The sequence below is a fragment of the Carassius gibelio genome, chromosome B1 (genome assembly GCF_023724105.1).
Source record: "Carassius gibelio isolate Cgi1373 ecotype wild population from Czech Republic chromosome B1, carGib1.2-hapl.c, whole genome shotgun sequence".
NCBI classification, from domain to species: Eukaryota; Metazoa; Chordata; class Actinopteri; order Cypriniformes; family Cyprinidae; genus Carassius; species Carassius gibelio.
In genome coordinates this window covers 6,748,381-6,813,479 of record NC_068396.1, presented here as the reverse complement: position 1 = coordinate 6,813,479, position 65,099 = coordinate 6,748,381, and the positions used below count along the sequence as shown (strand labels likewise).

The window sequence follows — 65,099 nt, the reverse complement described above, 5'->3', positions numbered from 1 at the left end:
ATCTAGACAGACCGTAAATGCTGTTCTTATTTCTTTAAGAGAGGATTGGCAACACTTAATGTCACCCGAAGGTCTCTGTTTTGACGAGTCATATCCATAAAGGTGATATTCCAACTCAAAATGCAGAGATAACTATAAATGAGTCGTTTGTTAGTTCGAGCATCCTGACCAATCTGAAACATTAGCTGAACCAATAGCATGAGTTGGGTGGGACAATCAGTTCAACTGACCAATTGAAGACCAGAGACAGCTCAGATTGGTGACGCTATTAGAACTGAAATGAAACACTTTTTTAATGAGACTGTTTACCTCAAAAATTCATTTACCGTCATGTCATTCCAAACCTGTATGACCTTTCTTTCTTCTGCAAAACACAAAAGAAGATAAATGTGTCCAAACAACATTGAAGCGAACTGACTTTCCATGTATGTATAAAAACATTGAGACTTTTTTCCACAATGTCTTCTTTTGTGTTTGACAGAAGAAGGTTACAGGTTTGTAACAACTTGAGAGTGAATAAATAATGACTGAATTATTTTTTTAACTATCCCTTCAATGTGTCCATTTCCTCTGTTCTTTGTCCCAAATGTTAGACAGTTAAATTATGGTCAAAAGCTAAACTGAGAATGTCTAATCCTGCTAATATAGTCAGCAGTCTTAATTTATTCTTTGATTGATATGCTCATTACAACACTAGTCCCGACAGCAAGAGTTCAGCTTAACCCTGATTAAAGGTTAAAGAAGAGGAAGTCTTAAAGGCTAATAAGACAGACGGGTCATATTCCTGAGGATGTCGGTATTAACCGGGCTTAGTTATCATTAAAAGGTCAGGCCCATGTATATAGTAAATGTAAAAAAAAAATTAAAGTTCATTTGAAGCACATCCACAACATTCACCCACATTAATAAACTGAAATTAGATTCTCATCTGTGGTAGATTTCTCTTAATTACATATATTCATTGGGCAGACGTGATCTCTGGGAACTGAACACATGACCTTGGCATTTCTAGTTTCATAACTTGAGAATCATAATTTGTTTGGAAATTGGAATATATATTTAATGTTTAATTTATGATTTTTGGATGTCATTTAAAATTCTAGGTACATTTGTAATGTTCTGAGTCAAAATGAACCTAACTGGATGTAATTTAATTCCCTGAAAATCCCAGAATGAAAATTAAACTAACTAAATAAATAAACATGCATAACTGACAGCATTTGATTTTTAAAACTATTGGCTATTTTACATCTGGTTTATTTATTTATTTCCCTGAGAAAGTACATTTTATAAACAGCATTGTTCATTTTTTAACATTTAAAACAATTTAACATTTTGAACCAAAGACAAGTGGAAACTAATTATTCTGTGAGCTTGTCTAAATTTCAAACAGTAGAAACATGCCACTATATCAGAGTGGCATGCATATATCAGCAAGACCATTAGTTGGTTTCTTAGCAAAATTAACACGCATGTACACCATTGAGGCAAGGTAACTTTCTTTAGATAAACGTATCTGCCAAATGCGTAAATATAAATCTAAATGCCCTTAGAGGGTACTTTTGTTGTTGTGTAGCTGTTTTTAACCATTAAATGATTTGGCCCAACTGACCTGTGGACATCATAATCACAATCATAATCACATCAGAGTGTCTAAGCTTTGAATACATGTTCATTACTCTTTATGAGGAAAAGCCAACAAATATCAAGAAAAAAAAAAGTTAATCAGTATTTCCAACAACTCATAAATCAACATGGGTGAAACCGACACAATACATACAGTAATCCATAAGGGTTGAAAAGTACAGATTGCCATTGATTGTGGATATATTTCCACTAACCGTACACACATGTAAAAAAAAAAAATGTTTGTCTTATTCCATAATACTGATGATGCTAAGCCATTTGTTCCTCATCAAATGTCTATGTGCTTTTAGATTAGCTTTTGCAAGCTTTATAAGGTGAAAATAAAGAGTCTACGCCGCCTGATATATTTCACTATGCTTTCTCCCCTATTCAATGAGAGGTTTATTTTCACTACCTCTCAAAAGAAATGACTATCTGTTTAATCCTTCCCTGCAGCTTAGCCGCGACCCATGAAATGAATCTTAAATCCATGTACAGGTATTGGTATAAATATCTCTTTTCCCCTGCTTGTGTACTCCGCTGCCGCATTCGGGATAACAATAGTGGCGTCTGACAAGGCAAGGTTAATCCTATATGCTTGCGTATTATGCAGGGTCAAACTCCATATCGCACGTTTGCCGTGTCATTAATTTCCAAACCTGCGGCCCGGGGTCCCTGGGCACACAATGACTCGCTACATTAGCTAAATGGCCAGCAGTCTGTAGTTCGTAATGAGATGAGTCGCTAGCATGGTCGCTCGTTCATCATCCTGCTCGGTCCAATACAAGTGTTCTTTTATCTAGTTTCTCTCAGAGCTGATGTCATCACAGTGGACATTAATCAGCTGTCAGGGGAACCAGGGACTACCATAATGCCCTATTAGCAGTCCTGTTCCAAAATCATTACCTGCAAATGAATGACCAGAGATTGGCCATGACGACCACTCCCAAGTCTCTCAAAGTGTGCAGCAGGACCGAACGGACACCTGGAGATGAACTTGGGCGCTGAAGGATTCAGCAGGTATGGATGGGACTGTTTGGCATGTTCCATTGCTAACTTTATTTTGGACAATAAACACACTCTCTCTCTCTTTCAAAAAATAAAAATAAAAATCTGTCACTAGGAAGGTAATGCAATGTACAATAATAAACAATGTACTCTTTAAAAATATGGTCCCAAAAGGATTTTTTTTTTTTTTTTTTTTTTTGCAGCAATGACATAAAATAATCATTCAGGAACAGTTCATAATATATATTGCTTTTCCACTAAAAGGACCTTTTGTGATATGGAAGGTTCCTTGTTAATGGTTCTTCTTGGAACCACAGATGTCCTCACTCTTACAAAATAAAGATGAATTCAAATGCATTTGTAAAGCCGTGCCAAATAAATCCAGACCATACTGAGTTAATAAAACATCAAACTATGCATGATTAAAATTCAACACTGTCTTAACATTCCAAGCAAAGATGTTTTCGCTATGGTTTGTTGTTTGTTCCATTTTTCTTGTCCTCAAACTATCCCTCAACTTTTGTCTCGCAGTCTCAAAGACACAAAATCCTTTTAAGTGAGTCCCAAGGTTAGCGATGTCATTTCCTGTCTTTTAAAATCGGTGCAAATGGAATGTCATCAGCCCCACAAATAGTATGCAGTGGGGAAAAAAGCCCTCCAGTTTCCCATGAAGCTCACAGAAGGCTAAATAATTGTACATATTGTCAGATATTTCTCCTTTGGGACTGCATGAATGAGGAGACATTAATGTGAGGACCCTTGCCTCCCTTCTCTTCCATTCTGAGCATCTATTTCAATAAGGTGGCCATATGTCGAGCTCCTCCGACACACCGCACCAGCAAAAGTGATTACTGCGGTTAATAGGTGTCACCAGTCTATTGTAAAGGACATAATTACTGGGGGTCAAGTATCGTATTAATCAAATGCCATTTAGCCAATTCATCTAGTGTCACTGGCCCCAGTTGCTTTGAATGTGTCCACTCGTCCCCTCATGTATTTCAATTAAACTCCAGATGAGATCGTGGACATTAGTAGTGGGAATGATTGGAAAATAGTGAAAGATTTTTTAGACATTTAAAAAACTATGTGGGCATAGTTGCCAGCTTTTTAAGAAATTCAAGCTTGTTCTCACACACTCTATTATGGGGAGATAATCAATAACCATGCATGATGACATATTATAATCTAAAGAAATCTAATACCTAAAAAAGTAATTAATTGTCTGGATAGTATTAAAACCACAAAAGGTAATAAATAAAGTAGCTAAATAATTACCCAAATAAAAAACACTAAATCATCTAAGGCCTCCATGACATTTATATGCTGATGGCGTGGTGTACTTGCCTTACACTCATTCATCTCAGCCATACCCTGTTTGAGCAGTATTTAAGAGGCTGATATCAGATTAATACCCCTATTAAGCGAAAGAGAGGATCCATTTGCATAGATGGGAAGGAATATGCAGATAAAGCTGGGACAGCCCATGATAATGTAGGGGGTGGGGCACGGGGGAATCTAGCTGGATAATATAGCTGAACACTATTCAAAAGCGAGGAAGGAGCTGTCAGTCAAATTTGACTTCCTTTTTGTGTCGTTAACACCAGGATGAGTAGAACATGAATGGGTCTTTTCAAATAGTCAATGGAGCTTATTACAGTTTTGGAATTATGGAGGATTGGAATTAGATTGTGGGATGTTAAAAGGCTATGTGAGATAACATAAAAAACATTTAAAAGCACTAGTAATGTTTGAGGAATACATTCAGGAACATCACATTGTTGTGACTTGCGCTATTAAAAATAAATGTCCAAATAAAAAAACATTTTCAGAGCAAAGCACAGAAGAACCATTTTATGTTCCCCAAATTTTCAGTGAACTTGAAAAACATTTTAATAATATGAAGAACCTTTTTTTCCACAAAACAACCTTTTTTTGTGCCATGGAAAGGTTCCATGAATGTAAATAACTTTTTTTTTTTTTTTTATTAGTTTACATAATTTTTCCTTAAAGTAATGCATTCAAATTCATTAGTCTCTTAAGCCTGAAAAATGTGTTTGTGTCCTCAGAAACAATAAGTAATAGCATTTTGTGCTCGTATTATGAAAGGGCTATACATCTAAATGTTTAGGGGTGTCTAGGTTTTGCGTTTTAGAGATGCATCTCTACAAATAGATGAAAAAGATGCAAAAATGCTGGTTTTATCTCTGCCGTAATTCAAATTTATTTCTTACATTGTTCAGCAAAATGAAAAATAGCACGACGTGGTTGGCTGAGCTGTCTTAAATAAAAGAAAAAAATTATGCACAAAAAGCAAGCAAATCCATTTTTATTCATAACATTTTTCTCTTCCATATGTTGCTAACTTCCCCCATTTCTCTCTCTCTAGCTTATAAATTCTCATTCTTCCTCATTTAGAAGTCATTTTCCTCTTCTGTCACCTACTTTGTCTATACTACGTCTTCTCCCTGGATCTGCCATTGTTTGTATAAATTACCATTCTTTGCAGCATCACTAAAGCATAAGTGATCTGCTATCCCATGTCAGTAGCTTGCCTCACCATGCATGGCAGAGAAGCGAACCCTTAAACGAAACAAAAGTATCGCATGGGAGGTTGAGGAGGAGTCGCTGTTGCAGATGACACAAACACGGCGCCAAACGTTCTCCCTTGTAATCAGCCAATAAGGCGGAGAGATGTGAACAGGGGAAGAACAGCTTTACCATTCCAGCTGACTGGTGGCGAGCCAAGTGCGCAGTGGCGTTCAAATGGCAACACTCACTCAACACCTGTTCTCACCACCTGGCTAACACAACCTAGGCCATGGGAGTGTGTCAATAATGGCAGTGTGGAGAGAGTATGAGTATGTGTAAAGAGAGAAAATCTGAGAGAGAAAGAGACTGTGAAGGAGAATGTGTGTGTGTGTGTGTGTGTGTGTGCGTGTGTGTGTGTGTCTTACGATAAAGGTAGGCCTATCTGCGGCTCCTTTCAAACAGTCCAGCATCATTTGCATGTTGTAATTGGATTGTGTGGAGTGCCAGCTTTGCGGTGTATTGTAATGAGGCACATTTTTGTTTAGGTCTTTTATTCGCTGGAAAGAGGCTCCTTATTATCAAGCCATATTCTGCAGGCTGTGTCTAGCTGTTTCATAGATTACGGTAGGCTGCTGTGTAGTAAGTTGTAGACCTTGCGTTACTTAGTCAATTCTATGCATTATTTGTTTGTTCAAATTTACAGAAGTCAGGGACAAATCAGCATAAAAATGAAAAACTTCTCACTTTAGAAAGAAAATGAGAGAGCTGATTGCCTGTGCATTTAAGAGTTTAGTGGACGCTTTTATCCTTGCAATGCATTAATGCATTCAAGGTAGTGTATACATATCACTTTATGCATTCTCTCGGAATCAACCCATGACCTTGGCATTGCTAGGTGTTGTATGTGGTCACTAGTGTGTTGCTAGAGTATTCTAGTGGTTGGTTGGGTGTTGTTATGAGGCTGATACAGTCTTCTATGTGGCTGCAAGGGAGTAGTTATGTGTTTGATACAGTGTTCTAAGTGGTTGCTATAGTGCTTTGACAGTTTCTTTGTGTTACGTGGTTGCTACAGTGTTCTAGATGGTCAATAGGTAATAGCTAGGGTGTTCTGGTAGTTAGTAAGTAGTTGGGATTTTTCTGGTCATATTACCACTCATAATGCAACAATTGAAGTGAGATTGCTTAGAAAAGGGAATGAACACCTCTTTTCATTATATTTCCAATTTTCAGGTATAATTCATGTTTGTAACACCAATTATGTGTGATGCATTATTCACCAAACATTCTTATTCCCATGTATGAACAATAGTACGGTGGCCCAGTAGTGCACAACACAACGAAATCTCCACAACACAAATCATAGGACTAATTTCATTGCGTTGTGGCTTGTTTCTGTTGTGCTGTGCTGATTTTGTTGGGTTGCGACTTGTTTTCGTTGTGTTGCGGTTAGTTTACATTGTATTGTGGCTTGTTTCCATTGTATAGTGATCATTTTGTTTTGTTGCAGATTGTTTCCATTGCGTTGAGACTTGTTTCTGCTGTGTCGTGACTTATTTACATTGTGTTGAGCCTTGTTTCCATTGTGTTATGTTATTTGCTTTGTGTTGCAACTTTTTTCCATTGTGTTTCGACTTGTTTCCATTGTGTTGTGCTAATTTTGTTGTGTTGCATCTTGTTTCCATTGTGTTGTGCTAATTTTATTTAGTTGCAACTTATTTCCATTGTGCTGTTGAGATTTCGCTCTGCTGTGGAGATTTCGTTGTGTTGTGCACTACTAACTTTATGGTTACCAGCAGTTATTACCACAACCCCCAATGCACAGCCTGCACACTGTCACTGAAGAGAAGTTATTGATCTGTTGTATTGGTAACAGAGGGGACAAGCAGATTGGGACGGTTTTCCACCCACTGGCAGTGTAGAATGCTAAGCAGAACACTGGCCGTGCGCCAGGATATCTCCAAAATGGAGCAATACTCAGGAGGAAACAGATTTTCGGCATGTTTCTGAACATATTGCCAAACAGACTGCATTTCTGTGAGGACACTGACCTTTTGACATCTTTTTGAAGGCACGCGTCTCTACAGTACACAATGCTATGATATTTCATTGGAGGTACAGTTACGCTACTGTCCAAAACTAATTTGCCTTTGAATTCCTTGTCTCTTTTTTTATTTTTTTAGATAAAATAAAATCTGCTAGAATATTTCCAGTGGCATACTGATTCTACCAGTCTATACATGTGATGTTCCTCCACTGTTTGTTTCTAATCATGAAGAATGCAAGATGTTATTTGAAATGGATCAATGTTTTGTGGTTCTTACTTGACATAACATGCTTGGATAACATCCAAACATGGAGTTATTGCATCCTGTTGATAGCTAGATAGAGTCAGACACAATCTGCGATGTTTTACATGATTAATAAACATGCAGGCAGATTAAGTTGCTGTCTGCAGTCTTAGAATAGACTTCACTAGCATCAACAGCACTCCAGAAGAAAATATTACTGCTCAGAGGCTAAGCTTTCATAGCCCAGGAGACCTAATGGAGTTCCCAACCAGAAAGTGTCAGCTTTGCATGAGATGTTTCACCTATAAAAATGGATACACAAAAAAATGGAGAACATTGTTGATGACTACTATTTGGAACTATTGAAAGAATTGCTCTTTTTCTTTTTTTCTTTTTTTTTACAATTTTTTTAATTTATTTGTTTTAACATTATAGTTCTCTTTATGTCACTAACATCTAACATATATAGAAGACATATCAAACACACAAAGAAACCAAAATTTTAATAATTCCATATTGCATGAAACTCACTTGCATAGGCCACTTTTTATGCATCTAGCTGTGTATGTGTGTGTGTGTGTGTGTGTGTGTGTGTTGTGTCAGCAGTGTTCCCTCATCTCTCCTGAGTAGTACAGGGAAGAGCTGACAACTGGATAATAGCTTTTTACTTTTCCACAGCACAGACCTGCCACTTTAATGTGAGTATAATTCATTATTCAAATAGAGAGGTGGGGTGCGATGTGCAGGAGAGAGACAGGAGGAGCATTACAATAGCATAATTACATTATATTTTATTATTGACTTTATGCAAAGGTTGCAAGGATCCTGAAATGAGAGTGGTAAAGGATTATTCCTCCCTCAGTGATCAGGAATAGCACCATCAGGAAAGCGATTTATGCAAAATGTTAAGGCATAACCGAGACCCACGGTTAAACCAGTATAAACACTTTAAAATTAAATAATAGTTTATTTAATAATACAAATAAATAAATAAATCTTTAATCACATTATATATTTCCTTGTTTCACATTAATAAAAAATAATTTAAAGCTGAATTATCAGCTTCCTTCCTCCAGTCTTCAGTGTCACATGATCCTTCAGAAATCATTCAGATATGCTGATTTGCTGCTCAAGGAACATTTCTTCTTATTATTATTATCGGTTTTAAAAACAGTTGTGCTGCTTAATATTTTTGTGGAAAATATGATCCCTTTTTCAAGATATTTTGATAAATCTGAAATAATTTAAGTTTTTAAAGTTGATTATGATGTCTGTTCCTGTAGATGCTGTCAGTGGTCAGATAGCTTTTTCACTGTACAGCTCACGAGACCGCAATGCAATGATACAGAGTAGTGATTATATCTGATGTTAACACACAAACAACAACAAAAATGAAATGCTCTATATGCTTTACACTAAACATATCCATAACAGTATGGATTACAGATGACCTTTATTGGTACCAGACCATGAATACAGATAGCATAACAAGTGAATAAAATGAACGAAGTGTTAGTAATTCTATTCCTTATTGTAACGCAGTTACACTTATGTGTGAGCCCAGGTATAGTACTCAGGACTCTCATGTGAAAATCATTAGGTCTTTTGCCATTTTTAGACATTGTTCTGTGTAGCACGTTCATGTCACATGAAACACATGAGTCACTTGACATATGCCAACACTGCTGACATATGAATGTTTATTCTAATAAGTAACATATTAATAAGAACTTGGATTGTCAGTGCAGTGACATTCAAAATAATGAATATGTAAATTTTTCACTGTACCAAGAAAGAGAAGTCTCGCATTTGTGTTGCAGCTGATTCTCTTAAACGCTGGGGGCCCAGCTCCATGACTTTATTTTTGGCCAGCCGCTCAGCCTTTAAGTTTTGCAGATGTGAAAGCAAACTCCTTATGACTCCAAGAGCCTGGAAAACCTTTCGACTCTGGGGACAGGGATACCAAGCATACTCCAAAACAGTGTGCCTGAACCAAAGCCGTTCTCACACGCTCTATAACAACGTTGCAAAACCGAAACAGAAAATGGGAGACATGTGAACGAGGCATATAGGCTCCATAAAATGTCATTTTTTTCAGCAGGATGTGACTGATTTGCTGGTGTTGATTAGGAAATATTAGACATGGACAATAAAGACACAGAAGAAACACACAATGTATTCAAATGCAAGGACATTGTGGGTTTGGAATCTTGTTCAGTTCCTTGCTAATCTCAGGGCTGCAGCTGCTGGACGGTATGTCAGGTCGTTCATAGAGTAAAAAAATGCAAATGTGCAAATGCAAGTGAGATTTTAAATAATAATTTGTGGATATTTTTACGCATGTATAAAATGTATTCATTTATTTGGTTAAATATGTGAAAAATATGTGCACAAGCTATCCTTAACCTTTTTGTTGTTGTTTGTTTTTTTGTTTTTCAGGAATTGTCATTTCAAATAAGTCATTCTAAATTCAATTTTGAACAAAACCCTTTTCATGTTATATAATTAATTGACATTTATACATTTTTAAGTGTAGTTTAAGGGTCCAAATACTTTATAGGGCTTTAATATATCATCATCACACGCTGAGGACACCTCTGCAGACAGACAACGTAAATCTACATGCAGCCCTCTGTTTTTGCGCAAGGAAGAGAGAAGATATCTAGTGTCGCCCAATCTCTCAGAATCGTGGTACTCTATGTCTGTACGATAGCTAAAAAGATGATTATTCCCAGCTGTAGTGCAGTGTCCACAGTGAGGATCGGATCTCCAGTATGTCTGTGGGAGCTTTGATTAATGACACTCGAAGCAAAGGGAACCCCCACATCCACGTCTAATGAACGTCTCTGGGAGCAGGTAAAACTAAGCCTCGCTTGCCTCCACACTGAGATCATTTTGACTTATGACTTCGGAGAAGAAACCTCTATATGATCTGTATGTCTCACGGTTGCTGCAGTATCGTCTGTGGAGCTGAAGCAAGGAGGAATGCGTATCTGGATTTGCATTTCCTGAAGGCCTCAAAAGCATAGTGTTAAATTTTAGATTAGGTTTTGGGCTTTGGTTCACTGTAAATTAATTAATAATTCTGATTAATATGACTTTTGTCAGGACCCTCGTATTGTTTGGAGAATCAACACATTCACACCATCTTTGTTGAACTAAAGGTTCCTATTAAATTACAAAGGACTTAATAGTTTACAAAATACACAGTGCTTTTGGCAATGTTATGAATAGTAAACACTGTACGAATATTTCTAAAAATAAACAAGCAGTGAAAAAAAAATAGGTTCGTTTATATTATTATTATTTTAATTACCCTTCAAGTATTTTATTAATTGATTGATTGATTGATTGATTGTTTGTTTGTTGTTTGTTGTTCGCCATATTGTTTTGTTGTTTATTTGCTATTTACATATTTGTTTTTTGGCCGTTCCTTCCTTCTTACTTACTTACTTACTTACGTTAGTTAGTTAGTTATCTAGTTATCTACCTATCTTTGAAAAATATCTTTATATTTAATTATTTATTTACTTGTTTGTTTGTTTTTTTCTTCAGCTACTGTTTTTCGGCCATAACTTACTTACTTATTTTATGCATTTATTTATTGAGTGTAATAAAAACAGAGATTTAATTTTCTTTATTAATTAATTATGTCTGTATTACTTCTTTTCTATAAAAGAAGTTAATACAGAACACAGAAATAGATGGCTGAAGACTGTAATCGTCACAGTGTCTGAATTGAACCAAATTCATTTCAGAATATGGTTTAGAAGAAGAAAAAGAGAAACAAGAAGGATACAGCCATAACATTCATTGAACTCATATACTGAATTGTTCATTATTGTAAAATAACAGCTGGCGCACTTAAGCATTTTGCAGTTTTGGTTTAGGGAAGTCAAGCTGAGGAGAAAACACTGCTACTGGTCAAGTAGTCTGCTCGATCCAAGGAATACATTTCAAGTCAAACATATCATGTGAGCAGCGATTGCTTATGTATCTTTTCCTCCACAACTTTCCACACTTCAGAAGACGGCCACATATTGCACACAGGCCACCCGCAAAACCTTTCAACGGCCGTCCAACAAATCTACACATTAAAAAGTCGTGCCAGATTCACTTTGACCAAAGACTGACTCCTAAACTCGATAAACAGATATGACATATTGATCAAGAAGATGCTTAATTGTTGATCTTGGCTTCTTTGTCTGGCTTTTGATCCTGGTTTTAAAAGGCCTCGAGTGCTAGACTAAATATATGCACCTCCCTCATTTAAGTTCATGCGCTGAATTCGCACCAGTTCTTTGTTGTGAAACTCGATTTAATGAAAATCTGGTGGCAGCGTGTGATTGATAGAACTTACATCCAATTGGAACCCCACTAGCTGCAAAATTGATTTCACTTAAACCAACAGTGGCAGCAAAGTTCTTCATTACATGAAACGTTCAATAATTCTTTCCATCTTCCGTATAACACAAAAGAATGCTCCAAATGCCAGAGTCTGACAGATTCTAAACCAGATGTGCAACAGTGTACCCAAAGTTTCATTTTTTCCCTATTAAATGATGTGCAGCTGACGAATTAAAGTCTTGCATATTTGTCCGAATGATTTCTAGGCAATGCTCGGGTCATGCTCCTCAGGAAGCTATAGTGAAGCCTCCTTGAGTTATCATGTTATCATTCTTTGCTGACAGTACAATATTATTTGGAGCATGGTTGATACTTGTATTATGTTTCACTCTGTGTTCCTCTGCCCCCGAACCTGCTGTGCCCACTCATAACTGAGCGAGTTTTAGGACTTCATAAGTTTTTCCCAGGAAAAGCCGCAAGACTGATTTAGCCGTAATCTTATACAATGTCTTTATAGAAGCCAGATCTTCCTCATTGTGCTGTATGAGTCAGAAGATATAAGCTTTGGGATTGAAAGAATATACTTCTTTTTCCTGACTTGCAGTCCCTAAGAAAACAAAGCCACGCAGACAGATAAAAATACAAGAGGTACGTATGGGGAAAAACCTTCATGGATACTTTTTTTTCATGCATTTGGCAGCCACTTTTATGAAAAGCGACTACCATTGCTTTTAAGATTCACAATTTTAAATCTTATCAGTTCTTGCTGTCCATGGGAATTGAACCCATGACCTCAGCATCGTTGTACAATACTTTACTGTTTGAGCTACAGAAAACATTCAATATGGAATGGTGAATGTTAATTTATTTTAAAAAAATGGATACATGACTATACAGCCAGTCCAACACAATCACAGTTTGATTAAACTTTGTAATTAAAAGTTGTGGCAAATTGGTTAATTCATATGAGTTTGTTTTATCTCATAAAGTTTCGCACAAACTGCTTAAGCCACAGTGACTGTTATGTTTAGGGGTGGAACTTCATGCCTACATTATATATATATATATATATATATATATACATATAATTAGAATATCATCAAAAAGTTGATTTATTTCATTCCATTCAAAAAAATAACTTGTATATTATATTCATTCATTACACACAGACTGATATATTTCAAATGTTTATATTTCTTTTAATTTTGACGATTATAACTGACAACTAAGGAAAATCCCAAATTCACTATCTCAGAAAATAAGAATATTATCTAAGACCAAAACAAAGAAATGATTTTTAGAAATCTTGGCCAACTAAAAAGTATGAAAATGAAAAGTATGAGCATGTACAGCACTCAATACTTAGTTGGGGCTCCTTTTGCCTGAATTCCTGCAGCAATGCGGCGGGCCATGGAGTCGATCAGTCTGTGGCGCTGCTCAGGTGTTATGAGAGCCCAGGTTGCTCTGATAGTGGCCTTCAGCTCTTCTGCATTGTTGGGTCTGACATATTGCATCTTCCTCTTCACAATACCCCATAGACTCTATGGGGTTAAGGTTGGGTTGAGTTTGCTGGCCAGTTAAGTACAGGGATACCATGGTCCTTAAACCAGGTACTGGAAGCTTTGGCACTGTGTGCAGGTGTAAAGTCCTGTTGGTCAGCAGCATGAAGTGCTCTAAAACTTCCTGGTATACAGCTGTGTTTACCTTGGACCTCAGAAAACACAGTGGACCAACACCAGCAGATGTCATGGCACCGCAAACCATCACTGACTGTGGAAACTTTACACTGGACCTCAAGCAACGTGGATTGTTTGCCCCTCCTCTCTTCCTCCAGACTCTGGGACCCTGATATCCAAAGGAAATGCAAAATTTACTTTCATCAGAGAACATAACAGTTCCACTCAGCAGCAGTCCAGTCCTTTCTGAAGCAAGATGATTCTGACGCTGTCTGTTGTTCAAGAGTGGCTTGACACAAGAAATGCGACAGCTGAAATCGATGTCTTGCGTGTCTGTGAATAGTGGTTATTGAAGCACTGACCTCAGCTGCAGTCCACTCTTTGTGAATCTCCCCCACATTTTTGAATGGGTTTTGTTTCACAATCTTGTCCAGGGTGCAGTTATCCCTATTGTTTGTACACTTTTTTCTACCACATATTTTCCTTCCCTTCACCTTAATGTGCTTGGCAACAGTGCTCTGTGAACAGCCAACCTCTTCTGCAATGACCTTTTGTGTCTTGCCCTCCTTGTGCAAGGTGTCACTAGTTGTCTTTTGGACAACTGTCAAGTCAGCAGTCTTCCCCATGGTGGTACAGAACTAGACTGAGAGGACATTTAAAGGCCTTTGCAGGTGTTTTGAGTTAATTAGCTGATTAGAGTGTGGCACCAGGTATCTTCAATATTGAACCTTTTCACAATATTCTAATTTTCTGAGATACTGAATTTGGGATTTTCCTTAGTTGTCAGTTATAATCATCAAAATTAAAATAAGTAAACATTTGAAATATATCAGTCTGTGTGTAATGAATGAATATAATATACAAAATTCACTTTTTGAATAGAATTTGTGAAATAAATAAACGTTTTGATGATATTGTAATTGTATGACCAGCACCTGTATATATATGTATAGTTAGTTAACAGTGAAAACTGGTCCCTAAATTAAAGTGTGACCCAAAATCACCAATGTTTCATAATGCTGCACAGTTAGTTTGCATATTTGCTGACAGGAAGTCACTTTGATTGTATTTGACTGTTTTAACCCCTATGGTCCCTTAAATACACACTGCTACTTGCCCTGAGACAATTGAACAAGCTTTCTATAAAAACCAGCTCTGCTGTGGAATTCAGCTTCAACTTTGAACAAACTAGCTTTGAACAAACATTTCTGAGTACGCAACTGTGCAGATGTTGGGATACTGCATTGTAAGGTATTACCATGGTCTATTTGATCTGACATCGAACATAGTGTATCTATCTTGGTAATGTATAGCAGAGAGGAGAAAGCAGCCCGATCTATCCTTAGACAGACCTCAGCATATATTAAAGTCACTCTTATCTTTGCCCTTTAATAGTATCAATATGGACATTGATATGTCGCTTTTAATGACGAATTTGATTTAAGAAAATGTAAAGCATGTTCCAGAGATTGGGCAACAGAAATACAGGCATGCAGCTTTCTCAGTAGTGTGTTTGCGTAGTAAAACAATGACTTGAGATGGGCTTTGAGATTAAATCTTACCAAAACCTCACTATATGAGTAGTCCCTTCCTGTTACTATAATAAAGAGTTTGGTTAAACTCTTTGGTTAAATGTCAGGAATCCCATGCTTTGTACTCTCCTCTTCATTTTAATAAAGATGATTGAGCTCTTTATGATATGGGGGATTAAATGAAAATTCTCATCACGGGCACAGTTTATTGGTTCTGAAATATGCATAATTTTTTTTATTTTGTTATATGCATGTAATGCACACTGACTGTGTTCTACATATCAGGGTATAAATAGGCATAATTTGTAAAAACAAAAAAAACAAAACAATTATATTACGTAAAGATTATATAATTATTTATATTTTATCACAAAGTTTGTGTTCGACAGATTCCTTTGTCTTGTGGCTGTTGTATTTACTTAGAAATGCAATTCAGTAAATTCATCTTACTATCATTCAGCTTCTTGATTCAAAGTCACAGTCATTAATTAAAAGGGATCCAATTCTTAAATTCTACCTGGATTGATGGATGGATGGATGGATAGACGGAAGGAAGGAAGGATGAAAGATGGATGAATGAAATGACGGACAGACAGTCGGATAGACAGATGGATAGACGGATAGATAGATAGATAGATATATAGATAGATAGATAGATAGATAGATAGATAGATAGATAGATAGATAGATAGATAGATAGATAGATAGATAGACAGACAGATGGATAGATAGATAGTAAAGTGAGAAAGTGAGAGCTGTTTAGAGGTTGTAGTCATGAACTTTGGCTAACCCCTGACTCTGGCAGACTGCTTTAGGAGGTTGCTTGGAGATGAGGCATTTGGGTTTGAATCTGCGGGGCTGACATAAGGCTGACAGAAAGACATGATATCTTATTTTCCTGAGTTGGCCTGACACAAATTCCACCACACTTATTATTCTCCTATGGTTTTTTTTTTTTTTTTTTAAGTTGCACTCCAGAAATGAGTGGCTCTCTATGAGCAGATGTGCCTGTGAAGTGCTTTTTGGTTTTCATATAGACAGTTTGTTTGTCTTGTGGAGGAGGATGAAGACATTTACTAAGTCTGATTTGGGATCATGATCCTGTAGCAAGGCTTGACACTCAGGAGTCCTCAAATTAAGCAAAGTTGACTCTTAAGCATGTGCATGCAATTGAGCCTGCCAATCTTAAATATAAGGCATGTGGATAGTATATGAATATGGGATGTAGAAATTGAGAACGAATGAACTAGAGACAGATGGATGGGATGGAGTGGTGCAATAACAATATTTACATCAGATGAGTCCTGACAAATGAATTAGAATAAGACAGTGATCTGAATCAGTATATTCACATGTTTTCTGCATGTGTTGCAAAGATGCACCCTTCCTTTTTTAATAAGGCAACATAGATTTTCAGTGGGTTCTAAAGAGTTAAACACATGTCATTGCAACTAATAATTTGAGAACTCTGTTATAGTCTAATTAAAAGTGATTTGTGCATTTTTTGTGATAATTCACTCTTGATTATATGCAGAAACAAGAACAAGTCATATAAATTTACCAAAAAGTATAAACATTGTGACTCTCTGGTGATTTTGAAGCATTGACTATTGGTTTGAGCATCTCAGACATTCATTTATATTATATTTCCAATGAATGTTGTTCTTTTGAACATTCTGTTCATGAAAGTATGATTACAAAAAAAGCATAGATTCCCCCCAAAAGTATTAACATATTATTAATAGCACAACTGTTTTCAACAATGATAATAATAAGAAATGTGATATGTGACATGAAATGTTACGGATCATGTGACACTGAAGACAGTAATGGTTGCTGAAAGCAGAGCTTTTCTCACTGTGCTAGCAGTAGCTTACTGTCCAAAACTCAAACCCAAATTCCACTAACTCAGACAAACACAAACAACTTCCATTTAACCCAATATTTAAACTTCATTTGTCCCACAATCACCCATTAGATTTTCATCCATCCCTTAACCAAACATTCCTCAAAGGGGACAGAGAGGCAAAAGAGGCTGCCAAAAGACTGTGAATTAGCATAACTGCCATGTCCCATATGTCAAAAGAGAACTTTAATGATTTCTGCCCGCTCTCTTCTCCTCACTTGGCCATGTTTTGGAAGGAAGTCGTGAACCCAGCGCAGGGAGAAGCAGTGACTGATATTGCTCCCAGTGTAATTTAAAGCAGATTCTGACATTTGGAGTATTGAGCTCATCATAATTTCCTTTCATGCTCATCTTCGATCCCTGAAGTTACTCTAAACACAGGCATAAGGAGGCCACATGCAAACAAACATGATCATTACATTTCTATAGGCTACGGATCCATGACTTTAAAGCAGTAGCCTAAAAGTTTTTTAAGTCTGTCTTGTCAACACTTTTTTTCTTTATAAAAATGGGTGTATGCAACTTCTGCATAACTAAACAAAACTGCAAAAATGATCACTGGCTTCAAACAGTTTTCTTGAACACTCTCCGTGTCTTCCACTGTAAACTGTATTGGTTAAGCCAACTCGTGTTGTTGATTAGAATGCTGACAAATTTAGTTCCAACATTTTTCCCCAAGCATCTCTCTCTCTCTCTCTCTCTCTCTCTCTCTCTCTCTCTCTGTGTGTGTGTGTGTATATATTTAAACAAACAGTTTAAATATTTTAAATATACAGTTTTATATTGTAATCTTGTATCCTATATGTACTGATATAGAATGCATTTACAAAAACAAGTGAACACTTCCAAATGTGTTTATTTTAGGTGAACTGTTCCTTTAAGATACATTTGTATGGAGAGGTGGACATTCTGGCTAAGAGATCAGTGAACACTTTGACATTCCAGTCTTTCATATGCTGGAATCAGAGCAGTGGCCAGTGTGGCTCCACCACTTGCTCGTATGCCAGCAGGCATCTGTTAGTGATCTGCCTGGCTGGTAAGTGATTCCTCATAAAGATCGCTCACCAGTTCATTAGCAGTGTGTGTGTGTGGACTGGTAAGTTGGCCTGATGAATGCAGTGTGGTAATACCCTTCAGTTCCTCTGTCTTAGGGCTTCCTGCCTGGAAGAGATACTTATAGAGACAAACGGTTGAGAGAACAGCAAACAATGGGCTCTCTTCAATACTGCAGAATTTATATATTCATTTATTTGACAAAATTGTATTTTTTTTTTAAATGTGAGAAATGAATCTTGCACAGCAGACAAATATCAATGACTGCAAATGGATCAGCCAATTCATATTACTGATTTTTAAAATCAGAAATTTTAAGATCATTGATCATTGGTGCATGTATGCTTTTACTGTATGTGACATTTATGGGCATGTGCACTTGTGCATGCATGCATTTGTAAATGGTTATGACATCATCATCCTGTCAAAAATTTGATTTTAAAAGCCTCTGTAAAATGGTCATGACTGTTATGCTATTTTAACCGATTTGAGACAGATTGGTTAACAAGCCAGGAATGTCACTGGGTTGATTTAGAATTTGGCCAGGGGCTTTGTTCCACATCAAGAGATGCTCAGGCCTGTTAACTGATTATGTACTGACAAGTATGTAATAGTGCTAAAACTTTACCCAAAATCACAGATCCAAAACTTTATTCAAAACTCTTTTTGTTATGAATATACAGTATGGATAGTGTTAATGTAATTAATATTTTCTCAAGTTTTGATGCTCAGTTTATATATTTATTTACTTGCTTGCTTGCTTACCTGCTTTGTTGTATCAAAAGCTATTTCCATGCATCCAAGGCATACATTTTATTAGTTCACGTACTCCCTGAGACTCAAACTCATGACAATGACATTTCTACAAACATACATTTATTGTTTTTTTTTTTTTTTTTTTGTTTACTTGCTTTTTTTTGTCCAAAATGACATGCAATTCTTTCAAGGCATACATTTTATCAGTTCATGCATTCCCTGTTAATCAAACCTAAGATCTTGGCATCGCTATAGGAATACACTTCTATATGTGTTTGTTTGTTTATTTGCTTTGTGTGTGTGTGTGTGTGTTTTAATCCAAAGGGGTTTACAATAAAATTTGTGCACACATTTTATCAGTTCATGCCTTCCCTGTGAATCAAACAGCACTGCTTCAGGAGCAGGTGCAGGTTGGTTTATTAATTTTATTTACTGACTTACTGACTTACTTCCTTACCGACTTTTTTTAATTTTTATTTTTTATCATTAAATTATTGTCAAAATTGACTTACATTGCATTCAAGGCATACATTTTCTCAGTTTATACATTCCATGGCAATCAAACACATGACTTTGTAATGCATGCATGCATTCATTCATTCATTCATTCAGTCATGGATACTTTGCCTTTAAAACTAATTTCTGACTGTGATTCAATATATAGAGTTTTAGAATTCACTTTTTAAATATGGACAAGATGATGAGTGTGCTTCCATGTAAAACTAAGAGACAAGAACAAAACCTTTATGTGATTTGTTTAAACTGATGACCTTTACCTGACAAAGGAACACTGTTTATGGTGTTTACATGACCTTACATTTCATCACAGTATTAAGCATAATTGTCTAACATGTACATGTAATGTGAAAAATAACAAAACAAGAAAAAGGTAATATACCCAGTATTCTAAGCTGATTTTATGTGCTAACTGTTGAATGATAATGGGTATATGCATGCATGCACATCACTGTTCCTGAGATTATTACGAATGCAAAATGACATAAAAATGGCATGCTTTTCATTTTTATTGTCTCTACACAAATTATAATGACAAAAAGGACAAAGAAGTTGTACGTTGTACGTTGTATGTTTCTGTTCATCTGAGAGCCAAACTCATAGAGTCTCCTCATTATCAGCTTGGTCCATGTGGTTCAACTTTTCACCCTTCTCTTCTCAGTGGGGCCCGAAAGCTAACACAGACACACACCTGTGTTCTATTAGGACATCAAGCCATCCATCCCAATAGCCAAAGATAGCACTATCTCAATCAGTGGGAACACTGGTAGCTGCAGAGCTTCCCTGTGAGTAAACATATGAAGTTCTGGTTGAAGGGAGGGTCATGTTGCAAACAATTCATGAAGAAAAATACCAAACTGCGTACTTCTTCCTTTCAGGAGCAGCACCATATTGTCACCATATTTTAGCCTTCGGCTTACTGACTCACAGCTGACGTGATCTGAATCTTCTCAGGGGCTTTATGAATAGAATAAGAGATAAATGGCCAAATTCTTAAGAATAACATTTGAGTCTTTGTTGGGTTTTTTTTTTCATTAGAGCAGATTTGGATGAATTTAGCATTCTATGTGTGTGTGTGTGTGTTTTTTTTTTTTTTTTTTTTTTCACAAATGGATCCTCTGCTGTGATTGGGTGCTGTCAGAATGAGAGACCAAATCGCTGATAAAACCATTTCAATAATCTACAACATGACAGTCCATAAAATACCATCTTGAGAGGTGAAAAGTACAAATACACAGCTTTTCACATGAGGTTTATTGATGGACTGGATTACTTGTGTATCATTGTGATGTTTTTATCAGCTGTTTGGACTCTCATTCTGACGGCACCCATTCACTTCAGAGGATTCATAGGTGAGCAAGTGATGTCATGCTGCATTTCTCCAAATCTGTTCCAGTGAAGAAACAAACTCATCTACATCATAGATGGTCTGAGAGTGACTAAATATTCAGCGCATATTCATTTTTGGGTGAACTATTTCTATATCGGACCCCCTATCAGTGCTTTCACAGTACTGAGACAATGTGGTTTTTAAACTCTGTCAGTCAAATTCAGTTTGTCATCGTATGTCCTCCTGCTTAACCTCTGACTCACTGACCTAAAAATGGGTCTCACATTGGTCTCCAGTGAGGTTTTAAGTTAAAGTAGATCCTGTCAGTGGAAAGGGACTCTAGGGATCAGGGATGTCTAGTCACCCCTGTGAGAACTAATACCACACTAACACCATGGATTATGAGAGGATTAAATGCTTGGATGTAATTGATTGCTTTTGCTCACTGCATGTTGTAACTCAAGGTGTTAGACTATGATAGCACTGTGGAATCCTGTCTTTCGGGAGTAGGGCACAAGTGTAGATTATCTTCTAGATCATTCTTTCTTTTTCTTTCTTTCTTTCTTTCTTTCTTTCTTTCTTTCACAAAATTCTAGGCATTATCTTCTAGATTACGTTTATATTTATTTTTAAATCATTCAAATTATTTATTTTAAAATATTAATATATATATTAATATATTAATAATATATAAAATTATATTTTATTAGAAATGCTCTTTCATTCTTTCTTTCTTTCTTTTTTGCCATTAAAATTATTTATTTATTATTATTATATTCATTATATAGATTATTATTCTAGATTACTATATTTATTATTATTATTATTATTATTATTAGTAGTAGTAGTAGTAGTAGTAGTAGTAGTAGTAGTAGTAGTAGTATCTGTATTTATTATTCTAGATTACTTGTTTATATATTTTTTGTTTAATTCATTACATTTATTTATTTTAGAATATTATATTTATATATTATATATTTTATTTATTCCTTCATTCATTCATTTTTTTAAAAATCATCTACGTTATTGGTTGGTTAGTTTATTTATTTAGTAAATGTATACATTTTAAAGTTATATTTATATTATATATTATTTTAAATAAATGTGCAAATACTTGCGTAGTTACATTTCAGTACAAATTCATATTTATTTTTCAAAGCGGGTTTTGGGGCCCCTTTCTGTACATAATTATAGTTTAAATACCTAAATGAGACACATTGTATTACAGAACTATTAAATGAATATCAGTATAAACTTTAATCTGCATCAGGTGCTAAACTCAGGTTAGCTAGTTCTTCAGAGTTTTTAGAGTAGATGACATCAACAGCTTTCTGATCAGATATCCTTGCAAAAGAGAGACCATCACAACAACATCAATAATGATTGGCCACCTAGGACTGGATACTGGGCAGCTCAGGCAGCAGACACTAAAGCAGAGGCGTTTATCTAGGCCTGCAGAGGGCAGAGAGTGTTGGAAAAGAGGCCTGGAGAGATTTCACGCTCCTGGCTGTCCAGATGATTTGTGCCGACCCAGAGCTGAAAGCACAGCTACTTGCTGAGAAACGCTCCCAATGGGTTAAACTGATGCAGATGTATCTTAATATCACACAGACACACACTCATTGTGCAGCAAACTGATATTCACACACTCTCACAGACTTCGGACATGTCCCAGACATCACATGTGAAGCACCACAAAACAGACGCTTCGTTCTAGTTCAATCAGATTCAACAAACTTCCTCTCAAAGTGATGAAATGTTTTATTTATTACTTTTTAATTAGACTTTTTTCATCAGACCACTTCACTGATTGTTTTAGAAAAAAATCAATACTGATTCGGCGTCCTTTACAAATCCTTTGCAATCCAATCAAGTGATTCAGTATTTACTTAGTCAGGCTTGAACATGAAAACAGCACTCAATTGCTTTGCATCAGACGAATGTGTACGCATCAAATAAATAATTAAGCTTCCTTGTTTTTTTGGTGCTCAATAATCTCATCAAGTACAAAGATTATATTCAAAGATATTTATTTTACATTGTCATCAATAGAAGACCAAGTCCTCTATGGACAACCATTTTTTCACTTTAATAATATGTTATTGATAGTTAGTCTGTAACTTAAAGGGGTAGTTCACCCAAAAAATATTCATCCTGTTATTATTTACTTATCTTGTTAAAAAAAACATAATAATAAATAACATTCTCTTTAGGCTGTCCAGTTTAGTTTTGAAAGTTACATTAAAAAAGGCAATAACTGCCACAGAAGAACCTTTCATTTAACAGTTCTTAAAGGGACAGTTCACCCAAAAATTTTAACTGGCTGAAAATGTACTCTACTTCGAGCCACCAAAGATGTAGATGAGTTAGTTCTTCATTGGAACAGGTTTGGAGAAATGTAGCATTATATCATTTGCTCACCAATTGATCCTCAGCAGTGACTGGGTGCCGTCAGACTGAGAGTCCAAACAGCTGATAAAAACATGATCATCCACAAGTAATCGTCATGACTTTGTTTCATCAATTAACCTCTTGTGAAACAAGACGTTTTCATTTTAGGGAATTATTCCTATAAAAGAACCATGTTGTTCTTAGTGTGAAGAACGTGTCAATATCTAAAGGACATTTTTGCATGGAAAAAGTTCTACATGGAACCATAGATGCCAATAAAGAACTTTTATTTTAAACCATCAGTGCAATTAGTATGGATAAAAACATTCCTTAAAATATCTTCTTATGTTTCACAGATGAAAAAAAAAAGTCATTTAGAATGACATGAGGTTGAGTAAATGATGACAGATCTTTAATTGTTTGGTAAACCATCCTTTTAACAGCTGATAGGCATTGAATTTAAGCAATATTCATATACCATTACACACTTGTAAAAGACCCTTTGCTAGTAAAATAAACTTTGCTGGAAGTTTTTGAAAACAATATAGAGAAAGCATGAAAGCAGTTTTGACAAGAACTACGAGAGCTCTTTGATGATGCGGTTTTTCTTCAGTGCTGTCATCAACTTCTGACAATACTGTAAGTGCTGACATTACCCCTAAATTTGTTTTCACTGTTTGGGAATATTATGTAGTTTGAAGCACATGAGTGAACGGCTACTCATCGGTTCACGTTGACTGGGTAGAGTTAGTTTTTGTGAAATTACGTGGTGTGCATCCACATCTGGCAGGGAGTTTCTGTGCACCCCCCGAGTCTGTATAAGTGTCTCTGAACATCTGTGTTTCCAGACCCCACATTGTTTTTTGCTTCACGTTGCTTTTTTTCTAGCATCTCCCATGTTGCCTCTCTTATTCCTCCGGGTTTACCTTACCAAATATTCTCAGGCAGGTTTGCAGCTTTCCAGCATCTCTCAGGACGATCCCTGGAGTATGGCAGATTCTGTTTAATCTATTTACGTGTGTGTTTGTTTTATTGTATTGTAATATGCGCTGAAGCGTTCAGGCATTGCGCATGTTAGCACAGTACGCTACAGTGTAAATGACAAAATAGCTGTTACATGAAAAATACACTAGACAGGCATTTCATCATTATTTCCTGCCTCTGATCTGAGACTAAGTGTGCACCAATTGACTTTGTCTAAACTGTATTTCTAAAGCATCTCTAAATGATCTTACTGTTTGAAGAACTGTTTGTTTATTTATTTAGAAATATATGTACATAGTCAAAACAATATCCAGCGATCCTGTAAATGTCTTGTTAGTGTGTTCACTAATTAAGATTCTTCAGTACGAGATGGTCTGTGTTTACTTGAACTCTGCACCACTGTGATCGACTGCTGGAGTTAATGACTTGAGGGTAATGGCTAATGAGTGGAGGATCGACCTGTTGCCTAATGTTTACACTAATGGAAAACCAGTTGGTCAGCCAACCCCATTAAAGCATTTAGGGCTTATAAATAAGAGCAGCCTAATATGATCAGCTCATTACCTGAGGAATATAGGGAATACACTGTTGAATGATCTTGTGAATGAAAAAGTGCCTGTTAAAAATCTGCCATTTTTGAACAATTTGATATGTTCTTGCTGAATTAAAGCATTCATTTCTTTTGGATGGTAGTGAAAGTTTTACAAGCAATGCTTGCAATTACTGTTAACCAACTTGACCTCAGAGTCTGACAGATTTCTGACCAACTTTATTTTATGAAATGCTTTGGTGAAAAATATGCATTTGATATTTTGCTTTAAAAAGAAATTACTCTTGGTTTAATATTTTATTATCCACTATAATAACTGTCCTACATGTATGTATGTGCATGGAGCATTGAGGGTTTTTTTTATGCTCGTATAAAATCTATGGAAAGGGGACAAAAAAGTAGAGGAAGAAGGAGGGGGAAAGGGTTCAGGGCATGATTTGGGGGCAGATTTGAAGTTTCATCCCAGTGAACGTCCACTGTGTCATGCCTCTAACCCCAGTGACCTTTAAAACAGATGTAGAATGGAGATCTGATGTGAAAGGTACAAGTAGATCTCACTGCAATGGACAGATAGATACTGCTCTTTGAGTGACAGCAGCCGAACGTTTGGTTTGATAGAGTGAAGGCTGACAAGTGCTCTTGTGTTCACGAGGCTTTTGGTAAAAGATAAGACAGCGAGGGAGATGTGTGTGTGTGTGTGTGTGTATGAACAAGAGTGATGGAAACACAAATAGATGAGCATGCAAGCATATGTGGGTTTTTGTGTGTGCCTGAACATGAACGTGAAGAGAAAGAGATGCCTGTTAACATGCTGCACTGCGGACACACACTCCTCTTTAAACACAGATTGATAGAGCAATGTCACGCTGCTTGGAGGTCTATTCTGTAGAGGGCAAGAGGGGGAACTGACATCCGGGCCTCCTCCACAAATATTTCCATGCTCACTTCCTCCAACGCTGAATGAAAAATCAAATAAAATGTATTTATTTATTTTTTCAGTCAAAAATTATACCTAATAGGGTATAATACCTTATTTAGTTCTGATCAAACAGTGTTTACATGCATAAAAGTGACTTTGAAAGGAATGTGTGAAGTGTGTGACACAGTTCGTCCCGTTGATTCAAGACAGATTTGGGCAGCAGCTGTGTGTGTCAGGATCTTTTTTTTTTTTTTTATAGACATCTGCGAGTGCTCAATGCTACAAATAAACAAATGCAAAAGTGGAAAAGACAGGACAAGATATAAATATTTGAGTAAATTCGTATGATTTTAAATTGCTTTATGACTGAGAATTGGTTGTAAATGTTAAACCCTGATGGCTTTAGAAAGACAAAATCATAAAAGGCACAATTTTTCCACTTCTGAAAATGCCTCAGGACTACAGGTGTCTCAGACACTGGCACCTGTTGTCATGGGACAGATCAGCATGCAATTCTGATAAAACCCTGATGCATTCCAGCGTATTACCGTCTTTACGCTAGTCCAGCCATCCCACCCTGATCCCAACACAAACTTCCTGAACATCCATAAAATGATTTACTCACATGGAACAGTTGTTGCTGTAATGTGTGCATGTGTGTGTGTCTGTTCTGGCCAGACACACAGTGAGCTTACACACACAAGACAAAGAGAGGGGAATGGGATAGCGTCCTTCGGACCACACATCTCGCAGGCTGTGTGTAAAAGGACTTCTTCACGCTCAATGCTGTGCGGCTGCCACAGAAATCAGTGTGAGCTGGTTCTGTCATTTGAAAGAAATGAGGAATAAGTCAGTGAGTGAATGAGTAAATGAGTCAAGTGTGGTGTATTGGTTAAAGCTCGTAACTGGAAATTCAGAACTGGAAATTCATAAATCAATATTTGCCCTTAAGCAAGATCCCAGGTTATCCCAAAGAATGAATAATATTATCTACTAAATGACTGCTACTTATTTAAGTATATATTTATATATGCATACTTGTTAAATTTATACACTACCTCTACCAACTAAATGTTTGGAGTCAGTAAGATATGTTTTAATGTTTTTGGAAGAAAAAACATTACTTATGGTCACCAAGGCTTTTTTTTTTTAATTAAAAATACAGTAAAAACTATAATTATCTTTACAGTAATAATGTGAAATATTACTCAATAAGTATTATTAATAAGTATTAATATTATCAAATATTATTCAAATAACTGTTATTCTACAGCTCTATTTTAATATATTTGAAAATGTATTCATGTTATGGCGGAGCTGAATTTTCATCAGCATTACTCCAGTCGTCAGTGTCACATGATCCTTCAGAAATCATTCTAATATGATGATTTTGGGCTCAAAAAACATTCCTTGTTATAATGTAAAAACTGAGATCTAATGAAACATCATAAATGTTTTGATGAACTAAATTAATTATTGTTGAGTCTTAATAGTATTAGTTCCTTTTTTTAAACCACTCCGACCACAAATTTTAAGAATTTGAACCAAGTGTTTCCTTCAAATATTACACATTTATTACACATCACTAAATTTAAATAATGCTTTCTCTTGTCTTCAAAATAATAATAATAATAATAAAAAAAATAATAATAGTTGTGTCACTGAGTGAATGGAGAGAAAGGCATAATTATTTCAGTTGGTCTGTTTATTATTATTTGTACTTTTCTGTTTTCTGAATTTTATTTTTTATCTCTCTTTCATTTAATTCATTTAGTGCCTGGTAAACTACTTCCTCTACTATTAGTTCATCTCTGTGACTTATTCCAGAGCAATTGAACTAAATTAAAGGGATACTTTCAGAAAGAAGAACAATCATACGTCTACACATTATCCCGTTCTTGCCAAAGAAATTAAGCCTCTCTCTCTTAATAAAGTGAAATCGCCTAAAAGGCAGTTATGAACAGAAATTTCATTATGATGTGTTTGTCAAAAAGTTATTTTATTACCGTCCGATATTTCATTCAACATTAATCTTCTGGTCACTCCAAATTAAATCATCTTTAGCCTGAGGATGGTTTGCACTTCTCTTCTCTCCGGTCAGCTTTGCTCTTCAGTTGTAGAGTTGATGCCACCCTTTGACCCACACTGACTCTCAAGTTTATATTCCTGTGGGTGAAAGCCAACGCCGCAGACCACCCCTCCTGTACGGTACTCCATCAGACGCTGGTACATATTAATGTTATTTTCGGGTCATTTAACTTCCCTGTGCAGGAGGGCTGGCTGACGCAAAACCGTAAATCATGGAGCTGTGGAGCGAGCTGGTGCCATAACAGATTATCATATGGATTTTAGGTGAGGTTAAAGTAGTCCCTGAACAGGACCTTATCGGGTAATGATACAGGCACATGCAGATGCGCTGACAGGCATGTTTCACCACTGACACTTATACAACATACAGACCTATCTCTTTATATCAGTTTTCACAGTTCAATAAACCTTCAGTAATGAATACAAACCAGACATCGACACAAAGACATTTTAAAGTCACAAGCAGCTTTTTAAATGTCTCTTTTTGGCCAGTTTAGAAGCTGGATAGATGACCCTTGATGTACTGTCAACCATAAAATCACATAATCTGAATGGTAATTAAATTCCCATTAAAGTTAAGTTGTGTACAAGAGAGATATAGACTTTGTAGAAATTAGATGTTTTTTTTTTTGTTTTTTTTAATTGTAGGCAATTTAAGGATCTTTATTGTTCATGCAAAGCTTCCGGCTGAGACTATGAAAATTGCAGTATTCGCATATATATAAGATAATTTTGTCAATGGTCTTTAAACACTGTAGGCCTACTCTATAGAGAGAGGAAACATTTTATGGTTTTGCACTTAGATAAATTGAGATGTGCAAACCACAATGCAAAAAAAAAAAAAAAAAAAAAAAAAAGAGAAAGAGAAAGAAAAAAAAGTTAAGTAATCTATTATGTGTTTGTGTGTAACATCTAAAAAACCCTTCATTATTCAATTCTAAAATATTATTTATTATAACTGAACCAACCCTATTACATTAGGTTAAACTGGTCAGATTAAGGGTAGATCCCGCCATATACATTTTGACAGTATTGTTTTATTGTGTATTTTACATTATATTCAATGTGCATTTTTAAAAACAAAAAAATTACCATATATTTTCTCATTTAAAAACTTGTACTGTATCTGTGGCTATGATTTATGGAAGCAGTGTTAAATGTGTCATTTAATTAAAATAATTGATCAGTCTATGCGCTACAATAAAAAGCAAAGAGATGGGTAGTTGGAGGCCTATATGATAAAACTATGGGTTCCTCAATTTTTGACTTTAAATCACAGTTTAAAAGATATTTAAACTATGATTTATCCATGTTTAAACACATCACATGTTCCTGGAATAAGGATCTAATTATGAACATTCACTGATGGCAACGCCATAATGGCTCTTTTCGGAGGGGGAGAACGTTCTTTGGAAAACTTTTTTAAACAATTTTTATGACATTTTTTTCAAGTAACGTTTTAACAGAGAAGGACAATTAAAAGTTAGGTTTGGGGACAAGCTCAAAATAGTCTTAAAATGAAGGAAAATTAAACTTTTTAGACACAATCTATGACAATAATAATAATAATGTCCTTTAAGTATGGTTCTGTGATTATCTTTAAAATCATTCTAGTGAAGAATAGGCTTATTGTTTTAATATTCAATTTTTACTGATGCTCTGTAGTGGTTCGTGTTTCTCAGATCGTCTCCTCTCAAAGGTGGGACAATGGTTCATAGTCTCTCGCGGGGAATGACATCACGGCCCGTTAAGAGCGGCTGTGACAGCCGTGTGCTAATTGAATATGACGAACTGTTCTCCGGTTCACCTCTCGCCACCTCGGGACTGCACAACCAGCGATGAGAGACCGAGAAGGAGATTTCGCGATTTAGCCGCCTTTTGAAGTGCAAGAGCACCGGTGAAAACATAGCCGCTAATGCTAGCGCGCATCGTGGAAGGCCCTGTCTGTCTGCGTCTGCTGGAGACGGTAAAGTAATACCACATGTGAGAGGAACGCCGAGAGAAGAGCCTCTTGACCACCCATCGCATATGATGATACCAGGTGTCCCGCGCTTTGTTCTCTTTGTGCGTGTACCTTCATTATATAAAAAAGCGCCCTGACAGGGATGGGCTCTGAAAAATCTGCACAGCAGATGCCACTGTGAACGGGGTGAACACCCACCGTTGTCCCACGACAGGACCCCTTCTGTTTGTAATTAGAATTCTTGTCAACTCTTCTTCCTTTCATATATGGGTCAATGACGTGACGCTCGTTTTTGTCCGAATCTTTTAGGTAAAAAAAGAAAAGAAAAAAAGGCTACATTAAAATGCAGTTCAACCTAAAACAAACAAAATTAAAACAAATAGCTTGAATAAAACTAATTTCATAATTAAAATAAACATCGATAATATTGAGATTTTTGAGTGGAGAAATGTCTGGGTGTTGTTACTGGATCTTAATTAAAATTCTAGGGGAAATGTCATACTTCTATTAGGCTATTATGTGGTCTCAATATTCAAATAATATTGAAACTACGAAATAATGGTAAATTATTATATGCTATTATAATAGGAGTTATAGTAAAAATGATATATATATAAAAATATTATTCATTATATGTATTACTATTATTATTCACGAGAGTTTTAGACTTTGTAGAAATTGGATGTTTTTTTTTTAATTGTAGGCAATTGCTCAAAGCTATACCGGCAGAGTAGCCTAATAGACTATGTAAAAATGCCAATATTAGCCTAAAAACAGGCGACTTTCCTGTCTTTAAAATACCATGAATTATATTTTAAAATGTTTTCAATATTAATTAGAATTTTATTTTTTTAAAAACCTTAAGAAGCCATTTTGTTGTCATGTGACAGGACCACATAAGATCATAATTGTGTCAAGGTCATTTGTTAAAAACACACACATTTAGACCATTTTATGAAAATAAAGCCCCTTTTCAAGTCATTCTTAATTTTAATTGAACCACATTCAATGGAGGTGTGACAAAATGACAATTGTGTTTTGGCAAAAGTGTTTTGACTGCATCATAGCTACCACTGAAGGGCCTTTCACAAATTACACTTGGTATTGGGGATGTTGAATAGGCTGCCATGGATCACTGAAAACCCAAAATAGTTTATAAGCAAAACCCAAATCCTAAAATGTTGCTTATCTTCTTATTTTGAGAAGAAGAACTTCTCAGTATAGCCAATCTACGTGAAAACCAAGGCCTATATAGGAATTTTATCAACATCATGAAATAGTGTAATCTCTCAAAGTAGCCTACTTGGAAAAAAGAATATAAAAATAATATAAATAAAAGTATATTTTATTTATATTATTTTTATATTCTTTTTTCCAAGTAGGCTACTTTGAGAAATTGTATTTATATTATTTTTATATTCTTTTTTCCAAGTAGGCTACTTTGAGAAATTGTATATATATATATACACATATATACACATATATATATATATATATATATATATATATATATATATATATATATATATATATATATATATATATATACACATACACACACACACACACACACTGAATGGTTTAATTATTAATTAAGTGAATGTTTGCACCAATTTTTTTTTCCTATTTGTGTGAAACATAAATCTCAGGAATAACTTAAACAATAACAGAATTGTTTTTAGATAGCTAAGTCAGCCAGAAACAGATAAAGTTGTGCAGAACTTTTTCAATTGATATATGCATATGTCACCATGCTCTCCATTTGCAAAGCCTGCAGTAGTGTGTTTGTGTCTGGATCTGTGCAGCTGACCAGTTGGGGGTGGGTGGAGGGGAATGAAGGTACTTGGTTGTATCCACCATGTAATGTTCATTTATCTGCTCCCACATTTGTGGCTGCTCTCCCAGTGGTCCTAATGCCTACACTGGCACATTGGGAGGTTAACATTCAATGCCGTCTTTTGTTGAATCGCCCCACCAGTGTTGCCTCTGTATACATTTGTCACACATTTCAACAGCAAAAACTGAAGTGATGTGGACCTTGGAGGAAGGGGGGAACCAGTTTAGAATAGGATAGTGCATTTGTGTGAAATTCTTTAAATGGGAGAACAGAGGTTTGACCTCAAAGCACCTTTTCTAAAGGGAAAATAGTTTTGTGGTACTTATTTGTTTATGCATATAGGTCTAGATTCGTTAATTAGATTAGTCAATCTCTAATTGTGCTTTATTTTATTTAAGTTTGTGGCAGAAAGACATCCTCTTTCCAATGCAAGTCCCACTGATTTGATCCTTTACAGAAAACCAAACTGATTACCACACATTACTGCTCAGTAATTCCATGGCGGATTACATTTGAGTTAAGCAGTGCTGGTTTGTGATCGCAGCGATGATGCCTGTGCGTGCGCGCGCGCGTGCGCACAACAGAAACGCTTGTCAGCTTGTGTGTACAAGCATCGAGAGCTGATAGTGTTGTGACGCGAATAGCCTCTGAACCCATGGCCCCCACCCACGGCGTGTTTTAATAGGATTACCAATCACTTAGCTCCTATATTTGCATCCTTTAGTCCTATTCAGGGTCACTGGCCTCTTCCGGTCTCCTTTGATCAATGATGCACGTTCGCCTTTGGTCAACGAGGGCACAAACCGAGACAACCAAGGGAGGCTGTGAAATTTGTGCCGGTGTCAGAACACCGGCGATGCAGCAAGCTTTTCCTGTCCTCAACCCCAACGACATAGCCTTGCTATCTCTTGGCATTTCGAAGAACATCCTCTCCCTCTTCAATTTTCATTGGAATTTGGCTGACGTTCTCTTATCTTTATCTAAAGTTCAATGTTTCTGGTGTTGCAGCTACCCTGCTAAATAATCTCCATAGTTTCGGCTTTTATCGATTTAATTTGCATATATATTAAATACATGTTGTATATGGTAGCTGCAGGGCAGAGTGTACCGAGCATGCGCCAATCTCAGCTGCCTTTTGTTTTAGCAAAGCACCTGCTGAACGACGCAAGGCGGTTTTGAGCCGTATTTGAATGCGTGCTGTATATTTTCAGAAGGCAATGCCAATGTTATTATGGTCCTCACAGTAAATGTGTTATCCTATATGTTGTGTTATATTTGGCCCACATCATCATACGGATAGCAGCCTAGATTAAAAATAACAAATAAAAAAGACAGAAAAAATGATTTTTTAAAGATATATACACTACAACTTGAAAATCCCTACATTAGTAAACGATTAGTAAAATCAATATGACAACAATGAAAAACAGATTAGTTTGAACACCCTTTCAGTCATAGTCTACAGGCTATAGAAAAGCCCTTTAAATTAGCCTATGTTTAATGCTGATGTGAACAGTCACTTTACTCTTTCATTTGAGCCTAAAAAACCTACACGCGCGCGCGCGCACACACACACACAAACACACACATGGATGAACGACTGAATAATATTTTGTTATATGAATCATGCGTAAACAAGTTTGCTCCGCATTATGACATAAAAGCTTTTCGCAAACGATTGTGTATAAAATAAGATTTGTTAAAAACACCAAATTGTAAGGACATTATAATTATTGGAAAAACTTGGAAAATAATTTCCAAGATTCTCATTGAATATCTCGCTGTTATAAACTTATTTGCAATAGCACTGTAAGTTGAAAGACATGGGCTTTATTTTCTATTTTTGTACAATTTAAAATACATAATACTATAAGCCCTATACACATTACATTTTTTTTTTTAAAGTACAGAAAGACACGAGGGATTGGCTCGTGCTAAAGCAAATTAATTTCAAGTAATGAATGCTGCAATAATTGTAATGAAATAACCCCATCGTTCTAACCTTTTTAAATAAGTAATGTCAATTGGTTTATGGCATTTAATATTTAATGTAAAGGTGTTTTAGAAATGGCGAGTGATTAAATCCACTCAATATAATGCGCAGCAGTTGTATTAGCAGCAGAATAATTAAAAATAAAAGCCGCCCACGGGCTCCTGTGGTGGAAAAACCCTCGAATTCCACGGGGAATGGCAAATATTTTTATTAATCAACGAATTCCTTACTTTAGAGAATTACAGGAATTATTTTATAGTCTGTTCTATATAATAAGAGTGAAAGAAAGCAGATTTAAGTTAGTCATTGAATTCCCTGCTTATTGTGTCATTTGTTACAAGTAGGTTTTACTCCAAAACATAAAAGAGTTAAATTATGTATCAATATTGGTGTCTGATCAATTTAGCATGTTTTGCAATATAGCTTAATTTATAGTGAAATGTATTTGTAATTCAATAAATAAATACATATTTAAAGGCCTGTTGCCATAATAACATATTTATAACGATCAAGCAAGCATTCCTATATCTCAGTTCACGACCTACATGATCCCGGCTTCATATTTATGAAATAGGTTAAATAATGTAAAGCATATAATTGTGCAATGACAACTGTCGAGCAATTTTATGCAGAAAACCGTGAATTAAACGTGAAAAGATTTGTGGCAGTACTTGCAACATATTCTGATGACTAATCGTCCAAACATTCAACAGCACAACACCAGTCCCACACGCTTATAAATAACAGTCTCTCTCTCTCTCTTTTTTTTTTTTTACTGACAACACTATATTCCGAAAACAATTTATTCCGACCAATAAGTGATGATAAACCTCTGATATGAACTCTTTCTATTTATAGACATGTCACAGTCAAGATATCACATTTTAGAAAGGCGATGCCTTTCTGTTGTTGTCATTTGATCACCAAAATTGTTTTTGTTTTGTTGTTGTTGTTGTTGTAAAGTCTTCTTCGTGACGTATTTTACTATGGGGTAAATATTCAGGAGTAACTAGTAATTAACCATAACAAGTTAAACGACCCTATTGCTGAAATCTCGTCCCAATAAAACCTGCACACCGGTGTTGAACAGCGCATTTTACATTTGTACATTTGTTAAATTTACATTTTCTCGAAAATAGTCCCGTCTTACTGTTTTAGTCACGACTGACTTGTCAAAATACTGTGCAAAAATGTGTAGCCTATACAGTTAACGCAATGCATAAGCTATATCTACAAAAATATGAATATTTTGGACTGTTAAACCCCTCGGTTAAAATTATTGTATAAAATTTCTAACACATTGCTCATGTTCTCCGCGTTTGATGGTCATTAAGTTTCATGCAGCCTAAAAATAAACATGTTTACTATTCATCCAAATAATTTTGTAATCATGTTCACAGCTCACATACCGGCAACATTTGTGATGCTAAAACTCGCAAGAGATTCTTTATTGCCCACGAAACATTTAGAACGCGATGTCTATGCTATTTTTTGTTCATATAATACGTAAACTGTTCAGAGAGAATGTCGTGTTATGAAACATCCACGATTTTGTTTTGGCTGCTTAACCTGACCTTTTAACCTCGACTGGAGAGTTTCTTCAATCTTTTCTTTGATCCCTAGACAGAATCCTGCAGGCTGCCTCGCCAAGACAACCAAAGCCGAGCGCTTTTCTGCACTGCTGTTGTCATCGCACGAAGTCAGCAACATGAGACAACTATTTTTATGGTTGATAAACGACATTCAAACAGTTCATTAAAATAATCTGTGGTCAAACACATGAGTACGTCGTATAATGATATATATATAAGAATGCTTCTAAAAATTCCATTCCTTAGGGTGGCAGATTTCCCAGATCACATCTACTTCATTAGTCCATTATTTTCATAGGCAGAAAATTAGAAAAAGCAAGGGAAAAAAAGTTCCAAGATATTTTTTAATTTGGAATAATAACGTTTTTGTACTACACTGCAAGCCAGGCTTAGATATATCGCATATATATTAGGTAAATGTAAAATGCCCTTATAAGATAAAATCAAATTTAGTTTTCTGGTTTATACTCCACTAAAACCATATTAGGCCTAAACCTTAAAACAAGCCGACTTCTAAAGAATTCTGTCAATATTATAATATCTTCCATCATAACAATTGCAATGCGTCATATAACGTCCTATTACAGTCTAACCACAACCCACTGCCTCGGTAAGAAAATTTGAGTAGTGTAGAAAAGCATCGTTTTGTGATATATTTATTTTAAAAAAAATCTCTCAGGGGATTGGGATAACTAGCTACAAGTCATCGTAGCGTTTAGGCTAATTGAGATTTTGTAGACTTGAAAAAAAAGTAAAAAAAAAAAAAACAAATGGCACATTCTACCTTTTTTATTTCAGACAACATAATCTGAACATATTAAAATCTTTGGCTTGAAGCGTTGGTTCAGTCACGCATTTGAAGAACTGTGAGATAAGGAATTTAGGAGACAGGGCTATCACAAAAACTCTAACAAGCCTGACACGAAGGCCTACTGGAACGGTGAGCAACCACATTGGGAAAGGAGAAGAAACGTTAGAAATATTCAGCAAGTAAGGAGCAATATAGACATCCCCTTACCTGGAATTAAATATACACATCTTACAGTTTTGGCTATATATAAATTTTCATAGTGTTCGTATTTAGATGCATGTCCATATACTGTATGATAAACAGAAATTTGCTTAAATATCGTATCTTCATTTCGCCGAATTCGAAGACATTTCCTTTTCATCTGAGTCATAAAAATATGAAAAATCACTTTTGTCGGCGTCAGCGTCCATGGCCTTTTCTTAGGAGAGAAGCAGGGCCATTTTTATTCGCTATCGTCTTTATCTTCTTGAACTGTTGTTGTGGAATGGTTGTAGAGTCCTTGAGCCATGAGCTGAAGAGCGAGGCCGTTCTTATAGCCAGTGGCCTTTTTGATTTTGGCCCTCTTATTCTGGAACCAGATTTTTATTTGCGACTCATTGAGGTTGAGTTCCTGGGCCAGCGACTGTCTCCGCTGCTCCGTGATGTACCGATTCGCCTGAAACTCGGCTTTAAGTCTCTGCAGCTGTTCAGCCGTGAAAGCGGTTCTCGGTCGCTTGTCTTCCTTCTCGCTTTTCTTCTTTTTCAATTTTCGTGTCCTTGGGCCTAGTGTAGAAACAACAATAAAACGAAGACATAAATATCATAAAGCAGCATGAACAATACCCACACACCTCACCTGACGGACAATGTCTTGGCAGGTAAGTGAAACACTGATATGGTATTAACACTGACACTGCTGGAGCTATTGGAATAGGTATTTTCAACTGCACTCTCTTCAACGAATTCATACTGCAGTTCATTATCCGACAGCGCTGTCTCGCTCATAATGCATTAAACAATAGGTGTTTGCAGTGAAACATCACGATGAGTGTTTGTAATCCATGTAAAACGAATGACCTTAGCTGACATGTGCATGTGTAATTGCCAAGAAGGCCAGGAAACACAACTGCTGCAGAATTAATAGATATAAAACGCAAATAGCAGCGAACTTTAAACTTCATAAGGTATTTAATCATAAGCAATTCATATGTAGATCTGCAAATTAACCTTGAAAGTAGGCCTCAGCCCTCGATTGTCACTAAAGCGCTTCCGGTGAAAATAGCGGGAAAGCCGAACGAGGCTTTATGCGAGTCTTCTTATTCTTACTAAAGCTATTCATCGTTTTCTGAAATTTTAGTTTGCATTGAATTCACAGAGTGAGAAAGAACCATATAAACCAACATTATTTCCAATAATGGCTTATGGTGGCTACATAAGCGACATTTTTGGGGCTAGTAGGCTATAGCTATTATTGCAAGCATCATAGACAAAATGATAACTTGTCGACATATCAGTAGTAGCCTATATTTCTCCGTTTTCCAAAACAATGGCATAAGGAGTTCTTAATTTCGAAATCACCATGTTATTGTCACTCACAGAAAAATAAAATCGATAGGTTAATCAGTTTTTTGTTGTTGTTGTTGTTGTTGTTGTTGTTGTTGTTCTATGGCTTCTCCCTTTTTATAAAACAGTCACGCGATTTGGTAATAAACTGTGTTATTTTGATATGAATATTAAATTAATAAAAGGTTTTAAAATGCTAACCATTGTGTCAAATATAATTGAAAGACAGGGAATGTACATAAAATATCTACAATTTTTTTACCTCTGCACACGAGCAATTAATTGCAGAAGTGTTTACAGAAAATGAGCCGAATTTATATTTTTACATATCGGCATTAATATTGCATGTGTAGGCCTTCGTTTTGCTCAGTTGCAACAACTGTTATGTTATTGTTCTGCAAATATTTACTTATTTATTTACCTTTAATATGTCCGCGAATAATGCTGTTCCTATCTGTAAACCCATACATGCAAACTAGGTGCAATTAAAAAAAAAAAAAAAAAAACTGTTAACAGTATAATGCAAGGCAAACCTATCAACACGCATGTGGTATTACACGCGTGTCATGAAAACTATTTTCTGCATTACCAATCAACAACTGAACAGAACCCTACGTCTTTCCTTCAGGCAACTTCACTCGGATGATCGAAATTCTGCTTGCCGTCTGTGAAAGTCCAGTGTCTGATAGCTCAATCAGTAAGTCAATCAGTGAAGTCAATCAGAACCTCTTTTCCCACAGCCCAGCTGACTTTATGTCAGGTATGCACTGTAAAATGTTTTGTCAGAAAATGTAGCCTACTTCATGCGATAACCTCCAAATGAACCGGCTTTATTCAAGTCAAGTAGATTATTTAAAATTATTGAAATCTAAATGCTGACATTGAGTTTGCGGGTCTGAGCAGGTAGAAATAGAACCTAGAGGTATATAGTGCACACAATGTGATTTACGTAAGAAGAGTTATAACATTCAACATTCAACTGGTTTGTCACAAAATAAATTGCCTATTAAATATCTATCGAATATACTAAAATCATTTAACTACAAATAGCCTGAAGTTAGCAGCTAGGAAATCCTTAATTTAAAGAAGAACGCCACTAAACAATGTTGATTATGCCTTAAATAAGGACACCTCTTTTTTTCTTTCCTTCATTAAGTTTAAGCTATTTGTAGGCTGACATTATAAACACATATTTTATATTAACACAACCCATAGACTAAGATAAATGAAATGCTACAGTGAAAAGATTCATTACAACAATAACAAAAGCCTACGCTGAGAAACTGGATAGAAAAATATTTGAAAAAACTACTATTATCTAAATATTAATCTATAAATATGATCTATATTTTTCACATTAGCACAGTTACATAGTCTAGTATTCACCATTTCTATTGATGGTAAGCTAGTTGGTGTTATAGAAGGCCACAATAATTATTTTGTATAGAATTAGCTTAGAAATTTAGTGGGAACCAGAATTAGAATTTTGATGCCACAATGAACATACTTTGCATTTCCGTTTTTCTCCAGAAACGGCTCAAGTGAACAAAATAGTTTTACTTTGGTTTGCGGCCTAAGTGACAATAGTTCGCTCATCAGCTGAATATAAGCGATAACTGGAGACGCTGCGTAAAACGAGAGAAATTACTAAAATTTTATGTAGGTACCCAGTGATTAGAAAAATAAAAATAAAAAAAATATAAAATTAAAATCAACAGTGCGCCCTCAACAAAGTTTGATGCGCGCAGAGTCACTCGCTGTTTGTGAATCATAGTGCAATTAAGAAACTAGCGCCTTACCAGATGAGGGTCTGTCCGAGTACCTGGTGCAGTACACCCACGCGGGCCACAGTAAAGGCTGCGATTCTTTCGCTTGCGAAGTTCCCCCGTTAGCGTTCACCACCATTATCGACGTCGTATTCTCCCCGTACCTTGCTGAGGTAGTCCCATTTCCCTCGACAAGCTTTGCAGAGGTCTGCTTTGAAGATGGCGAAGAAGACGAGGACGAAGAAGTGCTGTCACTACTGCAGTTTGAATCCTGGCAAAGGCTGCTATTATGCGACGGCCTTATCGCCATAGGGTTAACATTCTCCCTACCCGAGGTTTGCGCCCGGTCCCTACTCCCAAGATCTTTCTTGCAGCCGAAATCTGGCCTTAGAATATTGTCGATGAAAAAGTTCGTTGTTCTGTGGGCTTGCTGCGCAGCCTGGTGAGGTAAAATCGGAGGAGATGGTATATTGGGTGAGAGCGAGGCGCTGTCAGACTCAGTCGAATCACGACTATTTTGATCCTTTTGCTCCTCCATGACAGCTGGATCGTGGTTTGCACAACAAAATTCCACTTGTTGCAAAGAGCAGTATCCGGATAGCAACAAACAAGAATGCAGTCTATAGTGTTAAAATAAAGGTAAACGAAATACCTTAAGAGGAGCGACTGTCATAGCATCGGAATGCTTTCCGCGATCAAAGCGTTTTGAGTGTCAGAACACACCCGTTATTCATGTCAGACAATACATCGCGCGATGCTCCGCAGTCCCTGACTCGCTGCCCCGTGTGACAGCTCGCGCTTAACAAACTCTTCCTAAAATCACTGTGCCCCTCTCATACTTTTTTCCTTAACCGGAAGCACGTGAGCGAGACACACGTGCAGTGGACCAATGGGGTACCAACATCCTTGGTGTCACAAGCAGAGAACGTCCAATAGACTTCTAATGCAAATAAAGAACGGATGGATCTCCAAGACCAAATAATCTGGCGAACATTAAAATCCACTCTAATCGGGACTGGATGTTTCTGGATCGGCATTGGCTTTTGACAGAAAAAAGGTCTGATGGTGCAGCAAGATAATTCACTATTTCAGTTGCATTTTTGTGTGTGCCAAAACTAGACACTAATAACATCGCGAATTGCTTTTTTTTTTTTTTTTTGAGACTGTTAGTAGTGAAGGTAGGCGATAGGCGACGGAGTGAGCCTTCATCATATGGAATTATCATTCTGTGGGACAAGGTTATCAAGCAATGAAATTAAGGCCAATAAACTGAATCTACCACAATATATCCGGGATATTTTATAATAACATGTAAGGTATAGCTATAATTAACCTAATGATTGCAATAAAAAAATAGACTAGACCGCATTATTGTTATTCTCTTTGAAATCTATTTACCGGCAAGTAGCTACACTGTTAAAAGTGATATTGTGAAAGTATGTATAGGCTAATTATTACCTTAAGGCTAACATATCTACCTGACCTATATCTTAATTAAACAAACTTTCTGGCCAGGTTAATTCAGCCAAGTTAAATAATGTTTACTTTTGAGAAAAAGCAAACAATCCGTTTACATGAAACTATACCTTTGTCCTTAAAAACTGATTCACACATGCTATGACCACATCAGTACAAAATAAAAATGGTGCAGCAAACGTAGCTACAAATCACAGAATCAAAAACAGGACAAGGACGTGTTAATAAGTAAATGTCTTAAAAATGTGAGCAAAGAACTCAAATTAATAGCCCTGGATGCGTTACGCCAGAAAACGAAGAAGGAACGCACACAAAACATTCAGAATAATAATTAGCACAGACATGGAATTTTAGTAGCCTACATGCAGCATTTATTCATATAAAACAGACTGGGTTGAAATCTTTATTCGAAAAGCTCGAGTGGGTACTTAATAAATTTCTAATTAGGACACTATCAATATGCTATTTGAGCCAAGTAGCCATTGTGAGGCACGCTCCTTTTCAGGCGGTAAATTAGCACTCCAGCTCTTATCTCGGCTGCATGCGACGTCTTGAGAGGAGCTGCAAAAGATAATTTATAGGTTTTAATTAGCGCCCATTCCGCCTGATCAGCTTGGCGTTCATCACTAGCGACTGAATAAAAGCCGGTCAAAAGCACTGTCACTAGCCGCTGGCAGGGCGCTTTATCAAGGTAAGCAGGGCCGTATTACACGAGGTGTAGAGGCGACGTAATTTCCCCAGTGCTGATAAAGCCCGTTGAATAATGCCGGAGTCATCCGAGACACCATTTTCTGAAATGACTTTATTGACGACTTTAACGTCGGTAATTCATTTTCCCCTTCACGTTTCGTACCTGGATTGGGCACAGTAATGGGATGATGAATGTGGCAACGGGCCGCACCTCGCATTATTGAATGTAATACACACGCCCTTCTCTAAATGTCTCGAAAATCATGCAAAAATCGAAGTTGTAACTATTTTAATTTCATTATGGACAGGTTGAAATATTGTCCGGTCTTGAATAGCTCTGTTGCAGTGATAGCTCGCTGGATATTTAATTCCTCTATGAAACAGGCCAGGCGCTCACAGCGAGGACCTAACAACACAATGGGATATTTGTGGATAAACAATCATATTTAATATATAAAAAACAGGGAACACACGCGAAACCAATGATTATCAAAACGCATCTGAAAGGATGAAAAATTCTGCTCAGCCATTTGCATTACTGCTCGGGCTCACGAATTTGAGCCCATTTCCCTCCAGGTGTGTTTTATGAAATGCTTTAGTTGTGCTTTTCAGAATTGTTATAGCCAATTAGTTAATAGCTTAATTGCCTTCATTAAAATAAAATTAAAATAACTACTGTATCTAAGCCTCTTCGTGCAAAATAAATCAAGGAGAAACGCTGCCGGTTGCATTATTTCAATTAACACGTACTGAAACAGCTAAGGTGGATGCTTTGCTGCTTAATTAAACATGTAGCCTATAGATAAAATATATAGCCTATAGCCTATACAGATAAAAGTCCGATGATGATTTCGTTTTTTCACTTTTTCTTTTTTTCTTTCTTAGTCACCAGACGGTTGTCGTTTAACTACTTTACACCTGTCCATTTTCAAATCTGGGCTAACAAAAGGCATACAGGACTATACAACAGATATAGCCTACTTATTGTCCAGTTCAGTTTTTGTCATCCAGTAAGAGGCTGGTGCAAATAGTTGTCCAAAGTTGTCTTATCAGAGGTTGATAAAATAGATTTAAATAATTCTGAATCTTTCTTGACGTACGTTTGATAATGCTACGATTTTCTCCTTCGAAGGTCACAGTTTCTTGAACCAAGTTGTAAACTGCTTCTCTGGTTGTTTTGTTAGATGTTACTAATATTTGCATAGCATGGGTAGCTTGATTTTATTGTATCTTACTCGTACACTCAGTTATTTCCATTGCTCAACTTGAGTTTTTAAAACAGGTCGTTTTTAGGCTACTTTCATCTGGCATTAAAATAAAAGGCAAAGTTTTAGCTTAGGCAGTGGTTCACAATAAGGATGTAACGAAATAAATTTAAGCGCGTTAAATAAAAAAAAAAATATATAGGCTATTATTATTTTAGCCTACATCAGCAAACATGTCTGTCACTAATGTTAGCCAATATATGGGGTTTACATGACACGTTTGGTATAGGTGAAAATAACCTTATTATTTGAAACAGACCCATTTTAAATAGCTGAAGTTTGAGTTCATCATAAGCGATCTGTATTAAAGTGACGTAGGCTATCGTCTTTATAAAGTTAGGCTAATTGATGTCCTTATAGCTTAAATTATAGTCCACCATTTGGTATTTTTATTTCATGTTTTGCCATTTCACATGCTCATAAATATGTGTTAATATATAGGCCTGCTGTGAATATGTAAAACAGAGGTAACCCAATGAACGATGGGCTGCTGCACGTCAAAAGGTGTCGTTTTCATCGTCAAGTGGATTTCTGCAATTACGTGAACGCCTCCCAATGGATGTTCTGCGTACAACAGAAACACACACAAAAAACCCAAACAAAACAAAAACAAGGCACCATCGTAAATGAATGATTTCTGAATACTTATAGACCTACATATATAAATTAATTAAACACAACTACAAAAGAACAGCAACAAGTTGGTAGGCTTCCTTTTAGTAGGCCTAATTAAGAAGAAATGTAGGCCTATGTTTTTAATGAAATGTAGGCTATAAGAGTCTGTTGCCCCCTCTAACAAATCCATCGGACTAAGGCTGGACACAAATAATAAAATATAACAAAACAAAACAAAAGTTCCCATTTCCCGAATATTTATACTTATCTGAAAATAGTAACGTTTTCCTTCAACAAGATAATGCCATTTGGCGAACTCTGACTGCCATCTTGTGGTCAAAGGAATTAACGTCCACATGGAGAGGACACACTTTTTGACACAATCAATGTTTGCAGTTTTAGATTAACGCAATAGAAGTGGCGTGAGTTAAGTAATCGGATTACCATTTTCAAGTAGCCGAACTAAAGTAATGCATTAATTTTTCATATGAAGCCTAATGTCAGTTACTTTGTTTTTTCATTTAATGACTCAAAATATTATGCAAACCTGCAATAATTAAATGGGTTCAAATATCATCCCATAATTAACCAATGTATTTGCTGCTGATATTAAATGAATGTCTAATGTAATACCATGTAACTTAAGCAAAAATGGCATTAGGCTTATATAAACGCAAAATGTGTGTTTCATTGCTAAATTGCTTATTCTTCATGCAATCCAGAATGCAGCACAACAGAAATCTGTCTGAGGTTCGTCCTTTACTCATTTCACTTTTAATGTGGAAAGGCTTAGGCCTATACATTTTCTAGAAATATAACTTTTTTAATATTAAAATCAAACAAGCAATCAGCCCAGATAAGGAAAAAGTAACGCAACACATGACTTTGTGTAAAAAGTAACTAAATAAAGCAGTTCGTGTTTCTTTTTTTTTTCTTTTTTTTAGGGAGTAGCCTAACGCAATGTTGTAATGCATTACTTTTAAAAGTAACTCTACCCAACACCAATTATAAGCGTTAAAAGAGACAGAATACACATTTACTTGTACAAGCATCATAAGCATTTTTGTAAACATTTATTTAAAACACCATAGCCTGTATAATTTATGCAGACCTCTTTTAAATATAACAATTTTCCTAGTTTAATCTCTTAAATATCTTTCCTAGTTTAATCTCTTAAATCTAAAAACGACTCTTCATATGGAACTTAACGTTTGGGTTTCACAGGTGCTTCTCATGCGTATGCTGCTGACGTGGCACCGTGTGGGAGGAGTTAAGTGGCGTAATTTATGTGAACTGAACTAATTGAATTTACGCTCGGCCGAATCTTGCAGTAGGTTTATTTGACCAGCAGGTGTCAGGGTAGTGTTGCGTTATTATTATGAATTTGAGCTTTAAAAAAATGCATTATTGACATGGATTTAGTTTTAGCACCTAAACTTCCAAAAGCAATTATTCTAATATCAGCCATTCGAGAATGTTGAACATAATTTCTTGACTGTCATAATTGTGATTATTGTCACTGCCTTCAGTTTTTCAGTAATTACTAAAAATGTTGTAGCTGTGTTGGAAAGCAAACAAAACACTCAATTGAACATAACTAAACCTCATTGATAATGATAACAACAACAATAATAATCATAATAACTTTCTAATATAATTAAAAATTAGTAAAAAAAAAAAACTATGATAAAATAATATTAATAATATAAAAATAATATCATTTTTCATTTTTACATGAAGAATATTCCACGATTCTCCTGCAAGATATTGCTTCAGCCTCTTTATTTTGGCACTTGAGTAGATTCATTAAATATTCTACTGTTTTCTTTCATAATTGATGGACATGTCTATTGCAGACAAGGCCTGTATTAGATTACATCAAGTCAGCTAGGCTCCTTATCAAATTTGTTTAGAACACGTAATATGAAATGATAGGCCAAATGTGGTTGATAGCATCAATAAACCAGTTATCCACATTTACTGCATCTAAAAACAGTAAGTAAGAAAAGAATCCATGCTGTCTAGCTATTATTGTAATTCTGCAAACTGTTCAAAATTAGAATATTATTATTATAAGAATATTAAAAATAATGTTTTTGAAAAATACAGTTACAGTTAAGTGATTTCCCTCTAAATACATTTTAAAACGTTATGTTACATCACCATTATACTGTCTTCAGTGTCACATGATCCTTCAGAAATCATTCTATGTTTTTTTAAAGGTTGCTTTATGTCTAGATTGCTATAATAAATATTTCTTTTTAATAATAATAATAATAATACAAATGTTATTTTTTTAGGTATATGGTTTTTAACATGTTGTAAGCTAATCTTTGATGTATTATGTATGTCTAATTAGCCTATTTGTTTGTTATATATTTTTACAAAAACTAGCTGTGTAACATGAGTTAACACATAATGACGAGCAACAACTTATTATAATTAATAATTTTATAATTATAAATATAAAAATTATAAATATAGAATGATAAAATGCCAGGAGTGATGACTCAGTTGTGAATCGGTTCAGTGAACAAACTGTCCAAACGGTTCACCCAAACGAAGGGACGTCTCGTCTCGTCTCGTTTCTGCTCCACGCCAGTTGATGGCAGTGTTCACTCTAACTAAGTAACGAGCGTCATAACATAAGAAAAAAAGAAGAAGAAAATAAGAAATTGCATTCTGGGCTTTGACATCAGCCTCCATCTTGCTTTTTTAACCATACAAGATAAGTGGTCTCGTGCAGTTAAATGATCACGTTGTTATTAAACCATTTATTTGTAAATAAGAGTTTCGCCTTCAGGGTTACTGTCATGCAGTCTGGGCTGATTCCTTAAGTGTGCGTTTCGGGGCTTGTTTGACAGACGTTCAGGTGCTTGCACTCGTCTATCCGATGCTCTAGAGTTGTCCGTCCAGTCTCCCGGTTTCTGTTCCTGAACTCTACCGGTGTGTGAAATGGGTCGTTCGCGGAGCCGCAGCTCTTCCCGCACCAAGCACTCCAAAAGCAGCAAGCACAGTAAAAAGCGAAGCCGCTCTCGGTCCCGGGACAAAGAAAAGAAGAGGCGCTCGAAGTCCCGAGAGTCCAAACGGAATCGGAAGAGAAATTCTCGCTCTCGGTCCAGATCTAACACGGCCCTGAAGGCGTCTCGCCGGGACCGGGAAAGAGCCGTCACCCCGCCGGAGAGAATCGATATATTCGGCAGGGCGTTAAGTAAGAGGAGTGCTGTAGACGAAAAGCAGAAAAAGGAGGAAGAAGAGAAGAAAGCCGAGATGGAAAGACAGAGGAGAATGTGAGTACCTGCACTTTCCACAAGCAAACGTGTCACAGATGTAAACATCACCTGAACAGTGTGAGCCACATGAGGACCCTTACTGAAGTACCAACGTACCTCTATCGTATTCTGGGTGGTATGTGGAAATGCCATGAAAATGCATGCATTTCAGTGCAATAGTACGTCATTAATGTGACCCTGCCTGCACCACAAAACGTGTCAAAATGGGTAAATGTTTTGAAATTCTGAATCTGAAAGCTGAATAAATCATCTAGGATAGGACATTTCAATTCTGGAATCTGAGATTGTAAAAAAATCTAAATGTTGGGAAAATTGCCTTTAAAGCTGACCAAATGAAGTGCTTGGCAATGCATATTACTAAGCAAAATGTAGGTTTTGATATATTTACGGTAGGAATACAACATATCTTCACGGGACATGGGCAGATCTTTTGCATTAAAGAAAAATCAATAACTTTATTGATAGTTAGTTTGAACACATGGCATATTTAAGAGGTTTCAGTAGTTTTGGTTGAATTGGCCATTACAGTACCCATAAAATGAACTATTGCCGGTGTCCTGATATTTTATCATACCTACCAGATTTTCCTACCTGGGTTTACTGCGCATGCACACATCAATATTGCAGCCTTTTTCTCATGCTAAACAACGATTTTTAATGTGTCTGCATTACTGAAACTACGTGCAACAGAAGTAATCTGCTGGACCATTGAAAATGATGTATTGACCCCCTCAAAGGCCAGACCTCAACAAATATGGGGCAAGTTGGAAGATCAACTGGACAGATCTACTGTAGATTCAAAAGAAAGCCTTTGGCTTGATTGCAGAAAGTGTGGGATAACATTAGTGTTGATCTTCCCAGGAAATATTGACATTATGATAGAGAGATGTGCTGCTGTAATTGCTCAAAAAGGTGGACTTACTAAACATTAAAGTTAAAAGTGGACACAAACAGTATGACTCTCTTCATCTAATATTAGTTGTGCTCAGAGCAACCATCTGCATCTTTCATCAACATTTTGAAATTAAAACATATGTTAGAGGCCAAAAAAGTTCAGTATCTTCAGATCTGTCAGGCGATCTAACAATTCTGGCCACCACTGTATGTGTGTGTGTGTGTGTGTGTGTGTGTGTGTGTATATATATATACATATATATTAGTTTATCTGACTTTGGCAAATAAATAAATAAAATAATAAATGTTTTGTTTCATTTAAGGAAGTAAACAGTAACGAATAATAACTTTGAATGATCTCCATCATAAAACATGCAGAAAAGTAAAACATACAGGTGAACCACTTCTGATAAAGTGATGCTTTGTAGTTGAGTGATTTTCTGTGCACAGTGACAGATAGCATGTGCATTGTATTTAAAGTTGTTCATTTGTGTCATTTCATAATTGCCATTAAATGTGTTTTTATTGTATCATACTAAATGAAACCGCTGACGTTAATCTTGTCTTCCTTAGTCGACAGCAGGAGATAGAGGAGCGTCTGATTGAGGAGGAGACTGCGCGGCGAGTAGAAGAACTTGTTGCCAAACGTGTGGAGGAGGAACTGGAAAAACGAAAGGATGAGATTGAAAGAGAAGTGTTGCGGAGGGTGGAGGAGGCCAAACGCATCATGGAGAAGCAGTTGCTAGAGGAGCTGGAAAAACAGAGACAAGCGGAGCTGACCGCTCAGAAAGCTCGAGAGGTAACTTTCATGTGAACAGGCAAAACAAAAAAATAGAAATTCTTATTAATGCTGATTCAGTGGGTAGGATTTCCTGTAGTTCTGTTGGAAGCAGGCCTGTTTCACACCACATACACATATTTTGCATCCCATATTTCCAGTATAATAGAAGCAAATGAAATATTCAACAAAGAAACCCAGAAATTATATTTTTCTCAGTTTGGAGCTGCTGCATTATTTGCTGGAACGTTACTGACATGAAAGCATAACGCAAGCCTTAGAAAAAGTATGTGGTGTTAAACAGGTTTTAGCTTATTTCCTCTCAAAATTAAAAGCGAAATAGGTTTTCTTTTTTCAAATTTTAACAATTTTTAATTCATCATAGAATCTTTGTGTATGACATAGTGCTACCATTCTGTTATCCTTAAATTTCATATTTCACCCTTGACAGTTTTCTTAACAAATCAGCTCATGCCGTCAATTCCATGAGCCTTTGTTGCGATTCGCCTGAACTTCACTATCTCTCAGTTGCTTACGGTTAGAAGTGATGAACGTTGTTCACATTTCTGTTCCTCCTAAACACCATTTGAGCTGACTGCTCCTCAGACGACACTTCACTGTGTGGCTTTTTTCTCAGAGTGAAATGTAAGTAGAGAAGTACCGAGAACACAGGTCAGTGGTTTGAAAGAACCTCCCTTGCTGGTTGGTGGTACATTGTGCAATTAAAAAAAAGAAGAACACATTCCCAATTTGACCCTGACTCCTTTAGGAACGGTTTATTCGTGAGTGAAGGACAAGTTTACTGTAGGTTTACCCATGTCTGGTGAGCTGAATGTATCTTCATTATTTACTCTTGCGTGTTGTTTGTTAAACTTGTGCCACTCATTTTTGGGAATAATTCTGATTTGTGTCACTATGATTCCACTGAAGCACTTTGCCTTTACAGGAGGAGGAGAAATCAAAGCGTGAAGAACTGGAGAAGATTCTGGTGGATAACAATCGCAAGATAGCCGACGCTCAAGCTAAACTGGTATGTGTCTAGTAATGTGTAATTGAGAAAAAGCTAATTGATTATTGAAATCCATTCCCATTGGTGAAAATGAGACTTCTTTAAAAAAAAAAAATGAACAGTAGGGTCACAAACATTTGTTTTGCCTTTCTAACAAGCACTAGATTAGCCTTCTCATATAGAATGAATGGCTGTGGCCATGTGGACCATTAATGTTGCATAAGCACTACTTGACATGTTTTCTATTATGGAGTTTTCTTTCTCAGTAGAGCAGTCTTTTAGAAGAAAAAGAGACTGCAGTTTAGTTCTCATCATGATGAATCCCACTCCAAAACAGCTTATATAAGGGATGGTCTCTTCTCCAAGCTATGAAGGTCAAGAGTCATCTGTCTGCACATGAAAGTGATCTGAAAGATGCAGTCTTACATGTCGCAGATGCTATAAGATTCGAAATTAAACAGACTGTTTGTAAAATACTTTTGTGCAGTATATTGAACATTATCTGAGCACAGGCCAAAAGTTTAAAGGATTTAATTAAAGTGAGGGATTAATGACTATAAATGCATTTCTCAATAAATCATGACTATCCTGTAACAATCCATGCATAAATATTAGTGGATGACCAATATGGATTTGTTTTTACAATATTCCACTATTTAACTTCAAGATAGTAAAAGCTTATGCATAATAACTGCTGGAATGTGTTTGTTTTCCATGTCTATGTATTCATATGATAATTAGAAAATGAATAAATACATGTATGTGCAACTGTATCACGAAACCAGTCTTAAGTGTCGAAATAGAGATTTATACATCACCCGAAGGCTGAATAAATACGCTTTCCATTGATGTATGGTTTATTAGGATTGGACAATATGTGGCCGAGATACAACTATTGGAAAATCTGGAATCTGAGGGTGCAAAAAATCGAAATACTGAGAAAATCACCTTTGAATTTGTCCAAATTAGTTCTTAGCAATGCATATTGCTAATGATAAATTAAGTTATGATATATTTACAGGAGGGAATTTACAAAATATCTCCATGGAACATGATCTTTACTTAATATTCTAATGATTTTTGGCATAAAAAAAAAAGTGATAATTTTGACCAGTACAGTGTTTTTTTTTTTTTTTTTTTTTTTTTTTTTTCCTATTGCTAAAAATATATCCCAGCGACTTAAAACAGGTTTTGTTGGGGGAGGGGGGGGGGGGGGGTAAGATTGTAAAAGACATACTTAAAGCGCTGCTTGCTGGAATGGCTTCTCTAATCCTATTTTAATATTTTTTGACAAAGAAATGGTTAAAAATGTATAAATAAAAAGAAGGTAAATACTGTAAACAACAGTGTACTTGGTGATCTTGTAAGCATTGAAATGGAATGGAGAATGGGGACTCAGGAACTGGCATTCTAAGTGTTGTCAAAATAAAAGTCTCAAACATCAGCCAAACAGAAAAACTTATCAGCCAATGTTAATCTTTTTTTTAATCCCAAATTGACTGATATATCAGTCAACTAATGAATAGTCTTAAATTGTATGTACTTTATATTTATATAATTTATTTGTTTGGCTACAAACAATTTATGGCATGCATCATAACCCAAAAGATGACCATTCCAAGATGGCGATGCTGTGGAAGCATCGGGATCACAGTTCTGTTCACATGTTGATATCTAGCTCCTACTTAATTAAGTTTTTTCTGTCCTACAGGCAGAGGAACAACTACGAATAGTTGAAGAGCAGAGGAAAATACACGAGGAGCGTATGAAGCTGGAGCAAGAACGACAGAAACAGCAGAAAGAAGAACAGAAGATCATTTTGGGGAAAGGGAAGTCGAGGCCTAAACTTTCTTTCTCTTTAAAGGCCTCTGAGTGATGAAAACAATGTGGCCAGGATTTGTCCAGACTTTCTCCAGACCACCTCTTCGTGTGAGACATCGTGCTGCAGCACAGGGTCCTCTTCGTAGGTTTCATGTGGTGTGTTTCAAATTCTCAGAACAACAGGAACAATCAGATTTGTCAGATACCCTTCATATTTTTCCTGTTTTACCTGTTTTGTATAACTGACTCTTGTATAGATAACCTCCACTTGTCCTCCATGTAATCTCTGCAAACACATTCAGTGCATTGTACCAGTAGGGATCTTGCTCGTTCATCCAAATGGTTTCCGGTTTCACAAATTCAAGGCCTCTGCAGATTTTCCTGGCTGATTTGATTGAATTGTTTTTATTTTTTTAATAGTTTATTCATAGTATAAAATAATTAGAAGGAAAGATTGACAGGGAAATAGCTTGAACTGGAATTACATCCCTCTATTTTGAATAGCACAGATCACTATCAGTTAACCAGTCCAACCAAGAAGCATTATAAAACGAGAATGACCTCCTTTTATCATTTTAACTTGCAGGTAAATAATTGACCATTCAAGAGGTAAAGTGATGCTGTTATAAACGGTACCTGGTCGTTGCATGTCAGTGAACTGCGTGTATGTTAGCGATGAGATGCTTTTAGATGTGATGGAGTGAAAGGTTTCTGATTGGCCAGAATTTGTGTTTGTGGTTGAATATTTGACCCACTTGTCAAGAATCTCCAATAAATCCATGAATGTGTCTTGTTTCTGACATTTGCTTTCATATTTGTATTAACTTGTGTAGTTATTAGGATTACATTAAATACAATGCATAAAAATAATCAAGTATTTAAAATTAAATAGGAATAATGTGCATTAATTGTCTGTGACAAAAGCTAGTTGTAAGAAAGCATGGGGCAAACAATTCAAAGTGGGTTAAAGTTTTGAGGTCAGGATGGCATCATAACCTAATGCTTTAAATCCGCAGCATAATTAATAGTTCACTTGACACCTCTGTTAGGTCGACACAAGCCAGAGCGCAAATACACAAAGGACTCAGAGCAGACCAGACGTTTGAAGTGCACACACATCACACCTTAACACCGATCGACATTCAATTATCTCTTACCTGTTAGTTTACCCTTTTGATTATTGTCCAAACACGCCAAGGACAATACACAAAAGTTGCCTGGGCCACCGAGCAAATGTTTCAATGGCTTATTTTCTAAATGTTTATCTATATGTATTCTGTAAGGTAATAGCTATAATTCTGAGGAAGCAGCTTTTGTCAAAGTCATTAAACGTTTGAGACACAACCCACACCCGTGTGAGAAAAACTGACCTTTTGATCTTTAACGTTACGTGAGTAAGCGGATTAATCTCGTGGAGAATGCCTTTACAAGAAGATTTAGATTAAAATGAAAGATTAGTTATTTAATTTCAAACGCATGTAAGTTACCGATTATCTGGTCTGTGTATAGGCTACATAGCGATATTTAAGTACAAAATTTATTCAGAAATGAAAATATCGCCGTGGATACCAGTAGTTTTCAGTCTTTGTCTCAATCTTTTTTACACTTAAACTCTCTCTCTCTCTCTCTCTACATATATATATATATATGTATATATATATATATATATATATATATATATATATATATGTTTTTTTTTTTTTTTAACATAACGTAAGTTCAGGGCCCTCTAGTGGGTTGCTGCCTCCCGGTTGAAAACCACTGTTTGAAAAAAATATATATGCGCTGCTTTGCGCCTCAGGTAAACTCAGGTGGTTGCCTAATGTTTAATAAAGCAGTACCGCTTCCAGACTCCTGTTTAGTCTCTTTCCATTCGACTAGGTGTCACTCATCCAGCGTCATCCAATCGAGAGTAATGTGGGCGGGGTTTAACGGCAACACTGGGTTGTAAGAAGTCTCTCTGAGCACGTCTTGAGGGCACTCCGAGACTGGCAGAGTTGAATGCAAAGACGAAGAACAGGAGAAGCTCTAATACTGCCTTCAGATTAGACCTCAGCAACATCCGAATTTCACATCTATGCTGCCGTTCCGCGGAACCTGCACTAATTAACTGGTTTATCTGCGGTCGAAAGAGTGTTCATAGCCACTGTTTCCCAAAGGATGTGCACTTAAAAAATTAATGTCTAAAGAACCTGATGGATTATCAAACACCGTTTAGTTTAATCTGTCATTGAGAGTGCCAGTTTTGAAGGAGCTCTTTTTTGGAGGTCTTGGCAAATAGATGTTTTTTTTTTTTCGTTTCGAAATCAAACGCGTTTTCAGCAGAGAACGACCAGCAACATCGGATCTGCTCGCATTAGTGCCTGTGGATCTCTCACTGTTATAATCAAATTTGCACTGGTGAACTGTTTTGCATCGCAATGGATACAACTATGTGGAGTTATATATTAGGTCTTTTCATGGTTGCTTGTCGAGTAAAACTAGCTCGATCAACAGTTTTAGAATCAATATACTGGAATACTTCGAACACCAAGTAAGTAGGACTTAACCAAAAAGCGTTGTATTGCAAGCACCATAACATAAATCTATCTATCTATCTATCTATCTATCTATCTATCTATCTATCTATCTATCTATCTATCTATCTATCTATCTATCTATCTATCTATCTATCTATCTATCTATCTATCTATCTATCTATCTTTTTAACTATTGATTATTTTAATTATAACATTGTCTAGTTTCTATCTCTATAGGCTACAGTGAATATTTATTCCAAAAATGACTGATCTATAAATCAATCACTTGTAATTCTTCAATAGCCTGCTTTAATCGCCTTTACAGTCACTATAGTGACACGGAACTATTCCATTGTAACTGATAACAAATTGCAAAATGTTTTACCACTGAATTACGTGGGGATCTGTGGTTCATTGTAACTGTATTAGTTATTGTTCCAATTGTACTTTACTAATACCCTTTATTGAAACTAGTGTATTCCAGTTAGTCCACTAGTTTCCACTGTTTTTTTATTGTCATATTAAATGACTAGTTGGAATGGCTTAATTATTGTTCATGCTAGAGAGATTTAAATATTAGTAGTACAAGTTGGAATGTGCATTATTGTTTAATAAACAAGCGCTTGTATAACTATAATACAATTGAGAAATAATTATTGTATACAAAATAGTCGTAAGTTGATATCTAAACCACAGATCCAAGTCAAAAAAATATGCACTAGGACTTTAAGGAAACCAATATGCTGATAGGTAGGAATAACCCTATTGATTTTTCTAATCTTTAAAGTACCACACAGACACCTCAAAAACCAAAAACAGCCTACTCGAGTGTTATGAAGGTCCCGGAAGAACTAGTCATTGATTTAAATGTATCTGTTTTAATTTACTGATTTCTCTATTGATTTTATTACCGTCATAGTCATTTAAACAAAAGACAGACCACAAAACATTTGTAATCCATGGCACTTTGTTGGAGGACCACCCACCTTTCCAGACTGCAGGGTATTAGTTACAATGATGCTTTATTGGCAGCAACATTGAGATGCAAGTACTTTCATTTGCAAAATGAAGCTGAATGGCGACCACTGTATAAACCTTCCCCAAAACGAACTTCCACCTCATAGCCATTTCCACTATTTGTAAATGTTAATTTACATAATTTAAGCAATTACCCTGTGTGTGCCCTGTCAGAAACTGTGGGTAAATGCGATGTTTTGTGGAAATTATATGGTGAGGTTAAAATGTCTTGGTATTTACTGAGGAAAAGCTGCAGAATGAATCTGAACTCAGAGCAATCAAACTCGTGGAGACCTTACATCATGGTTAATATCGTGTAAGAGTGCTGAGCCACAACCTAAATTTGGGACTGATTATAAGCTGAGAAATGTTAAATTGAAGAGTGGATCACAGTCTCTTGCTGATTGCCATAGAGAGATCAGTTGCCTGAGCTCCTGTTTTCCACTGTGAAGTATGTCTCTGAGGTCCGTACATCTGTTCCCCACCACACCTTTCTGTGTCGGGACAAATAGTTGCTAAACTAGGGTAAGTGCCTCTTTTTGAGATCGAAACACCCAGCCTGGTGTTTTTTCAGCTGCCAAAGTAGCACGCACTCTCTTCTTCTGGTCTTGCCATTTGGTCAACATACCTGATTTTTTTTTTTTTTTTTTATTAACATTGATATTTATATTCACCCCCCAAAAAATCACTTTAATTTCCCAATTTTTTTTAATTTTTATTATATATATTTTCCCCAACAATGTGGCATTGTTTTATGATTTGGTAGCTTCACAGCGGTGGACCTGTATTTTAATAGATCAGATTTATTTAGATTCAGGATAACGTTTCTTTAAGATGCTAAGCTGTAGTGTAGTGGGGCTTTGCCTCAGGTTGTAATCGGTTTTCATGAGTTCCAGTAGCTCAGTGGGTCATCTTTGTCCCAGAGCTTTGGAGACAAAAGGTGCGCTGGGATGAAGGCACAGTTCAACCCCCATCCCGGTGAGAGCCATACAGAAGTTGGTACTGCAGGGGGCGGAGGAGGGGCACTAAAGCTTCCTGTCTTCTCAGGACCCTCAGCAGAAGTTTGAGGGTCCCTTTCTTTCTAGATCTTAATGACTTTATGAGGATGCAAGCTAGTCATAGAAAGTGACTCTCTTATTCTGCCTTATGGTGTTTAGGGAAGCATAGGAGAGAATGAGACCATGTCAAACTTTGTCATGGAAGATTTAGAAAATAAAGGACAAATCCAGTGCACACAAAGGCCTGCTTACAATGGGATTTGTGTGTTTAAAGAGAAATCTGATTAATCTGAGAATCTGCAAATAACTGAAAGGTCAATATCAGAACACTTTTACAAGAAGAGAACATTGTAATAGGTGATATAGTGAGGTTGTAATAAACATCAAGGGCAGGAAAGGACTGCCAGCAAGCGGTCAGGAGTGAGCGATTGTTAATTGTGCAAAAGCATTACAGAGTAGAGAAGTATGTAATGGCGAAAAACATAAGCCTGTAAAGTTGCATACATTAGTCAAAAAATGTGCAAGTAAGCCAAGGTCCCCAAAGCTTTAGATGCATTTGCATTCTGCTTCAAGACAGAACTCTGAAAATTAGCCAAAGGAAATTGCTTGTCTCAATCCATTGCGTTGAGTTGCTTGTTTTAGAATAAATGGAGGGTGGCAACCATGGGTCAAATGTATTTGGAAAAAATGTCTAATTTTTTATAATGAAAGTCAATCTTTTACAACATTCAAAATGTCATCTTTTCTTTTACTCAGAAGAAAACTAAATCATACAGGACTGGATCTAGAATTGACTCTTAAAAGACATTAATGAAGCCAATGACCAATTGGTTAATTCAGTTACCTGAAGAAACAACAAGCTACAAATATTTAATAGTTTTGCTGTGTGGATAAATTTATTATCAAAATATAATACATTTTACATCCACTTTAAGGTTCTCATGCCCAATTAATATACTGTAGAGAATTGATTCATTATTATGCATGCTAATCAGTATGTTCTTCCCATTTCTGTAACTTTATACTATGTTTAACATCGCCGTGTTCCCTACAGGTTTGTCCCAGGAAAGGGTGTAGTACTATACCCTCAGATCGGAGACAAAATGGACATTGTGTGTCCAAGAATCAAGCCAGGCTCGACTGAGCAGACGAACATTGAATACTTCCGGGTCTATCTTGTTCCCAAAGAACAACTTGAGACCTGTCGAGTCACTAAAGGTGACATGTTACTGCTCAACTGTGACAAGCCAGACCAGGATGTGAAGTTCACCTTCAAGTTTCAAGAGTTCAGCCCCAACCTGTGGGGCCTGGAGTTCTACAAAGAAAAGGATTATCACATTATCTGTAAGTTTATTGCTATGCTTACTCAAGAATTTACTTCAGGTGCTGATTCATGATCATTTTTCACCTCCCTTGCGGCTATAACAATGTGCAGAAGGAGCCAAATGCAGAACTGATCCCACCCGTGGGAATTTCAGCCTCCGCCATTGTCTCCCAAGATATCTTCTCTGTGTTTTCATCTGGGAAGGCGACTGACTAGTGTAGCCCTCCAAAAATAGAGCACAAATCAAGTTTATAGTTCATGGAAATGTGTTAAATCCATTAGCAAGTGTGTTTACCACACAAGATGTCTTTGTTATAGACTTAAAGATAACATTAATCATTATATTGTTTAGCTTGCATATCTTTTTTTTTTTAATGTTTTTAAAAATGTAGTTTTTCCCAAACCTATTTTTGTCCTCTTCCCCTCTGGGGATGGAAACGTCACAAGCGTTCAGTGTTCTCTGGGAAGAAGACTTGTTGATGGCCCTTTACATGAATGTCATTAGTATCAATCGACCACTTTGAAAAAGGGGTTATCTTTCAGTTTAGCGTGTGTTGATTTCAGCCCCTATTTACTTGGCACATTCCTTAATGGCCGTTTATGTGATTTTAAGATTTACACGCTCCAAATCCCTCAATCCTTCCCCAGTATGAGATGGATCGGAGTGATGTGATTTTTCAAGGCAGCTTGGCCTGCTGCCCGAGGGACATTGATATCTGAGCTAAATAATTCTAAAGAGACTGACCTCAGTGTCTGCGTGTGTGTGCATGCAAATGTCAGAACGTGTGCATGTAACTTTTTTTAGGCATGTTGGAAAGACTTTATTTGCAATACTGTTTAAAAGTTTTTATTTATTTATACTTTTATTCAGCAAGGGTGCATTTCATTGATTGAAGTCATTAGACGATGATTAGAAGACATTTCTAATGTTACACAAGATTTCTATTTCAAATAAATGCTGTTCATATGAACTTCCTATTCTATTCTAACCTCAATTTTTTTTAATCATAAAAAAAGATCACAGTTTATATAGCCTTAGCAAGTTAGCAACACTGATAATAATAAATATTTCTTGAGCAACAAATCAGCATTTTAGAATGATTTCTGAAGGATCATGTGACACTGACGACTAGAATAATGATGCTAAAAATTCAGATTTGCTTCACAGGAATAAAATAAATTGTAAAATATTAATTTTAGAAAAAAAAATAGTTTTTATTGTATTTTTGATTCAACAAATGCAGCTTCGGTGAGCAAATGTATTTTTGCTCATTAACAAGGTACTAGATTTTCAGTTTATATAGAGACACAATGTATTAATGCATTAACAATAATTATTTCTTTATTGATTTTTTAAAACAGTAAGTTAAGAAAACTAGTAAAAGTACAAAGGTTATTATAATTACAAGTAATAATGTTTATTTTGAACATATTTTACTGTAGATTTGACTATAGGAAAGTAGAAAGAGTATATTTAAAATAGAAGGTTTCATTACATTTATATGTTTGTGTCAGATAAACACGTTGAGTGTGTGTGTTTCCAATAAAACCACTGAGTGTGTGTGTGTTTCAGATAAAAACATTGAGTGTGTGTGTGTATCAGCAGGGGCGTAGCAAGCTTTTCAAAAGTGTGGGGGATGGATGTGGTTTGTTTATAAACAATAAAAATGATGAACACATTGACAGAGGGGTACAAAATGCAGGGCTTAAAGTTCTCTGGCACTGTGCGGGATTTCCGGCTTGCAGCGTTTGGCTGGGAAAAAAATAATCCTACATTAAAAAAAAAAAAAAAAAAAATCAGAAAAGGGGAGAAAAAAAAAACGCAAAATCAGAAAAGGGGAGAAAAAAAAACGCCCACACAAAGCTTTTTCTCTGGTGGTATAAATAATGTAACAATTTACTGTTTTTAAACATTAAAATAATATACACTTTTTTCAAGTTTGAGAGGGAGGGGGGAGGAGGCAGCCACGGCGAGCGCAGACACAGAGCGGCCAGAGAAACGGAGGAACGACTGTAGTAAGGCGTTTGTGCAAAACTGCGGGAAAACTGCAGAAAATGTGCGGGTGTTGAGCCCTCTCACCGGGAAAAGTGTGGGTGTTAAAACCCCCACATCCCCCACGGATGCGACGCCCCTGTGTATCAGCCAATAAAAATGACAAAATTAGGAGCAACCTTTAAATACCTGCGCAATCAGGACAAAACATCATTGTGTCCTGCTGCAACTTCCAACAAAAAATTTGCATTTCTTCCAGACACACAGACAGGATATGCATCTATGTGGATGTGTGGCTGAAATATTATCCCTAGGATAGTTAGGTCTCTTAATGTCTGCAAAAATCTAAAAATAACCTGCAAAAACCATAACATCTGCTTGGATACACTTGCTTTATTGTATGTGCGCAACTTCAATTTTCCACCTCCACTTTGTTGCTCGTCGCTGCTTTCGTGACTGGCTGAGCTGCGCTGGCCCGAGGCGCTGAATGTGCTTGTTGTGGTTAGGAAATGAGCGGGCTTCATTCAAGCCGAAGAGTCGGGTCACATCTATAGCGGCCGCTGTAGATGAATGTGGGAACGGTTGTAGGGAACTGGGACATGAGTGCTCTCTTCTCCCCCTCTGTTTTTCTCTCCTTAGCTCTTTGGTTGGCTTTCTCTGCCCACCCCCCATTCTCTTGCCCTTTCACTCTCTGGTCACTCGGTACTTTCGGTGCCCTAAGCAGTTTGGAGGGGAAGTCCATTTGTTCATGTGGGATTGGTCTTAATCCTCGCAGTGAAAGAGAGATTACGGCGCAGTAGAATTCTTTAGCTCTGCTATCAGAGGACACAGCATGGGTGTGCAGGCACAATGGCATTTCAATCGTTCGACCAAGTCACTCCACTAGCCGTGGATTGGTGACTAAAGCAAATCCTTGATATTCTGTGATAATGATGTGAAAAGGCTTTGGTGATGTGCTTAGTTTCTATAAAGTTCAAACCTGTGTGATATTACTCACAGTATGAGGGGTTTCTAAATTAGCGTGCACGTGAGTAAGGATTTAATGGCAAACAAACAGAAGCTTTTAAGAAGCTTTGGAGTGCCGCAAAAGTGAGATATTCTTGTTGTACTAGCAAGCTGGACTTTCACCTTCTGCATACGCATACATAGTGACTGATGAACACATGACTCAAATGTCCACAAGGAACAGTTGAAAGGTTTTAGAGCACCTGTGGGGACACATGTGGAAAGCTGACCCGTTCATAAATTAACTCACTTAGTGCTGCTAAACCTTATATGGCCAAATACACACACAGGACTGGAAGAGAAATGGGCCTCGGGAGGAAAGAATAATTCAGTGGCATACTGAAGTTTTTAAGATGGATGATGGGCTTTAAATATTCAACATCAGAGATGTAGACTTCTAAATGTTGGCTGGATGAAGCTCACAAAAAAAGAATCCCAGAAAACTGAACTGAAATCTTCCTATTATTTTCTTTTTAAAATATTGCTTTGTGGATGTTTCACTATTAACATGTAGTTCTCATTATTCACGAAGTTTATTCTTATTAGATTCACGTTATTATGTAATAATCAGCATAATGCTGATGCATTTTAATTCTCGCAATTAAAATGATTAAAAACATTTTCTTACTGCAATTTTTACTGTATTACAGCAGCAATGCAGCAAATTATGTTTTAAGACCTTTATAATTACCAAATTCTAATGAATTATAATATGTAACAACTACAATTAAATACTGAATATACTTTTTGTTGGATTCTAGAAATGAAAATGAATTTTTGAATGGTTATTTTAGTGTGAATTGATAGAAAACTGATTGAATTGATAGATAGAATTGTTTTGCTTAATTATCTTATTATTGTATGGAAGCCTGTTTTTACCACTGAATAAAAAATAAAAAAGGTCATTTTTTTCTTATAGTCGCAAGTTTATTTCTCTCAATTAAAAAAAAAGATCAGAATAAAGTCAAAATTGTGAGATACAAACTCGCATTTGCAAGAAAAAAGTCAGAATTTTTAGTTTTTATCTTGCAATTTTGACTTTATGCAATTCAAAAAAAAAAACATTATCAGAATTGTGAGATACAAACTCACATTTGCAAAAAAAAAAAAAAGTCGGAATTGTGAGTTTTTATCTCAGAATCTTGACTTAATATCTATATCCCACTATGCTGACTTTATAACTATAGAATTGTAAGTTTATATCTAAATTCTGAATTTCGATTAAATTCTCGCAATTGTGAGAAAAAAAAATCTGAATTGCGAGATTAAACTTGCAATTATCTTTCTCAGTGGCAGAAATGGGCTTCCATACATAATAATGTCACATTGCTTTCAATAGGAAAAATGTGGTCCAGACATGTTCTGTGTGATGTTATATATATATATATTTAACAAAATGATGAAAAAGGTTAATAATTTTTTTTTTCTCCCCTCTTTCAGCCACATCGAACAGCACTTTAGAAGGTTTGGACAACCACGACGGTGGTGTTTGTAAGACCAAATCTATGAAGCTGGTTCTGCGAGTTGGACAGAGTGAGTACTAGCTCCCATACCTACACCTGCATCGATGACGATCACTGCTTCCAGAACAGTCTGTCATGTCACTGGTCTTGTAGTGGGTGTCCATGCTAGTGTGCCTCAGCGTGTAATTGAAATGTCATGTGAGCTTGTTTCCTGTGGCGATGCCAGCTGTCCCTTCTTTGGGCTTGTGGGGAGATATTTGCAGCTTTCCGCCAATTCATTAAATTCTCTCTCAAAAGCTGAGGCATAATGCCTAGAAACCAAAAAGATATAAGGGTGGTCCGATATTATGATCAGTTTTTTCAATTCGCTGAACATTTTGTACTGCTTTGCTCCACTATTTTAGTTGCTGTCTGTTAATATTTAATTCTCTGTCCTTAAGGTCCTACAGATTCATTCTCAGCTAAAAACTATCCAACTAGAAATCCTCCAAAATACCCTGACAGTAAGGAACAAAACACCTTCAGCAAAGAAAACGATGCTGGCAACAGAGTTGGTAAGTATTGATGTATACAAAGGTTAATCTCAAGAAATGTCATTAATGAAGAAATAAGTATTAACCTTAATTATTATTAGACATATTTAATGCAGTAAACTATATTTTAGATGATAATATACAATATATTAGAGCATAAAATGCTATAATAATTAGTAAATTACTAAAATAATATCATCATAAAAATCCAAATTCACCCCAAAACTAAAATCTAAATAAATTGAATAATAAATAATTAAATGCGTAGTATATAGTATGTTATATTATAATATACTATAATAATTAGTTATTCAATAAAATATGCTTGATATATCTCAGATGTCAAAATGTTACAAATTTTTACACCACAGATTAGGATTTATTATATATTAGTTAGGTTAAATATAGTTTTTGTTTTAATACAGATGAGATTTTTTAATTTGTAATAGTGTGTGTGTGTGTGTGTGTGAGAGAGAGAGAGAGAAAACATTTAAATAACTATAATTTTTTTGGATATGTATCACAGTTTCACAAAATAAATAAAAACAATTAATTGTTGCCAGTTTAACATGGGAATGCATATCTTAATTTGTTCTCATGATTTTAAATCATTTACATGTATAAAGGCTGATATTTTACTTTCACAATCATTATGTTTTATTCCACCAAAAATTATTTCTCGTTCCCCAGACGCCATGCAGAATGGTGAGTCCGGGGGCAATAGCGGAGAGTCTGTAGGATCCGCTGGATCAGAAGTAGCTCTGTTTGCTGGTGTTGCATCTGGTGCGGTCATTTTCATCATCATCATCATCGCTCTGGTAGCACTGCTGCATCGGCGTCATCAGAAACACTCGGCACAGTGCTCCGCCCAGCTGCCCCTAAACACGCTGCCCAAACGCGGAAGTGGTGCCACTGGAGGCAGCAACAATAACGGCTCCGAGCCCAGTGACATCATCTTTCCTCTGCAGACCTCAGGAAGCATGTACTGCCCGCACTACGAGAAGGTCAGCGGTGACTACGGCCACCCTGTCTATATCGTCCAAGAAATGCCACCACAAAATCCTGCAAACATTTACTACAAAGTTTGACAGAGAATGGACAACAAGCCATGGCAACCCTCTACATTGCGAGTAAATCACTCGCATATGCGACTAAATCTTCCTTCTGGCGACTAAATGATGTCTAATATTAGCCAATGGCATAAATTCTCAGATTTTACTCGCCAGTGTGTTAGTTTGAGGCTAAGTATAAGTTAACACAGATATATTTTCACGATCACTCTTTGACTGAGAGGGCTTCAGAGTTTCACTCTCCGTCAGGCGATCTGTGATATTTCTCAGTTCATCTCAATGGATACACACCTGTATTTGATGTACCATAAACTCTAGTGTGAAGGCGCGCAAATCGACGTCACTTTCTCTCACACACACGCATTGACAGAGAGAGAGAGAGAGAGAGAGTGAATTGACACAATACATTTAAACAATATTATTTGTTGTATTTTCCTGTCAAAATAAGAGCGATCCTATGGAGGTCTTCAGCTTTTAAGAACAGCCAGGTTTTCCGGTAGTGGGCGGAGTTAATGTGCAAACGGCAATCTCGTTGGCTGGCGCTCACCTATTATTGCCCCTGTTTTGATTTCAGCAAATCAGTTCGAGCGAACACACAAAACCTGATTAATATTCATTAATCCAGCAGCTCATTAATCCTTAGTTATCCTTAGTTTGTTTTATAGTTCTTATTATTAGAATTCTTATCATATCATTATTTTTGTTAGTTTTTTCCCCAAAGTTATTATTATAATTTTTTTACATAAACACTGAATGATCTAAAAAGCACCACCACCACTAATATTAAAATGACTAATATGCATTCAAATTCAGTTTGGCGAGTAAACTAAAATATTTACTAGCCAATGGCGATTCAGTTGCCAAGGTGTCCGTAGAGGGTTGCATGGACACAGAAAAGCCGACTAGCTCTGTTTCAAATGATGGACATCACCGTTTTGAAGCGTCTCTGACGTTCAGATGCTTGTGGCAGATGTTTTAGCTCTATTAGCTGGATGCTAGAAGGGCTGAAGTGTTGTCTAATTCAGAAGAACTTGGCTTTGAGACTTGATTCTGGATTAGATGCTGGTGCACATTGGGAATTTGCTCTTCTGTTTATACCTTAAAACTGGATGACTTTCAAAGCCTAGAACAATCTTACAGATGAACATGAAAGTCATGATGAATAAACATCTCATGTGGAGGATCTGCGAATACCAACCGATTTTGTTACAAAAATACAATAGCTTTTTTTATTTTTTATTTATTGTTTATGTTTCTTAACTCCCACTCATGCACGAGAAGAGGCCTTTATTCCTGTACTTTGCAATTCTTCAATGTATTTGAATCCATCCAATTGGATTTAAGCTGATATGAACTGTCTGCATCCCAAAGCTGGCCTGATGGATGCATATTACATGTCAGTTCAGACATTTGTAACCCTTATGCTGTTGACGTGCAAGCCGGTGTGGTCCAAAACGCATGTGGTTCTTTTATCCCCATTTGCTTATAACTTTTCAAACATTTATTCAAACAGCAAACAAACAAAACTAAAGATCAACATACAGAAAGATCCTTTGTTGACTTGGTAATGTAAATACAATAGCCAAGCATTTCAATTATGCTTTTTGTGTGAATCTGGACATTGCTCATCCATTACGTTTCTTCATTGAATGTTCGGTTGATTTTGTTCAGATACTTCAGGAGTTTACTTCAGCAGACTTGAAGCGACTTGTTGGCTCTAATGGACTTTCTTTTTAAATCTTGCATTTCTTAAAATTGTTTGTTGATTCTAGCCCATAGTGTGTTGAGGGAATTTCACATTCCAGATGGCTGGCAAGGTTGAATGAAATGATTCACCATAGTCGCTGGTACTGTTCTCTTAATCTTTATTTTTTATTTTTTTTATTTCGTTTTGTTTGAATGAATGATTGAAATGTTAAAAAAATTTGGTTTCTATTGTTCAAATAAAATAAGTGGCCTCAAAGTCAAAACACAAATCTTGACTCAATATCTAAAAGCACTACTGTTAAAAAAAAAAAAAAAATCAAAGAAAGAAAGAAAGAAAGAATGTGTCTGGGTCATATTTTGTAGACAAAATTCAAAGTCTGTTTTTTAGAAGCAAATTGTATTTGCATTTCAAAAAACCCTTTTTATTACATTTATTTATATTTGATTATTTTACATTTTAAACCATTTTAATCATTATTTACATTTTCTGCTAAATGTTTTTTGGTGATATGTAATTGTTTTAATTTCTGACATTTAGTGAGATTTAGCCTCATTCGCATCAATACCTATAGCAACTTTCAACGAGCTTTAGACCAATAATCAAAAACAAGCCTGTCCACTCGTTA

The 65,099-nt window shown here is 36.1% G+C and overlaps 3 protein-coding genes across 3 annotated transcripts; 2 read left to right on the top strand and 1 right to left on the bottom strand.

Annotated features, from left to right (window-relative positions):
* Positions 1-35,658: 35,658 nt before the first annotated feature.
* Positions 35,659-39,819, bottom strand: LOC127948586 (homeobox protein engrailed-1-B). The gene is made up of 2 exons (XM_052545080.1): positions 39,037-39,819; positions 35,659-36,457 (listed from the first exon to the last, which is right to left on the bottom strand). The coding sequence occupies exons 1-2, from the start codon at positions 39,539-39,541 to the stop codon at positions 36,138-36,140; spliced, it is 825 nt and encodes a 274-aa protein (XP_052401040.1). The 5' UTR covers positions 39,542-39,819; the 3' UTR covers positions 35,659-36,137.
* A 5,875-nt stretch (positions 39,820-45,694) lies between these two features.
* LOC127949151 (arginine and glutamate-rich protein 1-B) lies at positions 45,695-51,632 on the top strand. Its single transcript, XM_052546114.1, has 4 exons — positions 45,695-46,339; positions 47,810-48,035; positions 48,961-49,044; positions 50,735-51,632. Exons 1-4 carry the CDS (start codon positions 46,005-46,007, stop codon positions 50,897-50,899), a joined length of 810 nt encoding a protein of 269 aa, XP_052402074.1. The 5' UTR covers positions 45,695-46,004; the 3' UTR covers positions 50,900-51,632.
* A 1,194-nt stretch (positions 51,633-52,826) lies between these two features.
* LOC127949722 (ephrin-B2a) lies at positions 52,827-64,742 on the top strand. The gene is made up of 5 exons (XM_052547209.1): positions 52,827-53,377; positions 56,433-56,722; positions 61,141-61,233; positions 61,604-61,717; positions 62,387-64,742. The coding sequence occupies exons 1-5, from the start codon at positions 53,265-53,267 to the stop codon at positions 62,782-62,784; spliced, it is 1,008 nt and encodes a 335-aa protein (XP_052403169.1). The 5' UTR covers positions 52,827-53,264; the 3' UTR covers positions 62,785-64,742.
* Positions 64,743-65,099: the final 357 nt, after the last annotated feature.

Excerpts from the sequence above, each read along its gene's own strand:
- LOC127948586 (XM_052545080.1), bottom strand. The coding sequence starts at position 39,541 with ATGGAGGAGCAAAAGGATCAAAATAGTCGTGATTCGACTGAGTCTGAC. Across the intron at positions 36,458-39,036 it reads CTCGGACAGACCCTCATCTG|GCCCAAGGACACGAAAATTG; the intron begins GTAAGGCGCTAG and ends TTTCTACACTAG.
- LOC127949151 (XM_052546114.1), top strand. The coding sequence starts at position 46,005 with ATGGGTCGTTCGCGGAGCCGCAGCTCTTCCCGCACCAAGCACTCCAAA. Across the intron at positions 46,340-47,809 it reads ATGGAAAGACAGAGGAGAAT|TCGACAGCAGGAGATAGAGG; the intron begins GTGAGTACCTGC and ends TGTCTTCCTTAG. Across the intron at positions 49,045-50,734 it reads CCGACGCTCAAGCTAAACTG|GCAGAGGAACAACTACGAAT; the intron begins GTATGTGTCTAG and ends TCTGTCCTACAG.
- LOC127949722 (XM_052547209.1), top strand. The coding sequence starts at position 53,265 with ATGGATACAACTATGTGGAGTTATATATTAGGTCTTTTCATGGTTGCT. Across the intron at positions 61,234-61,603 it reads GGTTCTGCGAGTTGGACAGA|GTCCTACAGATTCATTCTCA; the intron begins GTGAGTACTAGC and ends TCTGTCCTTAAG. Across the intron at positions 61,718-62,386 it reads CGATGCTGGCAACAGAGTTG|ACGCCATGCAGAATGGTGAG; the intron begins GTAAGTATTGAT and ends CTCGTTCCCCAG.